A 65,188-nucleotide genomic window follows, 5' to 3' on the forward strand; every position below is an offset into this window, starting at 1 on the left:
ACACTAGTATATTTCATATCCTGACAATACCACTGTGTTTTCATTATTTATTGCTGCATAACAAACGAATCCAAAACTTTATGGCTTAAAGCAACGATAAGCCATCATTTCTCATGATTCTGTTTGTCAGCAGTGGGTCCTGTTGGTTTTGCCGGGGGTCGCTCATGTGGCTGCATTTCAGTGTCAGACAGCTGGGCCTCTCCCCTACTGTCTTTCGTCCTCAAGGAGGCGGGGCCGCAAGTGTGACCACCTGCAGCAACGACCTTCCACCTTTTCCATCTCATGGCACACACAAACTCATTACCAAAATTCTGTGGCACACCCGAAATTATATTTTTTTGCCGGTCTGATCAAAAGCAGGTATAATTTTCATTCATTCACACCAGATGGCTACTGTTGCGTTGGCCGTTGTCAGTTTTTTACTGGACAATCTAAGGGAAAAGAAGTCAGTGTCCCTGAATTCTTGCAGCACTTCGGTTGAAAATCACTGATCCATGGCACTGTGATTCATGAATTGTCCCTTATTCATTCAAAAGAATCCACAAGCGCTTTGGGTCATAGCGTTTCCTCAATCAGCAGAATGCCCACTAAAGGTCCGGATACTCTCGCAAGGCTCCACTAACTTGGTTGACATTTTAAAAGGATCCTCGTCATCAGAAGAGATGGGAAACTCTGAAATGGGAAGTGGGACCTTACGTGCTTTGGCGAGCTGGATGTTTCCATGGGTGATCATCTGTGAGTCAGTGCTTCCTGTGTGCATTCATTCAGCTACGTGGGGAGACCCAGAAGGAGGAGACCCCGTTCCTTTCCAAGGGCGCCCCCTCCAGGAATGTGACTGAACTGATGAGGGAGATTTTTGTGCTTATTTTGAACACTGTTCTGTCATTTTAATGGCTAATCTTCCATAGAGAGAGAAAAAGCACTTTTTCTTTCGAAGTGTTCTACAATCCAGATCGACTTAGGAAACTCTACTTTTGTAAAATAAAACACTTAAACATGATTTATGGTTATTCCTGAACCCCGAATCAGACATTCTGAATCCTGAGTGTCCTTCCTTTCTGTCGTGGTGGAGTTATTTGCGTAGGTTCTCACCAGGATAGAACTGGGCAGCTTAGTGGGCAACCAAGACTTTCGCCGGAGCGTCGCGCGTGAGAATGCTCCTCACTGAATTAGGAAGGACCAGCCATTTGAGGGGCAAAGGCTGACACTGCTTACGGAGCCGCGGCCTATAAAGCGCTACTGGGAACACGGGTGGGGTTCCTGGCTCTTAGGGTCCCACTGTTGCACGTGGTAAAGAAGGTCGCTTCTTGGAAAGCCAGGGACCTTGGCCAATTGTGGGGACCTCGAGAAGAGAGGGAGTCACTTGGGTTTGTCGGTACTGCAGGTGAAGTCCGGTGTATGGCTTTCTCGAGGGCTGTCCCTCCCCCTGAAATCCCTCTCTCTGCTTCCCCACCTGAATCACCCCACACCGTGCAGCATCCTGCCAGCCCAGCCCAATACCCCCTCCTTGGGGAGCCTTCCTGAACCTTCTCTAGACAGAACTCTCCCTCCAAGCTTCCCAAAGCACTTGCACGTGTTAATGACTGTGGCAGACGCGGGGCAGGGGCGGCATGGGGACCAAACAGGATGAATGAGTGAATGAAGAGATGACTGACAGCTCAGAGACAGTGTCTGGATTGAGATTCAAGAGAGATTAGGTTTTACAAGCAGGACAGGAAGTCAGGCGTAGGTACGTGATAACGCTCCCTATACGCCACGCTGGCCCCATGTTGGGAGGTCTGCTGCTAGGCCTTGCCTTCCCTCCTCCCTCCTTCTCTCCCTCCCTCCTTCCTCCCTTCCTTCCTCCCTCCCTCCCTCCTTCCTCCCTTCCTTCCTCCCTCCCTCCTTCCATCCTCTCCCCACCGTTTCAGGAAGGGGCTCCTGAAACCTGGTGTTAACATCTCTGCAGACAGAGCTGGTCTGGAATCCTCCATCCCTCAGTGGGTGAGCCGGCAGGTTCCTAACCCTCCAAGCCCTCGGCATCCTCATCTATGGCGTGAGGAAGGGTGGCTGGTGTCTGTAAGACATTTAGCGCAGTTCCTGGCAAGAAGTAAATGGCTATTGTTTTATTGTTCTCCTCACCACTTCCTCCCCCAGGACCAGGCCCCTGCAATTAGCAAGTCAAAAAGCTGCTGACCTAATTGTTGTCTCCTTACACGTTAGCCGGCCACAGTGGCTGGCCTGCTCGCTGGGCTTCTCTCCCTGCAGGTCAGGGCCCACCGTGTGAAATCTGTGCCCAGCTGGGTGAGTGTTTCTGAGACTGGGGCGCAGGTGCCCAGCTGAGGGCATCAGCCTGGGAGCTGGCACCCAGAGAAGTGTCCGCAGTGTGCCCTCCCCTGCGTGCTCCTCGTGTGGGGGTTCTGGCAGCTGCTCCTGAGGCCGGATAAGCTGGGCTGAGAGAGCGGCCCCTCTCGGGTGGTTGCTGTGCATTGGAGAAGCACTGGCCCACCCACCATGAGGAGGCAGGGAAGGCTGCCCAGCCCAGGCCCAGGCCCAGGCCCAGGCCCTATAGGCTCTGCTGCTCAGCCGACCAGCATCCACTTTGTGGGTGTCTCCCAATTCCTGCGGGAAGGCGGGGAGGGCGGCAGGTGGGCCTCCCCTCTATCAAGTACCTGCTTCATTTAGATTCTCCCAGTCCCTCTGTGCAGGGCCTTCCCACGGTCTGCGAAAGGCGCCATCGACTTGCGTGCCTGGAAGCTTCTGCTGTATTTTTAAGAAATGGATAGATGCCAAAGTGGGCTCATAAAAAGGACAATTTATAAATTTCACAGGAACGCTTTTCACAAAGAAGCACTCACTGAATGGCCACACTTGGAGACAACGTCGGGTCCGTTTCAGGCCTGGCCTGCCCCCTCGCTCTCCGCAATCCGGGGTGGTCCTCGGCAGGACAGCGATGGAAGTGGGGGGATGTGTGGTGTGTGTTGGAAGAAGGGGGGATGGACTGGGCCTCGTGGGGGACACAGCTTCCTCCCGACCTGGGTGTGAGGACCAGCGTCCCCAGCCCTTCCTCCAACAGCCCACCAGCCTGGAGCCAGTCCTGTCCCGTCTGCCGTCACTGCCAATGGTCAAGGGAACCTGGGATCTTTGTGTGGCCTGGCATCCCAACCAGTCCCCTAATTGTGGGAGCAGGGTCCCCAGCCTCCCTCCATTAATAACAAAAAGCCCCAATCGTCATCCGTACCCAGGGGTCCAGGAGACCAGGGCCCTGGGTGCCAGGCTGCGTCTTGAGACTCTGGACGGTGGTGTTTGATGATCCGACAGCCGGGTACAGACACACGGGAGGGGGTCAAGGAGCGCAGGGCTGGGCGTGCAGACAAACACCGTGGGAGTGGCCGGAGGGGCAGGCACAAGGGCCTAGCCGCCTGCAAGAACCGTGAGCAGGAGACGGGCAGGGAGAGGACTGAGTGCTTGGAGCCAGGACGTTGGAGGCGGCGGGGGCGGCGGCTCTCCTAGGAAAGGCAGAGGAGGTGTTGCTTCTGAAGAAGAGGGTGCGGGGCAGCCAGGACCCGTGTCTGACCCTGAAACCTCAAGTTTGCTGGGGGCACACGGACACCCTGACTGGGGGGCTGGTGGGAAGGGAGCCGAGCCCTGCTCCCCTCGGGGCCGCCCCTGGGTCCTAGGAGATTCCCACGGATACTTCCCAGAACTGCCGGGTGGAACGGTGTGTCCAGATAGTCAATCCTCCCTACTGCTCCCTTCCCATCACGGTAGCGTCATCCGGGCCAGCCTTCCTTGGGTGACCGATGGCGCCGATGCAGGTCGTTCAGACCCTGTCTTCCTTCACTGTGAGGAAGGGCAGGCAGACGTCCTCTTAGGGGATTTCTTTTAAAGAGCCCAGAGGAGTCTCCTCCGCGTCCTTTTCTGTCCTGGCTGGGGAATGGGCCAAGTGGGAGATGGCGTGTGTGTTGGCGCCACCTAGTGACATGGGAGCCACCTGTCACCTGTTGGAAGAAGGGTTTGGCGGCAGGAAAATCCTTGGGGTAATTAATTGTTTAAAGTGAGGATTTCTGGGCTCCAGACCCTGAGGTGTCCATTTGGTTCGCCGGGGGTGGGGGAATCCAAGCGTGTTTTCTTCTAACCAGCATCTCAGGTGTTTGTGAGGCGGGCGCCAGAGCAACTGAGAGCAAGCCTCGCAGAGGACCGTCTGCTCGCTTCCTGTGCTCTCGGGTAGCTGTGTGCCGACCGCTCCTAAATCTGTGTCTCCAGCCCAATCTCCCGAGCTTCTGCTGGTAACCTTTACCTGCACGTTTAACACGGTCACCTCTGCACCCTAACCTCTGCACCTCCTCCCCAGCCTCTGTAGTTTGGGGAAGCGTCGCCTTTTTTGTTCTATTCGGGTCTACCACTGATTGGATGAGGCCCACCCACAGTAGGGAGGGTGATCTGCCCAACTCAGTCCACTGATTTAACTGTTAAGTTCATCCAAAGACACCCTCACAGAAACACCTAGAATAACGTTGGGTGGACTATCTGGCACCACAAGGCTACTCTTTGTCAACTCGGCATCCGTCACATCACCTTAGACCACGCAATCTCCAAATGAAGACAGTAGGAAGGTTGTAACTCCACCTAACACCATACAACTGTCCTGTGTACAACTGGATCTGCACTCACCCCTCCCCCGGAAGACGAGGCAAAGTCCTTGAGTGATATCTACTCTTCTTCTTGATATCCTGCAACTCAAACAGCTGACGTAAAATTAATAATACTTAAGTCCGGCCAGTGTTGCTCAGTGGTTGAGCATCGGCCAATGAACCAGGAGGCCACGGTTTGATTCCCGGTTAGGGCACGTGCCCGGGTTGTGGGCTCTATCTCCAGTGTGAGGCATGCAGCTAATCAATGATTCTCTCATTATTGATATTTCTACCCCTCTCCCTTCCTCTCTGAAATCAATACATATATATTTTTTTTAAACTTAAATACTAGGTATAAAGTCAATACATCTTGTGTTTCATGACAAGAGGATAAAAGAGGGAAGGAAAAACATTATATATATCCATATATGTGTATATGTATATATGTATATGTTCTTCCATTACCCATTCCATTTTTCCTTTGCCCTCAGCAAGCACCTCAGCTGGCCATGGCTCTTTACCTGCGGAGGTGACCCTGAGGGTCATTCCTGAGCCCCTGGCCATTAGGAGGCCTGCCTGGATTGGGTTGTTGTAGGTTTCCATGAGCGCCTCACTAGGGGTGTGGGATCTGACTTCCTGCGCGGCGATGATACACTCTGGAATGCAGGGTAATGAGTTTCCGCGGTATGAATCTTGACCAATGGGAAGTGAGAAGAAAGGCAGCTGGGAAGACACCTCCTTCTCTCTCCTGCAGACACTAAGGTGGGGTCCCTCGTGCAGGCTTTCTGGGGAAATCCCATGCACGGAGTGCACACAGCTACCAAGCAGCCTTTGGAAGGAGTAAGGGCTGCTGTTAGGCACTGGATCACGTCTCTGTGCCTGCGCCCTGCCTCACTGCTTTCCACTCACCTTCCCTGCCCTGGGCTGTGCCTTCCAAACAGGTTAATATCCTAACTGTGCTTCAGGCTCTGCTTTGCACAGGGCCTGGGCTCAGACAACTTAAAAGTGAGTAATGATGAAAATGGCACAGATAAAAACGTTTGGAATGCAGCTAACACTATCTAAGAGGATACTTGTGCATTAACTATATATTGGAAAATGAAAAGATTGAAAATTGTGTTAACTATCTAGTTGAGAAGTTAGAGTAGCAATAATAGACTAAAGCCAAAGAAAATATAAGGAATGAAATAATGAAGGTAAGAGAAGGAGTTAACGGAATGAAAAAGAAAGTTATAGATAGATGCACCCAAGAGTTGTTTTATTGAAAATACAAATACTTTATTTTTTTTAGAATATATTTTATTGATTTTTTTTTTACAGAGAGGAAGAGAGAGGGATAGAGAGTTAGGAACATCGATGAGAGAGAAACATTGATCAGCTGCCTCTTGCACACCCCCTACTGGGGATGTGCCCGCAACCAAGGTATATGCCCTTGTCTGGAAGCGAACCTGGGACCCTTCAGTCCGCAGGCCGACGCTCTATCCACTGAGCCAAACCGGTTAGGGCGAAAATACAAATACTTTTAAAAAATACCTATGATAAAATGATCACAGGAAAAAAATATAGAAAGTCACAAATAACCAAATTAGTATTGGAGAGAAGGGGGGGGGGAAACTATAGCAAAGATTAAAAAAATAAGCAAATATTTTAATTAAATGACCTCCACCAGAGCGCAGCCGAGGGGAGCCCGCCATCGTGAGCGGGGGGGGGGGGGGGGGGAGGGAGGGAAGGGGGGAATACTGACAGTGAGTTTGAGACCAAGCGGATCAGAGAAAGTGTGAGCCTGAGGGACTTCAGGGCGAGAGGGGAACTTGTAACAAAGAGGCATCTCCCAGGGGGCTTGATAAGCAAAGGAAAGAAGGTGGAAACACCTGAATTTAAGTGGCTCCAGAAGCAGTATCACAAAATCAAAGTCAGAAACATATTCATACCCCCATGACACTACACACACACACACACACACACACACACACACACACACACACACACACCATTCATGAAAGACACGCAGCTTCCTTGTACCAGCAGAAGAGGGCGCTGTTGAATTAGGAAACGCAGTAAGTCGGCGGTTTTATGCAGGTTCCCACAAAGCAATTTGAGATCAGGGTTTGCAGGCAGATAATCTGAGAAGTGATCTCAAGGAACGGGAGTGGGGGGGCTAGGGAAAGGGTAGAAGGAAGGAGGGAAAATCAAGCCACGGCAGGGATGGAGCTGATTATTGCTGTCGGCAACCAGGGCTGAGTCTTGCCGGAGACCCTCTGTGGAGCCTGCAGCATTCAGAGTTGGCTGCCCTAGGGGGAGAACAGGGGAGTGTTGGTCCACTGGCTGGAATGTAGCTTAGTCCCCCTGGTTCATGTGGCAGCCTTGAGGGGTGCTGTCCTGATCTCTCTAGAAAGAATTTGCCTTTTGGCTGCAAGGCATGCACTTGGCCGAAAGCCTGCCCTCGGGATCTGCCCTGACCTGTCACCCCCAAATAAACAGCTGCATTCCCAACGCCACCTCGGCCTCTGCTTCCCGGAGGATGGAACGGGATCGCCCCGTGGAGCACTGACTTCCTGCGCATTTCCAGGTTCACACTCGCCTGAGAATGGCCGCGTGGGCTCGTGGGGCCACAGCACATGGCAGCGCCCGGAAAACCCGAGGGAAGAAGGTCTGAGCTGGGCAACGCAGCGGAGGCAGCTGTCAGTTCACCCCTGTGCCCGCAGGTGGCCTCAGCAATGGCCAGTGAGAGACAGGGGACCTGGGGAGACCAGGCGTAAGCGATGCCTGTTTCAGCCACGCACCTTTGCACGGCCAGACGCCTGCCTGACTGCGGAGCCCAGCTGCCACGGAGCCTTCAGTGTGAGGTCAGACGGTATGCAGGGCCCGCATCATAAGCCAGCATGGGTATGGCTGCGACAGGTGCCGAAGCCATCACTCCTCTCATCAGGTCCTCCTCCACCACACCATCCAGAGCTTCCCTTCCCTCAGCCAGCAGGTCAGGGGGCGAGCTGCCTGCCTGGCGCCGTGTTTCAGCCTCATCTCCTTTCTTCACTTGGGGCTCCACTGCCGGAAGGATCCCCAAGACCAGGTGGTAGTGATAGCCTCACTTTCAGTGGATCCTACTGTGTCCCCTGGTGGAAAGCCTATAACTTTCCCTCTTCCCCTCCAACCCCCCCCTCCCACTCCCCCCAGTAAAGAGCTGGCCAGGTGGGAAAATGCCAGTCAATCCTTTTTGCAAGTCAAGAACGTCCCCACTTCTAAGGGGCAGCATTCTTCAGGCTCCTCATATTTGGCTTGAGGGTAAGAGGACCCCCTCCCCAGTGTGGGGGAGAGGAGGAGAAACTAGCTTTCTCCCTCCACCATCCCTCTCAGGGTCTCCTTCCTTCCTCGCTGGCTTGCTGCTCCCTCCTCATAGGCCCGAGGTGGGTGGGTGAGAAGCCCCTGGGACAGTGTGGCCGCCCCAGCACGCCCCTCGGGGACAGCCCCGTGCTGCTCTTCGGCATCCGGTCGTGTTCATCAACCTCCTGTTTCCAGCTTCGAGGCTTCAGCAGAAATTGTGAGAGCACCGTAAATGTCCGATCCAAGATGAAAAGATGCTCAGCCTGGCGGTCGTCATAGAAACAGAAATCAAAGCCATAACAAAGCATCATTTTTTACTCATTAGTTTGGCAGAAAGTAATACGAGCAATAAAAAAGCAAGTCGGACAGGACCTGAGGCGACCAAGCAGAGGTGGATGAGGTGTGGGGGTTTTTTTCCTCTCTTCTTTTTTTCATATGGTGAAAGGAGGCTTTTGTACCTGGAAAACACTGATTATAGTTCATTGTGTGCTTTTCAAATGTAACATGCTATGTATTAAAGCTTTACTTTTTAAAGCCTAGTTTATTTTAAATTTGGCTTTGAGTTCAACTTACAAACCAGCTTGTTCTACTGGTTTAACAGCTCAAAATTTACAACCCAAAAGAACTTTAAAATGTGTTTCTCCCTGGCTCTGTGATCAATGTTAAACTAATTAATTTTTACAGGTTAAATCCTTAAACATTTACTCTCCTGATTTTTTGTAATTAACCCTATTTCCTGAGACATTTGAAAGCACAATTACCAATTTAATATATCGGATCCTTCCAAGCAACTCCTGTCGTGGCAGGCTTAACAGGCGACATTATTCTCCGCAATGATACTCCTTTCGTCAATTACTAAATCAATCTTGTAAATGCGGCGTTTCAGGTTCTCTTACCCTGTTCACACAGCGTCAGTGCAGGAAAGCAGCTACAAAGCAGCAGGGTGAGTCTGAGGCTGGTTACAGATCCTGCGCATACAACCCCACTGGAAGGAATTCCACAGCTCCTGTTTCATTATTTCAGTACTTACTTGTGCACCTGCCCTTACCAAGGGGGGAAGATTACCACCTCAGCTGAGCGATCCCATTAAAGACGCAGGTTGCAAAGTTGACTCGTTCTACTACCTGGTTTGGATACCTCTGCGCCCTCTCTCTCCTGGACCCCTTGCTTCCCTGCCTCATCGCCCACTTCTTCTAGAACGCTGTGTTGACACGGGGGGAGGGGGGTGATGGGCCTACTGGGGTGGACCCACAAGCATAGCATGTAGTTCAGCAGGTTGTCCCCTTCCCAGTCCCCCCCAACCTCCCCCCCTTTCACCGGTGAAGTCCTCACTCCATTTGGTGGCAGGGGAGTCCCGGCGCTGCTGGCCAATGGGTGAATAGGACCTCGCCGAGGGCTTCGTTTCCTGGGTGTAGGTGGGAAGCTCACCCCTCCTGGCCACAGAGGAAAATCCGGGGACAAGAGGATGAGGCTTTGTCTTGGGGTGAAGACTGCTGTTCCCACCTGACAATGAGGAAGAGCTGGATAAGCCACCGAGTTCTAACTTGTGTGGGGCCTGGGAGAGAGCTGAGCTCACCAGGCAGCCAAGTCACCAAACTCCAAGGAGTGACCGGCCCACGGAGGCAAGGCAGTCCTCCCTCCCGGGCAGAGCATGGGAGAGCGGGGTGGCGGCCAGCGGCCAAGCGAGGAGACGTACACAGAAATGTTAACTGCGTCTCCGAGGCCGAGGGGTCAGCCTGTCACTGGAGTAGCGGGTCCCTGGGCACAAGGAGGGTGTCGAGCTTCTTCGCCAGCCAACAGGGTGATGGGCATCTTCCCTGTGACTCGGGAAGGAGGGAGGGAGGTGATGGATGGCTGGGGGGTCAGGCACACAGCCCTTTTCTCCTGTGAAGCAACAGTGTTAAGCCATCGAGCGGGAGAGAGTGAACCCTCTAGATCCGTGGCCCTGGGAGAGGAGGGGAAGTGGCGCCCGTCTTCCTTGAGAGAAGGTGGGGAAGCCTCTCCCAGGACACAGGCGAAGAAGAGCCAGGGCTGCTGTAGAAAGGGGGAAGTACCACCCTCTGCCCCTAGGGGGCGCGAGAGAGCTCGTGGGTCCAGATTCCCACGCTGGTATCCTGAAGACTGCTGGGCTGGGAAGGGGCGCATCCATGAACACGGGGCAGACACTTTGGAAGACAGGCTGAGGTTTCTTACAAAACTAAACATACTGTTACTATGTGACCCGGCAACCCTGCTCCTTGGTGTTTACCCAAAGGAATTGAAACGCGGAAAATCAAAAGGCATGATTAATACAACCCTGAGCACCAGGTGGATGAATGGTGGTATCCTATGCCCAGTCCTGCCCCCTCCCCCCACCGCCCCACCTTCTGCAGAACCTAGGGAACCTGTGACTGGGGGAGGGGGTGGGGGGGTGTATCTTCCTTTTATGCCTGTGTCTGCTCCACATCACAGCCAGGAGGAGTCAGAGCCAGGCCTCCAGTGCCAGAGGCTGGTTCACCCTCAGGACGTAACGCCACCTGGTGTTAGTCCAGGGAATCAGCTTAACGCGGGATGTGGGGTGTTATTCAAGTGTTTCTCATAAATAGGTAATGCATTGCAGATGACGTCTCCATAGATTAAAAACAACATTAAAGAAACTTCCGGGCCCCAGAAGGTGTGATTAACTAGCCCAGCCCTGCCCGAGATCGGCGTGAGTGTGATCCTTGGCACCGCCCAGGCAAGTGGGGCCGCCTTGGGAACACCCAGAGGCCCAAGGCCATGTGCACGGCCTGGCGTCTCCATCAGGCTGTCTGCCCTGGCTCGGATCCTTCTCCCTGATAACCAGGCTGCACAAGTGCAGGGTTGACTGGGCCTGGGAGGATCCTGCTTCTGAGACCTGAGCTCCGCCTGCATCCCCTCCCAGCCCCCAGGGTAACGATAGCCTGGGCGTGGGCCGGCCTGCCCAGACCTGCCAGCGACAAGCTCACCGGGCCCAGCCCACCGTGGGGTCAGTGCACGGGGTTATGGCCACGGCTGCTCGCTAAGGGCCTCGGGGGCCTGCGGCTTTCCACAGAGCACATCTGCTCTGGTCCACAGCCTAGACTCCTGAGCCCATCAAAGTCATTTAATAGAAAATTACACCACTTCAGCTGCTTTTTCAAGTTTCCACTTGGACATCCCACCTCACCTCAAACTCAACGCATTGAAGATAATTCTTAGACACAGAAGAGACTTTAAATATATATATATATATATATATATATATATATATATATATATTATTGATTTCAGAGAAGGAGGGAGAGGGAGAGATAGAAACATCAATGATGAGAGAGAATCACTGATCAGCTGCCTCCTGCACACCCCACACTGGGGATCGAGCCTGCAACCCGGACATGTGTCCTGACTGGGACTTGAACCGTGACCTCCTGGTTCATGGGTCGAAGCTCAACCACTGAGCCATACTGGCCAGGTAGAAGAGACTTTAGAGAGCACTGTCGGGGTCTCACAAAGCCCCCCAGGAACTGTGAGACCATCCAAATCATTTGAAAAAAAAAAAAATAGGGCCCTAACTGGTTTGGCTCAGGGGATAGAGCGTCAGCCTGCGGACTGAAAGGTCCCAGGTTCGATTCCGGTCAAGGGCATGTACCTTGGTTGCGGGCACATCCCCAGTAGGAGGTGTGCAGGAGGCAGCTGATCAATGTTTCTCTCATCAATGTTTCTAACTCTCTATCCCTCTCCCTTCCTCTCTGTAAAAAATCAATAAAATATATATTTTAAAAAAAGAAAAAAAAATGGGGATGTGTGTATTTTTTCTGTGGTTTCCATCCCAGTGACAATCAGCTTGTCAAAGGGCCCCAGGAGGCCACCAGACACACCTCTTCCCTCCTACTTCGTGGAGAATACTAACATGCCCTTGACCTGTTTGCTCACCTGTCTCCACCTATGCAAGGTTAGTCCTTCCACCTGTCCCCTTAAATTCTGAGATTTAAAATTTCTTTTCCCTGGTCCATAAACAGGCTTAAGCCTACGTTGAAACAAAACAACAGTGGCCCTTGTTTCACCCCTGCACGTCCCTATCCTATCTCCTTGCTGCACAGTCTGCATTCTCTACCCACCTCTTGCTCTCCTCCCTGCGGTATCGTCAATGACCGGTCACCTCCCGAAACAATGTTCATTGTCTGTAGCCTATCTCCTCCGCAGTTTAAACCCACACTGCACAGAGCCGAAAGCCTGGCTGAAAGATTAGAGATGTGAATCTTTGCGTGGCCAGCCTGGTCAAAGCCTGGCCTCCCCACCCACTAGCAGCTGTGTGATCGCCTGTCTGTGCCCGAGTTTCCTTCTCTGTAAACTGTAGATGGTCTAATGCCCACAACAGGGATTGTAGTGAGGAAGGAATAAGACCTGGAAGAAACTTAGCACAGTGCCTGTTGTACAGTAAATGTGATCTATTATGTTTGCCCCTGCACGTCCCAAAGGTATGGACACTTGACAAGCTATAACTGAACTCACCTTTTCCCCTGGAACTTCCTCTTCCTCCTGTGGCTGCATCGGCTGCAGTAGCTCAAGCCCATTCGTCAGTTCAGGTTCCTCTGTCTCACTTGCCTTCTATTTGGTCTCCCTGCCTTCATTCACCCTTTGCTCATAAAGCCACTCCCCTGTCCCCATCAGCTCCTCTTATCTTCATAAAGGTTCTTCAGTGCCTCGCCATTGCCTACCAGAAAAAGCCAGACTTCTAAGCCCACCATAGAAGGCTCCCTGAGCTCTGGCGTCGGCCCCTCGCTTCCAGGTGGTGCCCACCCTCCCACCCATCCTCGCCCTGCTTCCTCCCTTACGCGGTCCCCATGCCAAACTGCCAGCAGGTGGCCTGAGAAATCCTACCTCTCCAACTGCCTGCCTTCCTGTCCTCCCGTGACATCAGTGGCATCTCGTGCCTCATGCCTCAGACCTGCAGCACCAGGCAGCCTCCTGTCACCCCACCCCCTCTCCGCAGCTCATCAGCACCGCACACCATCCTCTGTCACACGCCTGTGCCTCTGCCCAGGATGTTCCTCCCTTTTTATCTGCCAGATACTCATCCTTCACGTTCTGCTTACAGGTCAGGGCTGGGGGAAGCCAGGCTGCTTCTGCAGGCTGAGGGCCCGCCTCCCTTTGCCCCACCTTCCCAGCAGCCTCTGGTCTGTCACACTCCAGTATCCAATGTCAAGGCTTTGTTTAAACAGTAACAGTCTCACACCAGCCTGAGCTCCTCCAGCAGGGGGAGGGCACCCCCACCTCCTCCCCTGCCCCCAAACCCTGGTCTCCTGTCCTGCCCTGTTTTCTCTTAGCACGTTACCCCTATGCGTGTTGTCTATCTCTCCCCACTAGAATATAAACTCCATGAGGGCAGAAACATTGTCTGTTTTGATGGATCCCTAGAGCCTTGAATAGTGACTGGCATATAGTAAGTGCTCAGTAAATATTTGTTGAATCACTGATCACTGTTCCGTTGTCTAGCTTTGTATCCCTGGTAGCTAATACATCACCCAACCTGTAATAGTGACTACATATACGCTTCTGAGTGAATGGATAGATGAATGAATACTTTATCGTGTTACTAGCCTTTTTTTAAACAGCTCTAACATGAGTGTTGAATTCTAAGGTCTCTACTAATCAGCCACTAGATTTGGAATCCACTATGTCTCAGCATGAGCCCTTACCGGGGGTTCACTGCTCCGCCCACTGCCCTTGACTGGATCCCAGACACTGTGCTCTCCACACCCCTGCCCAGACTTCAAACAAATGCCATTTACCCATGTATTCAACTCCTCCTTATTAAGCACTTGAGATAAGCCACTCCCTGCTCCAGCCACGGTCCTTCCCTGCTGCCTTGTCCGCCTCTCTCGTTCCTCAAGGTGAGGACAAGTTGGCTCTGACTTGTGACTCTCTCCTTGGGCACTAACAGCCCATATTTTAATACCTCATCACTGGAAGTATCCACCTGTAAGAAGATATTAGGCATGTGTAGACTTGGCAGGAAATGGCCCTTTAAAGAACCAGCACTTTCTAATATTGCAAAGATTGGGGATGACAATTTTTCTAATATTTTTTCGCAACTTCCCCGTCTTCTTAAACAGAGTGCCTTATACAGACTCCCCGTCTGACCTTTACAACTCAGGGTGGCCACTAGGGACACTGTTACTCTGTGATGTCCCAGGGTGCCGAGAGGAGTCACTGGGAAAAGGAATTTGTCCTCATGATGCCCCCTTGGCAGGGCCTGGGTCTCCGGAACTCCCCCCTGCCCCCTGCTCTTTTTTAATGTGTTTCTAGTCTGGCCTGGGTTTGGGAATCAGATGATGCTTATTAGAAATGTTTGTAAACGAGGTGGAAACGGTATCTAAGTGAGGGCACCAGGTGTTCTTTTATGGGTACAGTCTATCCGCCTCAAAGCATGGATTCCAGAACTATCTGTGTTGTTGATCAGAGCCCTTTCTCCCTTAACTCTTGTGTTTTTTTTTTCAGGTGTATTTATTCTGGATTCTTGAGGCTGGGTAGATGGTTTCTTTACGGTGTGTCTTCAGAGCCCTTGCCATTTTACATATTCCCTTTTGTTGTTAACTATTTCTAATGTGCCTATGTCATGACTTTTTGGTTAGATTGTCCCCTGGTTAGATTATTAATTTCCCAAGAGCAAGTGGTATTTTAGTCATTCATTCATTTGCTAAGTACATTTTAAAGCAACTACGCTGTAGAAACAGTGCTACGGGCTTGGGAGAACAGGTGACGGCCTTGGGTGAGAGATGGCATTTGAGTTGGATCTGGATGGCCCCGGAGAATTTCAGTGGGTAGCATTCTGAGTTTGGGAAAGCCGTGAGAACAGGCGGGATGAGAGAAATACACCCATGAATTTGTGGAAAGTACAGCCATACTGCCATCTTGAGAACAGCCAATGGGGTGTACCCCACCTCCCTGATGGAGTTTGGGGAAAAAAAACAAAAACAGATGTGGGGCAAATAAATGTTACCTTTCTTCTTGGGTATGGTTAAGCTGGAAAACTTGACTTTGAGCAAGAGCTGAATGAGGCTGACCCACTTTGTCCCGGATAATGGGGTCCAGGCAGGACTCCCGGTTACATAGCCCACCGCTCAGTTCCTGGGAAGTTTTCCAACTCTTACTTTCTCAACTCGAATACCTGAGATTGTCAGATATAAACGAACAGTAGGTGGCATTGAAAGGGGGATTTATATCTTAAAATTGAGTTTACTTTACACTACCCCTCTTCCCCACGAAAGCACCCCATGGTGAGGCAGCGAGACTTACGGGAAGTGGGTTAGAATCGCTTCCGTGACAATCCAGCGAGGCCCTTAGATCATGCGGGGCTATTCAGAAGCATAACTGGAATTGGAAATCCCTGCCTCCTGTGACTTTGAAGGGTCTACATTTTAAAGATGAAAGAGACACTTTTTTAATTTTATTTTTATAGCAGAAGGGAGAAGGACAGAGAGAGACACAGCTATCAATGATGAGAGAAGCATTGATGGGCTGCCTCCTGCTCGCCCCACCTTGGGGATCAAGCCTGCAACCTGGGCATATGCCCTGACCAGGAATCAAACCGTGACCTCCTGGCTCATAGATTGATGCTCAGCCACTGAGCCATGCCAACTGGGCAAAAGAGACACATTTTTTAAAAATATATATTTTTATTGATTTCAAAGAAGAAGGGAGAGGGAGAGAGAAACATCAGTGATGAGGAAGAATCATTGATTGGCTGCCTCCTGCACGCTCTACACTGGGGATTGAGCCTGCAACTTGGGCATATGCCATGACCAGGAATCGAACCTGAACCTCCTAGGTTCATAGGTCAACGCTCAACCACTGAGCCAGGGTAGACACATGTTTTTAAAGCTCAGTAGTAAAGCCTGGTGGCAGGCTAGTGAGTGTGTGTGTTTGAGTGTGTGTGTTTGAGTGTGTGTGTTTGGGGGGTTAATCCCTGGGGGGGGGGGGTGACTATGTGTGTTTGAGATCCAGTGAGGGCAAATGGGCTTGGATTTTGTGCACGGTTATGAATATGTGCATGTGTGAACTTGAGGGTGCAAGCATGTTGGGGTGCATGTGTGTATGTATGTGTGTGAGTGTGTGTGTTTAAGGGTGCAAGCATGTTGGGGTGCTGGGAGGGGTCAGTGCCTGGCCATGTGTGAGTATGTGCGGTGGCGGGATCAGTCTCCGGGTCTGTGTGCGATGCGGGGAGTGTGTCGGATGCGGGGAGTGAGCGGAGGGAGGGGAGCCCCGCCCTCGGCGGCAGGTGGGCCGGGCGGGCGGCCGCGCTCGCTGCTCTTGGCTAGCGGCCGCGCCGGGCTCGCGGGGCTGGGCTCGGCTGCGGGGCGGCGCCGGGACAGGAAGCGGAAAGCGGCGGCGGCGGCTCTGCCTCCACAGGAGCCCAGCGCAGGCCGCAGAGCCGGGCCGCTGCGAGCCGAGACCGCGGCCGCGGAGCCCGCACGCCGGCGCCGAGGTGAGTGTGGCCGGAGGCCGGCGCGGCGGCGGGGCGGCGGGCGCGGGCGCGGGGCTGCGGCGGGGAGCGCCCCCCGCGCGATCCCACACCCCGGCCGCGGGACGCAGCCCGGCTCGCCGCTCTCCCCCGCCGCCCTCCTGCGGACCGCACCCCGAGTGTGCTTCCCGGGACCACACTCCTCCCGCCTCCCCGCGGGGTGCGCCCCTCCTGCCGCTGCCTCGCGCTCCCGCCGCACCCCACTTCCTCGGGTCCCGGCATTCCCTCCTCGCGCCTCGGACGCCCCTTCTCCCCTGGCTGCACTTTGGGGTGCCCCTCGGGGTGCGCGTTCCGGCGGCCAGCAGGGAATGGCCGGGCGATCCTGGTGGCACCGGGCGGCCGCATCCGCCGTGCGGGCCGGGGGCCGGGCGCGCACCCTGGTCCCCACCCCGCCGCGGGCTCGACCCGGTAACCGCCAGCGTCCGGGGGCCGCCCGGCCCGCGGCCAGAAGCCGGCACAGAGCTGGCTTGTGCTCGCACCCCGCTTCCAAATCTGAGCCGCCCCGGAGGCCGAGGGGGGAGGGGGGCGAGTCCGAGGCCGGGGGACGAGTCCGGTGGCGCATCGCCGAGCGCAACAGGCAGGTAGGAGTTTACTTTCAAAAACGCCGGGGTGGAGCTGAAGGCGCCGGCAAACCGCTGCCCGGGGACCCGCCTGGAGGAAACCTCCCCGCGCCCGGGCCGCTTCGCCGGGGCCGGACCTCCTTCCCGGCCGCAGCCTTTGAACGGCCCCCAGCAGCGCGCCCGGGGGAGTGTGAAGTTTATGAAAATTTAAACGCGTCGGCGGCGGAGGCAGGAGTGGGGCGGAGCCGCGGCCTGGCGGCCGGAGATGAGCTGGGAGGGAGACTCGGAGCCCAGAAATCTGTGGCTCCGTTTTCACATCTTCCAACCGGGTACCTGCGAGGTGTTGCGAGCTCTTTCATCTGCTCGTTAAGAGACGCCAGGGCGCTTCGTTATGGCGATGGTGTGGCTGGCACTTGGCGTTTTGTGAACCCTTCTTTCTCCCCCCCCTCCCCCCCCCCCAGGGGCTGCGGTGGGAAATGAGTGCATTTGTAGACACGTATTCCAAAAGCTAGCCGGCTGTAAAGAAGCTGGCGTGTTCAGCTGCATGTGTGTAAGTTTTACAGGGCTGCTGGAAATATTATAACTTGGGTCGCCCGTCAACAACGCTAATGAGCATTCGCCTTCCGTGGGTCGTTTGATTACACAGCTCCTAGGCCCTCATCGTGAGAGGGCAGCCACTGTCTGCGTGCAGGGAGGTGTCATTAGTCATGTTATGTAGCCGCTAATTAGAGTTCTTAGAGGCAAATTAAATCAATGTGATATCGTTGGGGCTTTGATTTGTGGTAGGAAACTGGTGGAGTCTGGAGTTCAAAGAAATAACACTCTTCCCCTTTCCGCGCGCAGGTAGCATTTCCCAAACGCTGGTGTCTGAGTATAATTAGTGTGGCATTTTCACTTCGCAGTGTCGGCTGTGTGGCTGGGTTGCACCTCACCTTGTGAATAACATGGGATGAGAACTTTGCCAACGGCCTGTTGGTAAGGACGGCTTGCCAGGCAGCCTCTTTTTACTGTGATGTGTTCCAGTGACCAGCCGGAACCGTAAAGGGGGGTTTGCTTACCTGGCCACAGTTCCTGGGGGTGCCCCCCCGCTCTGCTGAGGAGTAAGCAGGCCTGAGTGAGGAGGGCATTCTCCCTCACACAGCCACATACACCCACCCTGGTTAGCCCAGGCCTCAGCCGCGTTTGGGTTGCATGGCCCTTATCACATTGTATTTTCATACGAAGTTTCCACCTTTGGGCTGTGAGCTCCTTTCTTTTCTCCTGGACTGCCCCCCCCCCCCCCCAACACACAGCGCCTGGGATGCTGAACCTGTGAGTAGGAGTTGAAATGGCAGCATTCTTTATGGCTTACGTGTTGAGTGGGGACCGTTTACGATCGTTGCCCACCCTCCTCTGTGTAAGTAAATAGTTCTGGTAATTGCTGCACAGCTATACATTTTTCCATAGCTCAGAGCACAGGTTCTGGAATTCGACTCCACTTGGGTGACCTTGGTATCCTTAACTGTAATGTGAAATTAACATTTTACCTCCCTTAGAAGGTTTGGTCTGAGAATTAAGTGAGATATTACGTGCAAATGACTTGAAACAGTCCCTCACACATCCTCGATCTGTAAAGGGAACTAGCTGTGGTTATGGGACCAGCTGGGCATGGGCAAGTGATCTGGGCGTCGTGCCAAGCTATTTTCTAGAAGGGGGACAAGACAGGATTAGGTGGACTCGGGGCTGGTCCATGGTTCTCCGAGGGCCTTGGGTCTGGCTGAGGGCTGATGAAAGGGTGCATGTGTGTTCTGCTGTCGGTCTCCATCGCTGTCCTGCATCCCCCTTATTGGAGAGCAGGCATTGGACCCGGCGCCGTGGGTTTTCAGAGAGGTAGTCCTGTGAGATCTATTTTGCTGAATGTCTAACAGGGGACAGAGGGGTCACTTGAAAACAAATATACACCATCGAGTCCCAGACACGTGAACTATTCACAACTCCTCAGAAATCTGTCCTGAGCTGCTCGGGTGTTTTAGAGGTCATCAGTGACTCAAGCCAAGCAGTTATTCTGGGAAGGTGAGCTGAAGTCATTGGCAAGACAGGTAAATGGGGTTGACGTTTCTTTCCTTGTGAATGGTGGCCCAGAATCATCATATATCTATATCTATATATCTATATCTGTATCTGTATCTGTATCTGTATCTATATCTATATCTATCTATCTATCTATCTATCTATCTATCATCTATATCAAAGGCTAATATGCAAAGTGTCCCCTCGGGAGTTTGGGACACTGGGAGTTTGATCGCTTGCTATGATGTGCGCTGACCACCAGGGGCTGGTGCAGAACATGGCAGGCAACCAGCAGCGATGGGGAGTGGGGGGTGACGGGGCAGGGCACTGGCGAGCTGGCGGGGTGCTGAGGGAGCGAGGGAAGGAGGAGGCAGGGAGGCGGGGAACCTGATTGGCCCTGATTGCCGGCCAGGCGTAGGGACCCTACCTGTGCACGAATTTCGTGCCCTGGGCCTCTAGTTCACTTATAAGAAGTTCTGTTGTAACGAAAGGATCATGAGATTTGTCATAAGTGCCACGCGCCCTCTGACCCCTCCATCAGTGACCTGGATGTTTTACGGTCTACAGACCACATGTTCAGCAAAATGCTTTGCAGACCTTGCCATAGTTCTCCACACCCTCCCTTACAGCCCTGGGGTCCGCCAAGTAAACCCTGTAAAACACGTCCAGTCTTCTCTGATCTCTGCGATAATTCACTTCCAACTTGGGAGCCGTGAAAGGAGGCCCGCAAGGAACGGAATGGAAATCATTATGTTACTTAGCTACAGTTAATGGTATTCATTAAAGATAGACTATTATAGACCCCCAAAGGTACGTAAGTTCAACGACAGTGATACTCAAGTCCTATGCCAAACAAAGGGATTGTAACTGAGAGAATTTCACTTTCCTGAGGAAGAAGGAGAAGAATGCTCTAACAGTTGTGGCTGCTTTCTGCACGCCAGGCACCGTTTTAAATTATACGAATCATCTCACTTAATAGCCACCATGAGCCTATAAGGTCAGTAAAATAGAATCCCCTCGTTACAGGTAGGGAGACAGGCACAGAGAGGTTAGGCAACTTGATCTGAGGTCTCACAGCTGCTAAGTGCCGGGACCAGGATGTGAACAGTGACAGTCTAACCCCAGAGCCTGCGCTCACTGCTTCTCTGTAGAAGAAAAGTTGACTCTAAACAAAGTGATTTAAATTGTCATTTTCCCCTGGAGGCCCATATCAGTGAGAAGAATGTTAGCTTCTAAACACAGGAAAAGGGGAATGGGAGGAGAGGGCTGGGGGGAGGTGGGCAAAGGGGTGGGGTGGGGGACATCTGTAATAGTGTCAACAATACACATAAAGTAAAAGAGCATAGTAAGAATAACAATGAACCCTTTAGAATGATATATATGATGAAAATTAAGTATTTAAAGTCATGTCCACAGAAACTCTTTCCCTTAGAAATACTCCCACTGCAGGAGGGGAGTGCGGGCCGCGGCCCTTTAAATGCAGTGTGTGTCTCTGTACCCCTTGCAAGGGAACCATCTACCCTGCAAACCAGTGCCCTTAATTACCTAACAACTCCAGGCAGAGCTGTGGATGTTTCTATAATTTCCTTTCCATGAAGGTCAGCGTCTGTTTACTGCCGCCCTCACCGCAACACGCCATTTCCGTCCGATGGCTCTGCACTCTCCATTTAAGGAGTGGGTATAGTTTATGTTCATGAACATGACTTTTGGGGACGATTCCCTTCGAGGCCACCAGTCTTCACTTCGCTTTTCTCCGTGCCAGCCCTGCCCTGCCCCGGTGTCTGCCTCCTGCGGTGCCTGCAGCGGGCGGGGGCTATGGACAGGCGGGTCGGGGAGGCGGCTGGCCAGGGCGGGTCTGCGTTTGACAGGTGTGTGAGAAGCAGGCAGCGCGGCTCCAGGTGGTTGTCATCACCGCCGAATCGAACCCTGCACCTTTCCCTCCTCCAGAAAATGGGGATGTAAGGCAGGCGATCGATCTCTGCGGTGTCTTGCACAGTCCATGCGTGGCCTTCACCTCCTGAGGACGGCCACTCTTCACTCAGCGCGCACCGCATGCCGGTTAGGTCCTCGGGGCTGGAGAGGGGGTGACGAAGGTGGCCGCTGCCCCCCGGAGCTGACCGTCCCTTCGGAAGGTACCCGCTCAGATGGAGAAGTGGACGTTGTGATGTAAAGCAAAAGTACAGGCTGCTGCGAAAGGGCCCGGGCTAGACCGGGAGGGGCTTACAGGAAGTGACATCTGCTTGTGATGTGAAAGGTCACGCTGGGCCAGGAGTCGGACAGCTCCAGATTCCAGGATCCCTGTTAGCACCTTTTCGTGACACCATCCCCGCTGGCCAGGCAGCGGCCTGTGGGCTATCACCCTGGGAATCTGGTTCCTTCTCTTTCACTTCATTGCCTTCCTGATAAGGCAGCCCTCTGGCCTTATCTGAGCTCTGCTCATTTCTTGTACATACAAGGAAACGACTAGTATCTTGTAAATATTGTCATTGCATGATAAGCCTCAGGACACCGTTGTCCCTCCTGACCCACAGCTTCGCTTTCCAGGGTTCCCGTTACCCGCGGTTAACCGCTGTCTGAAAATATTACATGGAGCATTCCAGAAATAAACCATTCATAAGTTTTAGATTGCATGCCATTCCGAGTAGGGTGGTGAGATCTCACTCCATCCCGCCTGAGAGGTGAATTGTCCTATTGTCCAGGATCCAGGCCATAGATCAGTGATGGCGAACCTTTTGAGCTCAGCGTGTCAGCATTTTGAAAAACCCTAACTTAACTCTGGTGCCGTGTCACATACAGAAATTTTTTGATATTTGCAACCATAATAAAACAAAGATTTATATTTTTGATATTTATTTTATATATTTAAATGTCATTTAACAAAGAAAAATCAACCAAAAAAATGAGTTTGCGTGTCACCTCTGACACGCGTGTCATAAGGTTCGCCATCACTGCCATAGATCTACCCGCCGTTAGCCACTCAGTGGTCGAGTAGGTTATCAGATCCACCTCACGGTAGCTCAGTGCTTTCGTGGCCATTGTTTTACTTAATAACATCTCATCCACCCACTTCAGCTCATCACCTGGGCAGTGTCATCTCACGGCCTCACAAGAAGGAGGAGCACAGTGCTCTAAGATATCTTGGGAGAGAGACCACATTCGCATACTTTTATTATAGTATATTGTTACAGTTGTTCCACTTATGGTTGTTAGTCTCTTTATTGTGCCTAATTTATAAATTAAACTTTCTCGTAGGTATGTGTGTGTGCATAGCAAAAAACAAAGAATAGACAGGGTTCGGCACTATCTGCGGTTTCAGGCATCCGCTGGGGGTCTTGGAAGGTGTCCCCTGTGGATAAGAGGGGACTGCTGTCTACTGAAGCTCTGACATTGGCTGTTCAGATGCGTTCACTCTGGACTTTTGTCACTGGGCTGCCTGTTGCTGCTTCTTAATCCCCCCTTAGGTCTCGGACAGGAGTTCATAGTGATGATGGGAATAGTCTGATGCGGAAGAAAGGCCTGGGCTCTGTAAAGACTGGGTTCAGTGAGGCGACTGCAGGCTCTGTAATAGGTTAGCCCCGGAGGAAGTGGGCGGCTGAGAACGGGACGGGGGTGGAGGGAAAGGTCCTGGGGGACCAGGGCACTTGGTGAGGGAGGGTGTGAGGGGTGAGGCGGGGAGGATGGAAATGGCACGGGGTGGAGTTACAGGAGCCTCCGGGAGGTGGGGTGATTACATCGCCCTGATGGAGGAAAGGGGAAAGGGTCGGCCTGGACAGGGAGCGTGTTGTGAGGGTGACGGAGGAGACTCCGGGTGCGGCAGAGCACCTGCGTGGGAACAGAGCACGGGGGGCGGTCCTTGCTGGTACCTCTGTGTTCAGAGTGTCCTGGGGTAAACAGTAGCTCTCGTCTCAGGGATCTCCTGTGAGAGTAAATCCACGGCTGGGGAAGAGTGGGCAAGTTTGCGTCTTGAGGGAGGGGAGTGAGGGGAGGGCGCACGGAGGAGCAGTGTCAGTGCGTCGCACTGATGGCGACGCTGTGCTGTGTGCGTTGGCCTGGCTGTGCCCCGGCCTTGCCAGTGGGTCTCTCCAGCTGCTTAATGAATTGGCGGTGGGTGGGTGGATAGATGGGCTAAGATCTAGGGAAAGGAGGACAGGGACGTGACCTTTGGGTTAGGCTCATCGCAGTCGCTGGCCGGCTAAGAGCTCTTCAGAGGAGAGGATGGAGGATCGCGGTGACAGTCTGGGGAGTGGCAGCACCTGCAGACCCCCCTGTGATAGGTACAGGCAGGAATTGTGGGAGAGAAACTGGACAAGGGCGGCTGGTAGGTTGGGTACAGCCTTTTCCCAAAGAGAGCAGAAGGGAGAGGGAGAGAGAGAAACACAGGATTTCCTCGGCGGGACGTGCCCGGAGTTGCCCTAATGGACGGCCAGGATTTTTAATGAGGATGAAGAATGGCGTCCGCTGGCAGAGGGGGAAGAGGAATGACACGTGCGTTACCAGGTGCCAGAGGCGTCACGTGGGGAGTCTCCGTGGATGCTCACAACCGCCCGCCCGAGGAGGTGATCGAATGAAATGGCCTCGTGTTACAGGGGGAGAAACAAGCCCGGCCAGGTGAGCGCGTGCCCCTGGAGTCATGGCCAGGAAGCCTGGACGGGGCCAGCCAGGTCTGCGGGGCCTGGGCCGCCTGCCCCTGAGACCCCCCTGGCAGCAGGTGTTAGCTAGAAGTTGGGCTGGAAAGGGCCATCAGGAATTCCGGTTTGGAAGGCAGAGAAAGGGCAGGCGTTGTGGGTGTGAATTCTGGACGGAGAAGCGGCAGTCAGGTTCTGGGCGAAGCGCCGCTGGTGGAGCCCGCGGGTCAGCGGAGAGCAGGGCGAAGGGCCTTCGGGGAAGGAGGCTGGTTCAGGGCAGGCCTGGCAGCTTGGCCCACCTCCCGATGCCGGTGGCTGCCAGGTAACACGCAGCAGAGCCCCGAGCAGAAAGGAGTGAGAATCTGAGGTGCTGAAAGCCCTGGAAATTGCTCGTGAAAATGGTGGGAGGCAGAGGAGGGAGCATAAACACCGGCTGGCAAAGTCGTCTAGGAAAAGTGGGGGTAGGTCCGAGAGCAGAACTAAACTTTTTTCAAAATGCCTACAACATTTGTCATCTGTTTTCACATTCACAGTCATCCTGGAAAGTAGGCTGCTGGTTTCTCCGTAAGGGACGAGGAGGCCCGAGGCTCCCCAGGGAGCCTGCCCTGCTCAGGTGACAGCTCCTTAGCTACCGGTGGGCTGAGATGCCAGCCCAGGGCCACCTGCCTGCAGGCCAGCCTCCAGGTGGGAAGACCGCCTGGGCACTGCTCTGTCTGCTCCCTGCCCACAGCTTTCCTTCTCCTGAGAAAGACAGGAGGGCGTCAGGTTTTGGACCTGGGACGGGCATCCTGGGAGTCACGACTTTCATTTGTCCAGTATTTGGAGCCACGGCTGGGAGCGTTCACACGTGTAGCTCTTCCCTCCTCCCAGCAGCCCTGTTACATACCGTTTACGGATGCAGCTTCAGAGAGGGTTAGTACGACGATTGAGGTCACACAGCTAAGAAGCCAGTGAGACCTGGATTGGCACCCAATCCAGGATACTGCATCTGCTTAGGTCTTCAGATCAACCCTGGGAAGATGGTGGCTGGTTGGTTGGACAGCCGAGGAAACACGCTCGAGGCCAGTGGCCAGTCCCAGGCTGTACTAGGCAGGGGAGAGCTCTGCTAGACCAGGGCTCCCTCTTCTCACCTGGCCCCTTGAGGCGGAGGAGGATGGAAATGACCAGTCACGGCCCCTAGGGCCCGGGAGGCGAGGTTTGGGTCACAGACCGTGGAGGGAAGCGCGCCCTTTGGGGTGGTGGCAGGGGTGGTTGCTGGGGCCAGGAGCCTGGCCTGCCTCCCCCCCACACCCCCCCCCCGCCCCCAGGACAGGGGCATGGCATTTGCAGGTCCTTTGTGTTTCCTGGCACTTCTCTCACTGGCTGTTTGCAGTGTGAGCTTCCAGGGCCCTGGAAGGAGGAGCCTGTGGGGCGGAGCCCAGCTCTGGGCTGATGGGTGCAAGGGAGAGGCGCCACTCTCAGATCCCGGGTGTTCTAGAAGTTGGCGTGTGGGACTCAGGAATTTACTTGGAAATGTTTCTCATTTATTTTTATTGCCAAGCAGCATCTACTGCAAATGTGGGGAAAGAGCGAGGAGCCTGCAACTCATCAATCGCCTGCTCCCTTCCTCTGATGTCCCTCCTCATCCCCGTGTCTACCCGCCTGGTTTTATAGGGTTGTAACTGCTGTGTGGATTCGGTGGTCGCCACAACCCGGTAGCCTGCTTTTACAGTAGCCACACCATCATAAACATCTCCATTCTTCATCATCATCATGGTAGCCGGCTGCATGGCATTTCTTTGGGTGGATAAACCTATTCCTCGGTGTTGGGGCACTTAGACGGTTTCTAGCTTTTTACTACTACAGAGAATGCAGTAATTATAACTTTCCTTTAAAAAAGAAATTAGTCCCCTAAGATAAATTCTCAGGAATTCGGGTTCCTGGGTTAAAGAGACTGAGAACTTTTTTCCCCTTTTAGATTGGCCTTTGGAAACTATGAGCAAATCCCTTTAAAGTGACTTTCCTGGGTATTGTTTCTGTAACCAGCAAACTGGCAGTGGGGGCCGGGTATCGTGTCAGGGCTGTGGGAAGCCTCTACCCCCAGCCTGAACCTGTGGGGGCCGGGCTGTATCCGGGAAATGGCCGAGGGCCAGGTCTCACCTGCCTCTGGTTTTCCTGCTGCTGGGGGGTGGGGGTGGGGTGGGGTGGGGCGTGGCTTGACTGTCACCTACCTGTCTCCCTCCCAGATGCCCGGGAAGCTTGTTGCTGCCTGAGCATGGAGACCCCCGAGGAGGAGGAGGAGGAGGAGGAGGAGGAGGAGGAGGAGGAGGAGCTGCTCTCATTACCCTCCGGCCCTGCAGGTTGGCTTTGAAGGCTGATAGCTGTTTCTCCCCTTTTTCCCAGAATTTGTTCCTGTGGACGAGTGGCTCCTTGACTCCCAGGCCCTTTGAGGTGTCAGGAACCCCGCTGGTGAAACTCTCTACCTCGCCGGAGAAACAACACCTGCCCCTTCATCCAGAGCGAGCTGGCCATTGCTATGGATACCGAGTCCACGTATTCTGGATATTCTTACTATTCCGGTCATTCGAAGAAATCCCACAGGCAGGGGTACGTAAGCGGTGGACGGCTCCACTTTTCCTTGGTGGGGAGACTGGCAGGGTGCAGGGCTGCGGGTGCCCGTGGCTCAGTCCCTGGTGCGTGAGAAGCCGAGCTTACGGAGCATTTAACTGGTGTGGGGGAGCATTTAACTGGTGTGGGGGAGCATTTAACTGGTGTGGGGGAGCATTTAACTGGTGTGGGGCGTAGCCACGCCACCAAGTTGCATTTTATTGCTTCCATTACCGCTGATGACCTTAATTTCTCACAATTGATTTTAAACGAGAGCTTCTCTCTGCAGTGGAAATGTTTTCCCATTTCCAAGTCCTTCTCATAGACGACAGTTCTCCACAGCTTTGCCAAGAATGGAAATGAAAATTTGAAAAAAAACATGTTAATTTGTTGCTTTGCAGCCAGAGCTGCTGACTCAGGGTCCATTTTGCATTTGACACGAGGCTTGTGCAATGAAGTGGGATTGGCCGGTGTCCGTTTGGCTTTTGAAATCGCTGTCCTAGGTACTGGGGGCTAACCCCCACTCTGAGCAGATGCGCAGGCGTGCACGGGTGTTCACCGAGCCTGCTGTACTGCAGACCTACTGAGTGTTTGGCATGTCAGGAACGAGGGGATGAAGTTGGCAAAATTACAGTGCTGCCACTTCCTCAGGCTCACCTGTGAAATGGGCATCTCAGGACCCTCCTCACAGCGCTGTGGAGAGGGTTCCATGAGGCTAAGCATTGAACACAGCACACAGTAGGAGGTCGCTGACCAGTGGCTGCATTAATGTGATGAATGGCCTTGGCATTTAAGCCCCAGTCAAAGGCCACAACTGGCCAACCCCCAAAGGCCCCCCCTGTGGTCCAGCCCTGCGTCGCCTGGGAAGGTGACTGCAGCGGTGCCTCCCTGACTGAGCAGGTCCTCCTACAAGCAGCCAGATGTAGATACACCCGCAGAAAGGTCCGGAAGGACACTCTTCCGGCCGCCAGGAGTGTCCGCCACCGGGAAGAAGGGGCGGGACACAGACAGTGACTGACAGAAGACTCATGTCTCCGTTATCTTTCTGTATTCATTCGGTCTTTGCCCAGTGTGTCTTTTGCCATTAAAAATATGAATGGAACAAAAGAGTAAAAGGACGGTTAGCAAAGATTGTTTAACGACATGAAACATATTCGTGAGGCCATGTTGGAAAAAACAAGATTCACAACATTGTGTGTTTTCATAGCTCTATGTTCTTGTGATAAGATGAATGTTAACGTACTGACCGTGTCCATCTGTGGGGTTATTAGGGATCTGAATCCGTCTCTGGGATTCTTAGGATCGTGGGGATATTTTTTCTTAAACTTTCACAATTTTCTGAGTTTTCATGTATGGCTGTTATAAACCTAAACATTTGGGGGGAAAGTTGCATTGAAGTCCAGGTAAGGCTCCCCTGATAACAGTGTCATCACAGACTTCACCCGGTGGGTAAACATATCAAATTAGTTAAAAATATATACTAGAAACAGCTCTTTCAAAATAGTGCATCTTTGGACCTGTCTGGAAAAAGCAATTCCTCATCCGTGGGCCAAGCTTCCCTTCCCCACACCACAGTGATGGAGCTGGAACTTGGGGTCCCCGTGGTGTTCAGAACTGAATAAGGGGGACACCTTGTAGCCTTCTGAGGAGGGACCGTCCAGTGTCCTTTATCTACACGCGTGTCCTGACTGTCGTGCGTCAGGGCCCCTGCTCTGCTGTGTCCTCAGGCCTCTTGGGGCCCCAGAAATTGATCCAGGACTGCCGTGCCCGCGCGAAAAGTTAAAAGACCGTAACTTCGCATGGAAAGAGCACGTAGGACCCTCAGTACCTCCAGGACTCACGTGGAAAGTACTTCGCAAACTAAGATACAAGCTGACGCGTTTAATGAATTAATCAGGGGATGTTACCGAGCGCCTGCTCAGGGAAAGCTGCGGGGGAAGGGTTGGCCATTAAAGATTTATGGGTCACTCTGGCTCTTTATTTAGAAGGAGCATCGCCCACCTGTGGTGACTCTTTGCCTGAGGGCCCGTGGGGCGCGTCACGGTGGAGCAGGCGACAGCCGTAACAGCACCCTCCACGGCCGTGCCAGCCGGCCCCGGGGCCTCCCGAGAGACCGCCACCCAGCAGTGTCCCTGCGCAGGCCGCCCCGCTCAGGACTCCAGGGGAATGGGATGGAAGCGGAGGAGAGGGGCGGGCCTTGCTCTCGGGGTAATTTCACTAGACCTTCCACCGAAGAGGAATAGTCAGTGTGCCAAACTTGGGGTGCATGGGGACACCATGGTCATCTGGGGAGGGTTCCAAGCAGACGACAGGTGATTCTTTTCTAGCAAAGAGGTCAGTGCGCTGGTTTTGCGATGTCTGCCCTCTCCAGAGGGTGTCAGTTAACTTGCTGGGAAAATGGGGTGGGCCGACCTCGCCAAACCTTTGGGTTCGGAGCCCCAGTTCCCCAAGTTCAATACAGCAGCGGCCGGCCTTGTTCAGGACCACTTGCAGAGTGCCCGCCAGGACATCGGTCCTCACCCCGCATCCTCCCAGCCCTCCCAGCCCTCCCAGCCCTCCCAGCACCGTGGGCAGTGGCACCCCCATTCCCCAGGTGGTAAGGCTGAGGCCCAGAGGCACCACGATTTGCCTGAGGTTACAAGGCTAGTGGGTGCTGTAGGCAGGCTCAGGCCCCCTGGCTGGCCCTTTGGAAGCCCATGCTCGTCCCCGGGCTGTGCAGGAGTAACTGGCAGGGAAAAAAAGAAAAGGAAATGAAGGGTAACTCATGGGACTGATACGCTAAAACGCATTGTCCAGAGGAGGGCTGTGGAGGGTGGGGGACGGGTGGCTTTGTTCCCAGGCCGCAGAGTCAGTGGGAGAGGAAGCAGCCGGGCCCCAGCCGGCAGCAGACAGAAAGGGCAGCTAGTGGGTGGTGGTGGACAAGGAAAGGGAGGAGTACCCGGTGGGGCCGGCTTTCCCCAAATAGAAAGACAAACAGCAGACACCGCGCCAAATCATCTTCCCAGGAAATGCCGACTGAGTGGGACCCGGGGGGGACTCGCCAGGGATTCCGGCTGGGGGGCCAGGGGTTTGCAGCGGCCGCCAAGGGCTCAGCTCCAGGAGCGCCTCAGTAGGTGCGTTTACACACGCGCAGGCACAGGCACATGTCAGGCCGCTGCGTGCCCTTGCCTGCTCTGCCCGCCCCTCGCGCGCACACGTGCACAGATGCGCTTATCTTGACTCACACAGGCAGCTGTCGCATGGAAACAGACTTGGCGATAAAGACACCAGATTCCTGTGTGACACCCCTGCTCGGCAAAGGCAGGCACACAGGTGACCCGGCCCGCTCTGGCGGAGCTGCCAACACCCCAGGGGGCACGCGTTTCTCTCAGGGGTTTGGTTGCCTTACTCCCCGTCTCCTGTTTGCATCCCCTGATGGTCCTCACTGGGAGCCCTGCCCAGGGGGCACTGGGCACTTTCCTGGAGTTGGGGCATTGGGCGCTGTTGGGACGGGCGTCCGGGGCCTGGGCGTTGAGGCACCGGCACTGTGGCTTGCGGCTCTGTAAGGGAAGCGCTAGCTGGTGTTGGACTTTGCTCTTTAGCACCGGCTCAGAGACCCTCCCGGAGCAGGCTTTCAGGACCCTGCTTTCCCTAAAAGCCGTAGGGCAGTTCTTGCTCCCTTAATACAAGGACGGCACAACTCGGCCCGTGCTGAGCTGCTAGGACAATCTTCACACTCACTTGACTGTGCAGAGGAAGCTCTCGCCCTGTGTCCCTCTGCCCCATGCCCGCTATCCTGTGTCCCTCTGTCCCATGCCCGCTGCCCTGGGTCCCTCTGCCCCATGCCCACTGTCCTGGGTCCCTCTGCCCCATGCCCGCTGCCCTGTGTCTCTCTGTCCCATGCCCGCTGCCCTGGGTCCCTCTGCCCCATGCCCGCTGCCCTGGGTCCCTCTGTCCCATGCCCGCTGCCCTGTGTCCCTCTGTCCCATGCCCGCTGTCCTGTGTCCCTCTGTCCCATGCGCGCTGCCCTGCGTCCCTCTGTCCCACACATGCTGCCCTGAGCCCTCCTCCCAGCCGCCTCCACCCAGTGCTGGTTTAATAAAGCAGCCGCTGGACATTGGGACGTCGGACAGCTGAGTGTCACACCCATGAGTGAGCCCCTGCTGTATACAGGACACTTCCCGGACAGGCCGACTTCCAAGCAGCTAGTCCAACAGCCCCTTCCCCAGGGGCAGGTGGTGGGAGAGCCTTGGGGACCGGTTCCTGGGTCACCTGGGGCGCTGGTGGAAAATGCAGTTCCTGTTGCCTCCCTTCCAGAGGAATCCTCTGAGGGTGGCGCCAGCGAGTCTGCACCCACACCCGCACCCCACGGCTTCTCTGCACTGAGTTCTGAGAAGCGCTGGTCTGGGGTTTCTGCTCTGAGGATGAGAAACCCTCCTGGGTGATCAGATGGCTCTTCTCTGGCTTCCCCCGATGGGACCAGAGGAGCTGAGGCCGCTGCGTCTCTCTGGGTGCTGTCGGGCCTTCACAAGTCAGGCTGGGTGGGTGCGGTTGGAGTGATGGTGGGCCCCTGGGAGGCTGTTGCCAGCCTGCTGGTTCCCCACCTGCTGTCTGCCTAGGGCAGCCGCACTCGGTGGAAGAATGTTGCTTCCGCTGGAATCTGTGCTGTCGCAGGATTTGACCCATGGGACCGGCGACGAGGTGGATGGGTGAGGCCGGCATGTGACGTGGCTGATGGCAGAGAGAGCGACAGAGATGAGAGCGGGTGGGGAAAGGGAACAAGAGGGAAATCGGACAGGAGGCTCCTGGTCTGGCCTGGAGGCGGGGGACCCTGGGAGCAGTGGTTCTAGACTTCGCTCGAGCAGTTAACTCTGGCAGGTGGGGATCCCCCCGGTTGTTTGTGGGTCTCACAGTGAGTCCTTTGCAAGTGATTGTTTTGGGCAGAGTGTTGGCCACCCACTCCGCGTTGTGCTGTCCTAGGCCACAGCCCAGTCGTGACTCCCAGCAGTAGCTTCAGAGGCATATTCACAGCTGTGCTAGTTCCTCGGGGATAGGGTGAGGGGATGGGCAGTAGGTATGTTCATGCTGCAAAATCTCCTAAAGGCTTCTCAGATCGGTGCAGCACAGTGGGTATCAGTGGAGGCAGGGAGCAGGCCTGGGTTCCGATCCCCCTCTGCCACGGACTGTGACTTGGGGAAGTCACTTCAACTCTTTGAGCCTCAGTTTCCTCGTCTGTAAAATGGGGATAGTAATACTGGCCTCAAGGTTATTGTTGGGGTAGAATGACATTAATACCATCGCACACTCAGTAAAGTGCTCTAAGAAGTGGGGTGGGCGTGGATCGGAGTGACTGGCAGTGACTCTCCGATCTCTGGGCTGTTTTCCTGGTTGCCTGGCTGACGTGAGCCGAGTTGACCAGACACATCTATTGCTGGACTCTGATTTACAATAGATTTAAGTTACTTAGAGATTAAAGTTGCTATCACGAAAGAGTCAGAAGCCTCCCAGCTCTTTGAAGGGCAGCCTTAGCCCATGCTGATCCTCGGGCCGTCCTGGTACGGTAGGAGTTTGAACAGGGCGCCTGCATGTGGTGTTGTTAGCTAAGTAGTAGGTTAATGGAAGGTGTACTGGGAGGGTGGGGGGGAGGGGGGCGGGAAGGGGTGTGAGGGTGTGTTGATGGCTCATGTACATCTCTTTCTGCCAAGGTACACACTTTGCCCTCGGCTAAGAGTACTAGCCATAATGATAGTAGCTACACCTACACCACACCCCTGTCCTCAGCTCTGCCTGCACGACCTCTGTGGTGGGGTCATTATCCCCATCTCACAGAGGAGATTGAATAACTTGTGCAAGACCCCACCTATAGTAGGGGCTGCACCGAAGGGTCCCCAGGGTCAGCGGTGCCCTGCTTCTGTCCCGCCTGGAGACTTGGGAGTGAGGACAGTGGTTGGAGGGAGGAGGGCTGATGTCACAGCAGCCTGTGGACAGGAGGTTGAGGGAACTCACTCTTGGCTCCTTGGGTTGCGTTGACTGTTCCCAGTCGGGGTGGTTGATGTCCAGGCTGTGACCTCTGAGGTTTGCACAGTGATTGATTCTTTTTGCAGTTTCAAGGCTGACCCACAGCAGGTGCTCACAGTCACCCGGGGAGACCACCCAGGATGAATATCACCCAGCAGCCTGTTGTCCTTTGGACACCTGAACACACACACACACACACACACACACACATGCGCACGCACACCTTGGCATCATTTGTCCCAGCTTTTGTTTGTTCCAGTGGCTGTCTTTCAGTTCAGTTGGACCCTGTGGGAATGACTTTTAGTTTGAAGTCGTAGGAATGAGGAGTAAATGATTCTCTGTGCTGGTTTAGAATTTCCTTTCTTCTTGTCCAAAAGGTGTAGGGTGACAGTGTGTCCCAGATTTTTTTGGACAGACCAAAGCTTGACGATTTTGCAGTGTTGTCCCAATCAAAATCAAAATCAGGGCAGAGGCGGGGCCTAGAAAACAAGTTCAGTCAAATTGTAACCAAAGCCAGGCCGTCATTTTACCATAACAATGTGCCTTAGCTCCACAGATTCTGAAATTCACAGTTAGGCTTTGAAAAAATATGATCACTGTTGATGGAGGTGTAACAGTCTTTGGGGTCCTGGAATAGCAGGAAGAAAATGCTAAAATCAACCTACCCCTTGTGGGGGAGGAGGAGTGGCGGTAGGTGGGTATTGCCAGTGTGTGTGTGTGTAATTTTCCTAAATTCAAAGTGAAATTTACAATATATTTGGAAGAGATGAGAGTTAATTAACATGGGATAAATGTGCTAGCTGATGATGTTCTTTTTTTTTTTTTTTTTCAGGGAGCGAAATAGAGAGAGGCACAAATCACCCCGGAGCAAAGATGGCAGAGGATCCGAAAAGGCTGTCACCATCCAGGCGCCCCCCGGGGAGCCCCTGCTGGGGAACGACTCCACGCGGACGGAGGAAGCTCAGGTGAGGGTCCAGGGTGGTCTGTAAGCACACGGCCCCTCCATCAAGGCTCTTTCCGGCAAATGTTTTCCTAAGTCTTGTAGCGGTAGGTTCTCTTGGGTTTTTGCCTTTATTTTTCTAGCACGTTAACTAGTTTATCTGTGTCCTGTGGTTTCTTGTTGGTCTTACGGGCAGCCTGTGCTGCCATTGGCCAGCTTGCGGGTACTTCTGAAGTGTGGCCGGTGGGCCTGCTATGAGTTGTGTTGGAAAGAAGCCAGCTCGGCTGACACCAGGCAGAGGAGGGAGAAGTGTGGGCTCAGTGTCCGGAGACTCACTGCAAGTGGAACAGGATACAAGAAGAAAGGACCCTCCTTCCAGAAACCCCGAGTCATGTGGGAAGAAGAGCGGGCGGTTAGGGCAGCCCTGAGTGAGCATCACTCCTGGACATGAAATCGATCGGGGGCCGCGTGCTTAGATGCGGGAAAGCACAGGTGGACGAAACCGGCCCTGGGACACACAAAAGGCCAAAGTGTGTCAGGCAGGTTGGGGATGGGCAGCAGTCTGTGGCTCGGGAGCGCCAGGGCCGTGCAGCGGGGAGGGGTCTGGGACGCACGAGGATGCATTTGCTCCGTCGGGAGCAGCAGCTCCTATACCCAGACGCTTCTCACGGCTCAGGAGCGTAGGGGTTCTGCCTGTGGGCCTGGGTCCTGCCATATTTAGGAAAGGCTGGAGATCAGGATTTTATGTGAACTCACTCAGTGTTTTAAGTACAGTGGCTTTTGAACTGTCGCGGGTCCACTTACACGCGGATCTTTTTCATTAAGTCCTGGGAATGTGTTTTCTCATCCTTATGATTTTTTGATTAATATTTTCTCTAATTTCCTTTATTATTAGAAAACAGTATATGATACATATAACATACAAAATGTGTCTTAATTCTTTGGGTTATTGGTAAGGCATCTGGTCAACAGTAGGCATTAGTAGTTTAGTTTGGGGGGAGTCAAAGTTATGTGCAGATTTTGACGGAGCCAGGGGGGGTCACTGTCCCTGACCCCCACATTGTTCAAGGGTCAACTGTTTTGGTAATTTATGAATTTTTATAAAACATTGTGTGGGGTCTTCTCTCTGGGCCTCCACTCTCCGGCAGCCCATCTGACTTAAATAAACATCTGAGCTACACTCAAAAACATGTTTGCATACCCTCCCCAGCTCGGGAAATAGATGCATGTCCAGCCTGGGCCCCAAATAACCTGGTGTGTGCACATACAGCTGTGTGGAGAAGTCTCTGTGTGCACGTGGAGTTACACAGATGTGCATTTCTGAGCAGATACATGGGCTCCTCAGAGCAGACAGGGTGCCCTGGGGACCCAGAGCTGCAGCTGCGGGACGAGGGTGGTGTGTGTCCAGGATGAGTAATGTCTGTAGTCCTCACTCTCTCACTGCCCGCCGTGGCTCTGGGAGGGGCCGGGGGCTGGAGGGTCGGAGGGGTGGTTGGATGGATGGGGCCACTCCTGAGTGGACCCCCCTCGGTGCCACAGGGGGTCCTTTCCCTTCTGGATGTGGATCCAGAGGTGCTGTTGGCCCGTGCGAAGGCACTTCTTCTTTGCAGCTTCTCTGCGCCTGTAGCTCCGTTGGGAAGCTGTTGGTGTTGACACCAGGATGACGCGATGGGAAATGCATTGGGAGGTGGTACTCAGCAGCTGTGTGACCTTGGTAGTCACCTCGGTGGGCCTCAGCTTCTTCACTGAAACTCTAGGAACATGGATTTGAGGGTCTTCGATCCTTTCTGTTCCAAGAACCTCAAGCTTGAACCAGACAGCCCTTTAGCCATCTGCATTTTTTAGACTCAGATGTGCACACATTCTTAACATGGACAGGGATTTAGTTAGCGATGCTTTGGCAGGAAAAAAAAAAGGTGAGCTAAGTCAGAGAGTGTGGTGGCCAACGAAAGGACTGCCAGACGCTGGTCGTGGTTTCAGCATTGAGTGTCAACCGAAGACTAGGCCCCGTACACCGCGTGGAGTGGAGTCCCGCGGCGCCCTCACTAAGAGCATAGCCAGGCCAGTTATTTTAGGGAGCCCGTGAACTCACCCGGTGCGAAAGCAAGGTGCCATCTTTGAATTTTCCCCCCTGCTTGTGATTTTGTTCTTTTTTAAAAACCGAAATGAATTTACACACAGAGACATGAACCGACTAAAGTGTACAGTTTGGTAAACTTTAAGAGCTGAATAAAACCCATATAACCCATACTCCTATCGATAAATATATTTCCATTGCTCTAGAACAGTGATGGCGAACCTTTTGAGCTCGGCGTGTCAGCATTTTGAAAAACCCTAACTTAACTCTGGTGCTGTGTCACATAGAGAAATTTTTTGATATCTGCAACCATAGTAAAACAAAGACTTATATTTTTGATATTTATTTTATATATTTAAATGCCATTTAACAAAGAAAAATCAACCAAAAAAATGCATAGGTTCGCCATCATTGATCTAGAACAGGGGTGGGCAAACTTTTTGACTCGAGAGCCACAATGGGTTCTTAAACTGGACCGGAGGGCGGGAACAAAGGCATGGATGGAGTGTTTGTGTGAACTAATATAAATTCAAAGTAAACATCATTACATAAAAGGGTACGGTCTTTTTTTTTTTTAGTTTTATTCATTTCAAACGGGCCGGATCCGGCCCGCGGGCCGTAGTTTGCCCACGGCTGATCTAGAAAGTTCTCTGATGTTCTTCCCTGTCTCCCCCTCCCCCTTCTCCAAGCCCGGCTTTGATTTCTGTCCCTGTCGATTCGTCTTGCCTGTTTTAGAATTTCATGTAATTGGAATCACATTCTTTTGATTCGGACTTTTTTTCATGCAGCATCATGATTGGAGATTTCTCCACGCTGCGGTGTGTTTCTGCGGTTCCCCCTTCGGGATTTTTGCTGAGTCGTGTCCCAGGGCACAAATGTCCCACAATTTGTTATGCGTTCTCCTGACCGACAGGCATTCGGGTTGCACCCTTTTTGGGCTCCGATGAATAAAACTGTGAAGGACATTCCCGTACAAGTCTTTTGTGGACATATGTTTTCCTTTTTTTTTGATAAAAACCTGGAAGTGGAGCTGCTGGGCCATACAGTGCAGCATATATTTAAATGTATGTGGAAGCGCCAGGCTGGTTTTCAAGAGCGATTGAGCGCCTTATGCTTCCTCCAGCGATGTCTGAGAGTCCTGGGTGCTTCCTCGTCTTAAAAGGTCCCTTCCCTCATGGTGTGGGCTCCAGTCTCTTTCCAAACTGAGGAACTGTCTCTTCACAGGCCGGGCCCTTCGCCCCGACCCCGCTCCTTGCCGTGGCCTGTGCATTTTGTGAATCCAGTTTCTTATCCTTACTAGGTTACAGGTTATTGTTCAGTCCTGAGAGCTCTATCTTGCTGATTCAGCTGTGAAACTAGATTTTTTTTTAAAAGTTGGTGTCTTACACATTAATTTCCCTCCGTCTGACTTTTTCCCCAGTTAAATCCCACACACGAATCCCTGAGGCCCACCCTCTGGACTCCATGTGTCTTTTCATTGCCTCCTCCTCTGTTGTTGCTTTTTGGGGTGGAGTCAGAGTTGCCAGCAAAATAGCAAAATTGTTTAAAATCCTGACAACTGGGTCTTGTTCAATGAAGACTCTTGGCTGTAACTAGAAACCACCTCTGAGTTAAAAAGAGAGAAAGCAAAAGGCAGACACGCCATGAAGATCCTGGTACCCCCGGGCCCTGAGGGTCAGCTTGCCAGGGGAACGTGTGTCATGGGAGGAGATCTAGCTGCCCTGGCCAGAGTCGCTTGGATTTGCTTAGCTTGTTCCTTGAGAAGCGTTGCCAGGGGATGCTCGATGCTGGTATTTATTAAATGGGCCTTGGAAACGTCATGGAGCTCCAAAAACTGTGTGTCCTCGCTGCAGGTAAGCCTTGATCCGAGCAAGGAAAGTTCCCTTCGATGCCTTCTGCTGGGTGAGCTACCGGAGGGCTCTTCCAGAAGGTGGGCTTGTAGCCTTCGTGACCCAGGCATGAAGGGAGGAGAGGAGGAGGGTGTTCTCCTTGTGCCACAGGTGGGCCCGCCTGTGTTAGTCTAACAAGCAACGGGATTGGTCAGTGCAGAACAGGTAGCCCCAGGCCCCCCCAAGCCTCTCAGGGGACTCCACCAGGGAGGGGGTGATAATCATGTCATAATGAGTCACCCCAACAAGCCAACAAAAAGGTCACATTACACTCTCTCTGTTTGTAAATAGATACAGTGCCTTTTGAGAAAGGTCAGTGGTGATTGTTATAGTTTAAAAAGTCCTGTATTGAACGCGTGAAGCTTCAATGTTCTAGGAAGCCCAGGCGGGCGGGTCGGTTCTGCGGGTGGGACCTCCCGCCCACCCACCGTGTCCGCAGGTGGGCTTTGCGAATGACTCGCTGCGAGCGGCTCTGCATCCTGGCTGTTTTCTCCCGTCAGGATGACAACTGGGGGGAGACCACCACGGCCATCACCGGCACCTCGGAGCACAGCATCTCGCAGGAGGACATCGCCAGGATCAGCAAGGACTTGGAGGACAGCGTGGGGCTGGACTGCAAGCGCTACCTGGGCCTCACCGTGGCCGCGGCGCTCGGACTCCTAGTCTTCCTCACCCCCATCGCCTTCATCCTGCTGCCCCCCATCCTGTGGCGGGACCAGCTGGAGCCCTGCGGCACCATCTGCGAGGGACTCTTCATCTCCGTGGCCTTCAAACTCCTCATCCTGCTCATCGGGACCTGGGCCCTCTTCTTCCGCAAGCAGAGAGCCGACCTGCCCCGGGTGTTCGTGTTCCGGGCCCTCCTGTTGGTCCTCATCTTCCTCTTTGTGGTTTCCTATTGGCTCTTCTACGGGGTCCGCATTTTGGACTCCCGGGACCGGAATTACCAGGGCATCGTGCAGTACGCGGTCTCGCTGGTGGATGCGCTGCTCTTCATCCATTACCTGGCCATCGTCCTGCTGGAGCTCAGGCAGCTGCAGCCCGTGTTCTCGCTGCAGGTGGTCCGCTCCACCGACGGCGAGTCCCGCTTCTACAGCGCGGGGCACCTCAGGTAAGGGGGGCGTCCGGGAGTCTTCAGCTACTGAGGGGCGATGACAGGTGCCAGGTGCCAGGGCCCGGGCTGACTCTAACTCAGGTTTTGAGAAGAGCTGTGTGTGTGTGTGTGTGTGTGTGTGCACGTGCGCTTGGTGTTGGTGGACATGGACTGTCCTAATTTAGGGATTTGGGGGTGCAGTTGCTGGCTGTTACCCAGGTCAGAGTTTAGTTGGGCCTGGTCTCGATGTTGGTGGCACCTCCCAAAACTTTTGGCAAAAGGGAAAAAGGATGCCCAGTGAGGGCTGCTGACTTTGCCCCTGAACTTGGTCTGTGCATGATGGACCTTATAAGTGATCAGCAGTTCCATTTGCTCAGAGCGGTACACCTGGTTTACCCTGTCATCCCAGTGGGTTTACCAATCGTTCCTGTTCTGCCCACTCTCAGAGGTGCCCTGGTTTGGGCAATAAATTACAAGGTCACCCCGGCGACCCTCCAGTCACAAATCAGTGCAGCGAAGGGACCTCAGGGTTGGGTGTTTCGAAGGTGCATTCCTGAGAACAAGTTAGAAATACAGGGAGATGTCATGCTCTAAATCTGTGCATTCTACCTAATTATCGTGCGGTTAACGAAAAGAGCAATAACCATCATTCATTTACTTAATTTTATTTTTATTCATCCCAAGGTAAGCGTTTTATGTAAATTGCCCTGGTTAGTCTTCAATTTAAGTATTATTAATCTCTGTTACCGATGAGGAGAGGAGCATTTAGGGAATTTCAGTAATTTGTACAAAATAACATGGCTGTGGTTGTGGATTCGCCCACACGTCCTGACGCAGGGCCCGGTTAATGTCCGCGGGATGGTGTCTCCCGCTCTGTGTTTACTGGACTATTTTCCCGTCTGTTTCCTTCCTCAAACCATGACTCCCCGGGCTGGGGGCCGTGTCTCACTGCATCCTCGGCGCCTGGCCTGGAGCACGGCCCGCTGCTGGCCGTCACATGGTTACACGCTGGAGGAATCCCCCGGGCTGTCTGGCTTTGCCGATGCGTGTAACCTGCTTGGCACCTGGTCGTCACGTTAATTGTAGCCGTCAGTGCTGCGGTGCCGTAGCTGCCAAAAAGCACCTCAGTGGGTGTCAGACCAAGGGGCTTGGCCATGTTTCTGGCCGGGGCCCAAGTACATCACCCTGGAGTCGGGTCACCCTGCCCACCCCCTCAGTGCCGGCACGCACCCGCTCGCACTCCTCGGGCCCAGCCTGCACATCCTGGACCGGGTGGCTTAGGGTTCAAGGTCACGGCCACCCTGACCCGTCGCAGGGAATCAGTTCCCATCCACGTGTCTGTGCAGTAAACCTGCATTTCGAGTCCTCTCGGGTGCCTGGGGGCTCTGAAGGGAAGTAAGACCTGCAGCATGTTCATCGCAGACACCTCACTGTCCCCGTGTTTCCCGTTGGGCGCGAGCAGACTTGTTTACACCCCTGTGCTGGGCAGAGCCCAGGCCTGGGCCCCGAGACCCAGGACGCTGCCCTCAGAGCGCTGTTCTGGAACTGCTGGGCTCCCGTCCCCCTGGAGCGGTGGACAGTTGCTGGCTCAGGCTTGGGCCGGGTGATGGGAGCACAGGGCGGGCGAGGGCATTCCAGGCGGGGGCAGCAGCCAAGCCACAGGGAGCAGTCTGCCTCAGGACGGGACAGGCTTGGAGGCAGCTGAGGGGCGAGAGGGTCCCTGGCTGGTCCCAGTAGAGGTGAGTGATTGGGGATTTTGTAAATACAAGCGGCCGAGACGCTGGTAGGGAGGCCCGCTGGGGTTTTGTGTTTTGGCCCCAGCCCTGCCTCGTTGGTGTGAATCCCACCTGCGGAGGGAGAAAGGGAAGGGAGGCTTCTCACCTTAGGAAGTCGGGTGGTGGGGTACCTCCCCTCGAGGGCTCCCCATCACTCCTCCTAAGGCTGCATGGTGTCAGGGAGGGGACCAGCAGAACAGCCCAGGACAGTGTGCCTGTGAGTGTTCGGAAGTCGGCAGTAGTCCTGGTACCGCGCCCAGAGCCCTGCGGCTGGGGTAGACCTGGGTCGGAGGGGCTGGACTGATTGCGCCGTGGGGCCCGCAGGCTGGCCGCCAACCTCTCCCGGTGTCCTCGCCGTGACCAGCAACCTCCTGTCTGTACTGCCGACCCTGAAGCATTAACCCCAGGCAGACGCGGGAGCTCCGGTTCCCAGCAGCCCCGGGAGGCCAGGGCCAGGTGGTCCCAGGATCTCCTCGCGGCTCCTCCCCAGGGCCCTTCGTTTTCCTCTCCCTCCCGTGGAGACCCTGGTTATGGGGCAGGAAGAAGGCTGGAGGAGGGGAGACCCTTTATCACAAGTAGAGCCCTCTGGCGGAGCCCGCAGCCCTGGGGCCAGTCAGGAGCTGGGGCAGCCTGGCATCTCCCTGCAGGCACTGCATGGGCTCCTTCGCCTGCTGATCCTCAGGCTAAATCTGGCCCAACCCAGCGGTGGCTGGAAGAGTCGCTGTACCAGAAATACAACTTCTAAGCCCTTTGTAAAGCGTAGAAACGGGGGAGGGGGTCAGAACAGACAAGAGGGAGTCCTGGGGTCCCAGCGGCCGGTCCTCCGCCCCCACGGGCATCACGGGCCTGCACACGCCTTTGTGCCCGTCTGTCTTCCACAGCAGCAACCCGTGGGCCGGGGTGCAGGCAGCGGTCGGGTCTTTTTTTGTTTTGTTTCCAAAGAGGATTCTATTGAATGGACTGAGCTATTTTCGAGAGTTGTCTGAGGAGCGCCGATTCTTCAGTTTCTTAGAGAAAATCTGCTTCTTGTTAGCGCTCATGAGAGGTCCTTGCAGGGGCCCTGCTGGCCGGCAGGAACGGAGTCCTGGCTGATTTGAAATGTTCGGAAATGGAAAAGGTCATTGCACAAAGTGAGATACTGTAAGGAGAGAGAGACTTCCTGACCTCTGCCCAGCGCCTTAGGGATGTTCCATCTCATTTACTCCTCCTGCCCCCAGGGGTGGAGCTGGTGGTGGGTGCGGCCAGCCGGGGGTGGGGGTGGGGGGTTGGGGGGGGGGGGCGGGTAATGGGAACCCTGTTCAGGGGAGGGTCCTCAAGCCAAAGGCTAAGGGCCTGGATGACACGCCCTGCCCCTTGCTCTCCTCAGCACCCCGGGGTCTCAGCCTCAGCGTGTTTGCTTTGTAACTGTGCACACACGTCAGTTGTCACTTTTCTTGATTCCCTTCTCACAATGAGTTGCTAACTCTTCTAAGACTTCACCAAAGACTATTGAGTTTGGATCTGACTCTTTTGGGGAGAAATCTAGAAGAAAAGAGAAAAGAGACTAAAAATGGCATTTAATTATCCTGATTGATAATTTCTCCGTTTTGAAATCTTTAAAGGTTAATGCTGTGACCACTGGAGCGTAGAAGCTAAGAGTAACAGACTGAACCCGAGATGTAGGACAACCTAACCTTTACCTAGTCCTTACCACCTGCCGGGCACCTTCTAGCCCAGGGGTGGGCAAACTTTTTGACTCAAGGGCCACAATGGGTTCTTAAACTGGACCGGAGGGCCGGAACAAAAGCATGGATGGAGTGTTTGTGTGAACTAATATAAATTCAAAGTAAACATCATTACATAAAAGGGTACGGTCTTTTTTTCAATAGTTTTATTCATTTCAAATGGGCCGGATCCGGCCTGTGGGCCGTAGTTTGCCCACGGCTGTTCTAGCCTCTTAACGTTAACTCAGTTAATCCTAAGAGCCCACGCTGTTAGCCTCATTCTGAGGCGCTGAAGAGTTGAGTAGGTTGTCGGTGACCATACAATTTGTGGTTGTCGGAGTCAGGATTGGAACCCAGACTGCTTGGTTCCAGAACAATCTTAACTGTTTCACCACAGTGCCCCCGAATGGGTATGTCCGTGCTCCCGTCACTGCTTTAAGAGTGCACGCAGGGCCCTGGCCGGGGAGCTCAGTTGGTTAGTGTCGTCCCGATAGGCCAAGGTTGGGGGTTTGAGCCCGGTCAGGCACATACAAGAGTCAACCAGTGAATGCACCCTAAGTGGAACACCAGATCCATGTTTCTCTCCCCTCTCTCCCCCGCCCCCCTTTTCTCTCTCCCTCTCAAATCAATTTTTAAACCGTGCACGGAGGAACTCATAAGCATTTTTGAGTGGTTCCCAAGCGCCAGGCTGGATGCTACTTTTTACACATTATTCTGCTTCGTTTAACTCGTCGCTTTGGGGCTGGGGCGGAGAGAACGGGATTGCCAGAGACGCGGCCTTACGCTCCGCATCGGTACTAGCCCACTGGTTCTTTTATCCAGTCGGTGCGTGAACAGGCCCAGGCCTGACAACCACGGCAGTAAGGCTGAGCCTTTGTCTGGCCCAAGCTCTTCAGCTTTCTATATGTCCCTTGTCCCAAAGAAGACCTCTTTTTACCTATTGCTGTAGAAAACCACCCAGAACCTAGTTGTGGAGAGCAGCCTTTCATGGTTTTATTATGATTTCTCCCCGTTCCGTGGGCTGGGCTCGGGGCGAGGGCCTTCAGTTGGCCTGGCTGGTGGTCCCTGTGAGCTTGCGGGCCTGGGGCGGCGGCCGGGCTGGGCTTCTCTCCCTTCCCAGAGGCCCCCCCTTTGGGGAGTAGTTCCTGTGAGGGCAGCTGCACTGCTCCGGGCTCCCAAGAGCACAAAGCAGGCGCTCCCGGCCTTTTAGGGCTCAGCCCTGGACCTGGCCCAGCACGACTTGCCCTGAATTCTCTTGTCAAGCAAGTCCGAGCCCCAGCCCAGATGTAAGGAGAGGACTGTGCGAGGTGGGGAGTCCTGGGAGGGCTGGTTCCTTGGGGTCCACAGCCGCCTCGGGCCCTCATTCTCAGAGTTTGTGTGTTTCTTTTTTAAAAATACGTTTTTATTTATTTCAGTGAGAGGAAGGGACAGGGAGAGAGAGATAGAAACATCGTTGATGGGAGAGAATCATTGATCAGCTGCCTCCTGCATGCCCCAAGCTGGGGATCGAGCCTGCAGCCCGGGCATGTGCGCCGACCGAGAATTGAACCGTGACCTCCTGGTTCATGGGTCGGCGCTCAACCTCTGAGCCACACTGGCCGGCGGGTCTGTGTGTTCTCACTCTGCGTGTGGTGCTAACAGATTTACTTACTGACTTCTCTACCTCAAAAAGTCTAGAAGCAGCATCTTTCAAGTGGGAGGAAGGGCTCTGTAAGGAGGTACATGAACGTCATTGAAAAGGCTGACCATCCTCAGCAACGAGAGCCTGAAACCACAGAGCAGGGGGAGCCCTGGTCCCCGCCCTCTGGGCAGCCTGTGCATCCACAGGGACCCGTTCCGTCGGGTATTCACGTCGCTAAAGCTCATGGCGTTGGATGCCTGCCAGCGCGTTTTCACTGGCTTTCTGAGCACGCTCCATTCCTTGAGACAAGAGTGTCTTACAAGTTGGCATTGACCCTGGACCTTTTCCTCAAGGGCCTGGTTACTGATCACAGACCCACCCGCGCTGTAGACGAAGTGATTCTTGGCTTGCTTTTCAAGCCGCAGGCGTTCACGATCGTGCGTGACTGTAGCTCGGCTGTGCTGGAAAGAAACTGGATGGACTGAACGTGTCTCCCCCAGCCCCCCAAAGTCCACAGGTGGAGATCCAGAGGAGGGGGCCGTTACTGGGTCATGAACCGGCCGTCCTTGTGGGGAAGTGGCAGAGAACTTGGCTGCTCTGTGCTGCCCGGCGTTCTGTGGCAGGTAGAGCTGAGGGACAGAATTGGGGACTTAGCTGAGGAGGTTTGCAAGCAGAAGATGGGCGATGCAGCTCGGCCTCTTCTTATTCCTTCCAGTAAAACGCAAGGAGATTTGAAAAATCGCAGTTTACCCAGCAGAGACAAGTGTAAAGCATGGTGTATAGCACGGCGCTGGGACCATCATGTAGCACTTTACGAAGTGTGCCCCCTGATATTTCCATATCCGCCTGGCACCGTCCATACTTATTCTAATATTAGTGACACTCTGCCCTGCTCTGTATTTTAGATCCCCGTGATTATTTTACATTCCCGTGACTGTTCTGTGACTACCAGTCTGTACCTCTCGATCCCGTCACCTTTTTCACCCAGTCCCCTCCCCCCCTGCCCTCTGACAGTCAGTCTGTTGTCTGTATCTGTGAGTGTGGACCTGTTTTGTTGGTTCGTTTATATTTTTCTTTAGATTCCACATATAAGTGAAACTCTACGGTATTTGTCCCAGCCTACCCAGATTGAAAATAATAATGATGATGATGATGATGATGATGATGATGAAAGGTGTCCTAAAGGGAGCACCCAGGGTGTGGCTGGCCAACCGTTGATAAGGAGATTACATGGGTGCGAACCAGGGATGGAATCACCCCTTCAGCAGAAGCAAGGAACAAAGATGAGCTTATCCCGGTAGCAGCAGGGTCAGCTGGGACCAAGGACACAGGAAGCAGGTGGGATGAAGGGAGGCTGCTAACAGGCATTATCAGGGGAAAATGGACCTCCCTCCCTGTGGGCTGAGGGCAGAGCATTGAACCAAAGAGGGGTATTCTCAAGACTTAATATCGATATAACATCTATGTAGGAGTTAATATCTAATAGCTGCTGGGCTGTGAACTTGCGTGGGACCCACCACCCCTTTCTCCTTTCCACTTCTTCCCTGTGGGAACAGGAATGTCCGGCCTGTGCCTGGTCCACCTGCGTATTCTGGAAACATACAACTTGCCTGGTTTCCCAGGCTCGCAGTTGGAGAGGAATTTCGGCTCCTATGCACTGCGCCTCGAGTCTGTGATTCTGGGTCAAATGACGTCCAGGACGGGGATCACTGGGCTGTGGGACCTCCGCCCCCCCCCCCCCCCATCACCACCCATGTTCAGAACCAGTCAGTATCCATGGTCTAGGAGGAGCCAGCACCGTGGGAGGTGAAGTTGGGGAGCGTTTTTAAAAGGCCATGTTATTTACAGTCATGGATTCATAGACAGTTTCCTCTTTAGAAACGTGCGTTCTGTTTCATTGCTTTTTAGTGGAGATGCTTGCCGGTCCACACCCCCAGTCCCTAAAAACGCAGAGGACAAACATGACTCGGACGCACGGAGTCGCGCCTGCAGGCCTCTGCTCAGATGGCTTTGCCGTGGGAGGATTTCGAAGGCGGGCAGAGCTGCCGCGTGTGCGCTGGCCCCGTGGTGCCTGTTCACGGTGGCTAATGAAGGCGCTGGGCACTGCAGCCTGTTTGCACAGCTGCCTGCTGGCAGCGGCTGCAGCCAGGGCGGCTTCCCTCGCACCGCGTCTGCCCCCAAGCTTCACCCTGCGGCCCAGGGGAGTCACCCTGCAGAGCGAGGCCACGGAGGGGGAGGGGCCCCTGGCGTGGGGGGGCCTTCTTACAGGGCCACGGGCGGGACAGGGCGATGGATCCCACGCCCCAAGTGGCGTGCTGTTCATTTTCTGGAGGACTCATGCTGCGGGCAGGGCCTGGCGCTCTGCACACTCGTCCCTGGCTTGATGGGCGTGACATCGTGCGTGTGAGAGGCTGACACTCCAGAGGGCACAGGGACAGGGCCTGCTCTCCCTCCCTCCAGACTTCTCGCTGTGCGCCCCTCTCGATCTTCCCGGGCCGGAGGTTCGGGTGTGAGCCGGCCCCTGGAGCATCCTGGGAGGGGCTGGGGGGGCTTAGCTCCCATCTTCGTCTCCTCCTCAGAGAGCCCCGAGCAGGTGGTTGCCTTTGATGTTTATCTGGTTGGTTCCACACAGGAATGCAAAGTGTTGCGAAGGCTGGATTTCCATCCCAGGGCAGTGCAGGCCAGGGCAGGCTGTTAGGGAGGTGGCAGTGTGGTGCGGTCTGCGCCCCGGCCTGGAAGTGGGGCTGCCATCGCCAGACCTGCTCCGTGTGTCCCCCGGGTGTGAGAGGTCTGCCCGAATCTCTCTGCTGTGGGAAAGGCAGCCCGGCGGCCGGCCAACCCTGACGGGATCGATGCCGAAGGAGGCTGTGTCATCAGTGTTGTCACCGCACTCAGAACCGCCCACGGCCAAGGACATGGATGACAGCTCTGTGTGGCTCAGGTCCCGAGACCAGCAGGGCCAGGTGGCTGCACATGGCCGTGGGACGCAGAGGTCTCCTCTGGGCATGCCCAGTGTGGGGTTGCTTGTATTCTTAGAGAGGGCATTTTCCAGGGTTACACTTGGTCACCAGACACCTAGACAGGGGGCAGTACTGGGCACGGAGAGTGCCCGCGTGCTTCCCAGACTGCACTGTGGGGGCCACTCTGATGACCAGGCCCTATTGCTTCCGCCTCCTTCTTGCTGTCCATGTAGATGCTTCTGGCTTCAGCGGGGACACCTGCAGGGCTTGTCCACAGAGCCCACATTCAAGGCCCAGGCCTGGGACACGGTCCAGCTTGTGAGTGTTGATGCAAAGAACTCGGTCCCTGTAGTGTCCACGGGGCTGAGGAGCCAGCAGGAGGCACCGAGGGCCCGGACAGCAGGACAGGACCACCGATCTGGGACCCGCAGGACGATCTGCCTCACGCCTCAAGGTCTCAAGCAGATGTGTGTGCGCCTCCTGCTTTCTCGAGACAAAGTCCCAGAGAGAAACCCAGCCCTTCCTCCAGCTCGTCCTGCCGTCTAATCAGATCTGTCGATAAACACGGGCGGATTCCAGTTTTTCTCCTCCCCGCTCTCACGTTCCAAGGTGGCCATTACCTGTTATCTGTGTGGGTTTGTGTTCCCACCTCCCCGCCTGCAGCTGTAGGCGAACATTTTAATTAAAGGGCAGGAGGGCCAGGAGATAGCGGCTCCCGTGCCCGGGTCTCAGCGGGGGTGGCCGCGTTCAGGGGCGAATGATGTCGCGTCCCGGGGTTCACAGGAGCATCGCTGCAAACCGTCCTGGCGCTTCGTCAGGCGAGCGCTTATCTCCACGTCCAGGCGGAGGCGGGCCTCACACCCAGCTGGAGTCTTGGTGACTCTCTGGCGGGAAGCCAATCAGACAAAGCCCAGGGCACCGTCCCGCCCCCTCGGGTGGGAGTTTTCTCAGAAAGCTGAGTCAGCTTTCCCCTGGGGTCCTGCAGGGTAGAGTTTTCTCAGAGACCCTGGGTTCAGGCCTAAAATGCAGCCACATGCTTTGGCTGGTGCTCAGTGGTTAGAGCATTGGCCCACAGATCGAAGGGTCTCGGGTTCAGTTCCCAGTCAAGGGCACATGCCTCAGTTGCAGGTTTGATCCCCAGCCCCAGGTTCAATCCCGGTCAGGGTGCATGTGGGAGGCAACCAATCGATGTGTCTTTCTCACACAGATATTTCTCTCTTTCCCTACCCCCTTCCTCCTCTTCCACTCTGTCTCAGAATCAATGGGAAAAATATCCTTGGGTGAGGATTAAAATAATAACAACAATAATAATGATGATAAAATGCAGCCACGGAGCAGATACACCTCTCAGAATGGGAGACGGGGCGGCCCCGAGACCTGAGTGGCCTTATTTATTGTTGGGGTCCTTTGGGTGTTCACAGCGGGCTCCCTCTCTCCTGCCCACACGCTCCCTCTCGTCCCACCCCGTCCTCCTCACCCCTCACCTTAGCCCGGCCTTGCCCCTTACCTGCCTTTCGCCTCTGAGATCTTGTTCACATCCGTGTGCCAGTCATTGGCCCTCGGTGGGCGCTCATAATCTGCACTTGCCCGTGAATGGAGGCGGGAGGCTGGTTACCGGGTTTCCACGATGTCGGCGTCCGTAGGAGGCTTGCGGGATGGTGAGCACTAGCCCGCTGGGAGGCCTCTGCAGAGTTGGCTCTGTGACGAGGACACCCTTCAGTGCTTTCCTGGCAGCCCGACCTCGGCATCAGAACAGGGGTGGCTGCCATTGACGTGGCGTAGCATTTAAATGGCTAAAACCTGAATGAGCCCCCCCACCTCCCACACACACCTGCAGGGACGGCCTTTCTCCCCGCTCTGGAAGAAGTTAATGACATTTACGGGCCTGGATGAGCTCTGAAGCTTCATATTTCTGATTTTAATAGCATGTATTCATTTAATCGCAGAAGCCACAATCAAATCCAGGGAAGAGTGGGTGAACAGGAAATCGATAAGGGTGTATGTGTGTGTGTGTGTGTGTGTGTGTGTGTGTGCGCTGCGAGCACACATGCTTTTCCAGGCCTCAGGGCCTCATCTGCAAAATTAGATTTACACGGGAGGACACCTGTTTCCTTCAGGGATCGGATGGGCTGTCGCGGGAAGGAAGCGGTGGGTGGGCCTCAGACAAAGGTCACTTCAGGGAGAGAGCCTTTTCCCTTCAGGCAGAGCGGAGAGAGCTGGACGAGGTGGCCTGTGATTTCTTCGATTCTGTGACTGTGCTCGGGTCAACACGGAGATTCCCGTCACTGCGTGTGGAATACAGTTTTGTGATTCCGTGGGAGCGGAGAGTGGGTCCTGCTTTTCTGCCCTGAGGCGGCATGAACATTCTAGCCGCCAGCCAGCCCCACCCCTTGGTGCAAAGCCCTCATCCGCGGGCACGTGACGTTCAGATGTGCAGTCCTTTCTGGATGATTCACGGGCATCAGCCCATGTGCTCTTCTCAGCAGCCGCGCGGATTGGTTGGTGGTGTCTCCGCATCACAGGCCAGGGGAGGGGAAACGGCTGAAGCCGGGTCCGGCCTGGACGGCAGCCCTCAGAGCTGTTTCTACTGTGCACCACGGATGCCTCCTCTTATCGAGGCTTGGCTTTCAGGAGGCTGAGCGTTGGCAGGAAACACTGCATGAAAAACAGAGAGTAGCATAGCTTTCTGGTCTAAGTCCCTAAGGAAAGCTATGCCACGGCCCGTCCTGGCCCACTTCCTGTGATGGTACCTTCGTGGTGGGTCCTTGGGGAGGGCGGGGCAGCCACACACAAGGGACGCATGGCTTGGCCTCCCCAACATACGTGGACATGGAAGCTCGCGGTGCTGCCAGTACTGGTGTGGGCGCCCTCCCGCTCCACCTCGTAGTTACCTGTTGGCAGTTCCTCTTCTCTGCTCCTGCCCTGTCCTCCCAGGGCCAAGCAGGTGATTGGTTGTTATAGGTCGCGGGACACCGGGGCGATCTAGCTGGCCTGGGGTAGACGGGTGGGTGGAAGGAAGAGGAGAAATCAGCGCTAACTCACGTCTGCAGCAGCTTCTCCACGTGCGCTCTGCCCTGCCCCGTGCGGGTGTCGCCCTGACCTGCGGAGTAGGAGAGCCCAGCGTCCCTCACACGGGGCCAGTGGTTCTCAACCTTCCTAATGCCGCGACCCTTTAATGCAGTTCCTCATGTTGTGGTGACCCCCAACCATAACATTATTTTCGTTGCTACTTCATAACTGTAATTTTGCTACTGTTATGAATCATCATGGAAATATCTGACATGCAGGATGTATTTGCATTGTTACAAACTGAACATAATTAAAGCACAGTGATTAATCACAAAAACAGTATGTAATTATATATGTGTTTTCCGATGGTCTTAGGCGACCCCTGTGAAAGGGTCGTTCGACCCCCAAAGGGGTTGTGACCCACAGGTTGAGAACCGCTGCACAGGGCCATGAGGCCCGGGGACACTGCCCTCGGACCCGGGGAACCTGAAGCCATACCGTGCTCTTCCCCCCCTTAGCTCTGCGGCCATCGGTAAATGTCTAGACCATTTTGAGGCCCCCAGTTTCCTCTTCCGTAAACTGGGGAAAATAGGAAAGTTCTGTGTGACCGAAACAAATCCCGGTTATAACTTACTCCTTTCTCAGCTACGGGCTGGATGGGTTATGGCCAATGTCACAGCCCGCGCGGGGCACGGCCACAGGACTTGGTTTCCTCTCGAATCCTGGAGACAAAGGTGTGGTTTTCCCTGGGCGCTGTGCTTTACCTGCTTCAGAAGAGGACCTGCTCATTCAACAAAGACGCTTTGCATTAATCTTGCCCCCCCCCCCTTTTTTCAGTATCCAGCGAGCAGCACTGGTGGTTCTGGAAAACTACTATAAGGATTTCACCATCTATAACCCCAACCTCCTAACAGCCTCCAAATTCCGAGCAGCCAAGCACATGGCGGGGCTGAAAGTCTACAACGTGGATGGTACGTGCCTGGAACGGTGGCTCTGGGAGTGTCGGGGGGCAGTTGGGGCAACTTCCTGGCCCATCTGGTTCACTGGTTCAACCTCCTCTCTGTTTGCCTTTGTGGTCCATTCTCATTTCAGAACAACTCTCTCTCTCTCTCTCTCTCTCTCTCTCTCCCCCCCCCCCCCACTCCCCCAAACATTTTCTGAGGAATGTTGCTTTATGGTCTACATCTGTGGGAAGTTCATTCATTTTGGGATTTTTATGATTGAAAACAATGGTGATGTGTGTGTTTCCTGTCTCCTGCTGGGAACACCTTCCATTAAATAAAGCTATTAGGAAAGGACTGCTTTTCAAAATGTGGATAAAGCACCCAAAGCAAAGACTCAGCCACCCCAACCCGTGAAGACTCTGTAACTGTCAGTAGTTCAGGCCTCTGGCGAGACACTTCGGGCATTCCTCAGCCCTGGCCAGCAGCCGGAGTGAGCGGGTGGCGGGAGGCCAGAGGCCAGGCTGGGGCGCCAGAGCCAGCTCCTCCGGGCTATCAGATGCTTCGGCGCAAGAAACAGGACACGGTGTCATGTCTTGCTGGGCCGCTCGGGTCAGGGCGAGAGCTTTGCAAACCCTCCAAGAGGATCATGTTGTTAGCAAGTCAAGTGATTTATAGGTGGTGTCAGTTTCGGTGGTGATGTAACATCCTCCGCCTTTTTAAATGGTGCTTTATTATTATTTTTGGCTAATGAGATGTGCACGCTCTCACGAATCCTGAAGGATTGGTCCCTTTCGCCTGTGACCTGAAAACAGCGAAAATTCCCACTAGCAAAACTGGTCATCGACCACGTAGGTGAAACACGAGAAAGCGTGAGGTGCCTTGTCTTCCTGACAAGTCGAGGAGGTCAGTGGTCAGAGGAGTGAGAACACGGGGGCCGTTTCACAAGTCCTCAAGCATCATGGGCTTTTCTGTGAAAGCTGTGCTGCCGTGAGATCCGAGCAGTGAGGTCCCAGCAGTGAGACCCCAGCAGTGAGGTCCCAGCAGTGAGGTCCCAGCAGTGAGACCCCAGCAGTGAGACCCCAGCAGTGAGGTCCCAGCAGTGAGGTCCCAGCAGTGAGACCCCAGCAGTGAGGCCCCAGCAGTGAGGTCCCAGCAGTGAGGTCCCAGCAGTGAGGTCCCAGCAGTGAGACCCCAGCAGTGAGGTCCCAGCAGTGAGACCCCAGCAGTGAGGTCCCAGCAGTGAGGTCCCAGCAGTGAGACCCCAGCAGTGAGGTCCCAGCAGTGAGGTCCCAGCAGTGAGGTCCCAGCAGTGAGGTCCCAGCAGTGAGGACCCCAGCAGTGAGGTCCCAGCAGTGAGGTCCCAGCAGTGAGGCCCCAGCAGTGAGGTCCCAGCAGTGAGGCCCCAGCAGTGAGGTCCCAGCAGTGAGACCCCAGCAGTGAGGTCCCAGCAGTGAGGTCCCAGCAGTGAGGTCCCAGCAGTGAGGTCCCAGCAGTGAGACCCCAGCAGTGAGGTCCCAGCAGTGAGGTCCCAGCAGTGAGGTCCCAGCAGTGAGGTCCCAGCAGGGCCGTGTTCCTGTGTGTGGTCGGTGCCACTTGTCCTGGACTTCACTCTCTCTCTGTCCTGTCCTCCCCTCCCGCTCTCTCTCCCTCCTTGTCCTGTTGCTGAACTGTGACGTCACGGCCGCCCTCGCAGCCAAGCGGGCCGTCCTGTAACAGATGGTACGTAACATCTTCGCGCTCTGTGTTACTGTTGGCCACCGTCTTAATGGCCGCGCATTCTTCATCTCCTTCCGAGTTCCTTTTCCCTTTGCACCGAGCAGATCGGGCCTCGGGGAGGTTCCTTGCCCTCGTGAGCAGAGCGAAGAGAAGCGGGGGGACCGTTCCCCCTCGTGGGGAGTCGCTTTGGGGATCTGTGTCTGTGCTTCACAGGGGATGGTGGGCGGTCCCGACAGACTGTGGTACCAGCGTTCTGCTCCGTTTTGCAGTCCCGTGGCATTAAAACTGCGTTTCCTGCACCATCTTTCCCCCAAAGGCCCCAGTAACAACGCCACTGGCCAGTCCCGGGCCATGATCGCTGCGGCCGCTCGGCGCAGGGACTCGAGCCACAACGAGCTGTATTACGAGGAGGCGGAGCACGAGCGGCGGGTGAAGAAGCGGAGAGCGAGGTACCGCGTCCCCCGGAGCAAAACCTCACTCTGAACATGGCCTGCGTGAGCCTCGGGAGTGATCGGGCCGGGGCGTTTCTCAAACTTCTCGTGCACAAGCATCACCCTGGGGCTCATAGCACAGGCCTCGGGGCCCCACCCACGTAGGTCACTTACTATCCAGCAGCTCTGGGCCCAAGAACCGGCATTTCTTACCAGTTCCCGGCCGATGCTGGCCCACGGCCTGCACTTCGAGTGGCCCCATCCCGCACCCCAGGCCCCCGCTGTTTCTCTAGACCTGATCCTATGAACTGAGAGGGACAGAGGTGGTCCCACTGTGTGTGTGGGGCCTCTTCCTTCCTTCCCCGGGGCTGCTGCGTGGCGGCGGGATCCATGGGGATCAGCCCGGCTCTTTGTAAGCGGCTTCGGCTCCACCAGCCCCGCTCAGAGGCGGAGGGGCCTCAGCATGTGTTTCCCTCCGCTGTCCAGATGGAGCGAGCCTCCCGAGCAAGGCAGTGGCGCGATTGAGAACAGAGGTCCCCTCCAGGTCCCAGGCTCCTTCCTCCTCGCCCACCACAGCCCCAGTTTCTCCCTCCCACCTCCTATCCCTCTCTTCCTCCCTCCCCTACCTACTGTCTAGACAGCCAAGGGCCTGGGGGAGCTGGGGGGAGCTGGGCAGGGCAGGAGGGCAGGAGTCCTCCAGGTCCGAGGAGGCTCTCCAGCCCCGCCCTGATGCCGGTCCCGTTGTCCCCAGGCTGGTGGTGGCGGTGGAGGAGGCCTTCATCCACATCCAGCGGCTCCAGGCGGAGGAGCAGCAGAAGGCCCCGGGGGAGGTGATGGACCCCAGGGAGGCCGCCCAGGCCATCTTCCCGTCCATGGCCCGGGCCCTGCAGAAGTACCTGCGCACCACGCGGCAGCAGCACTACCACAGCATGGAGAGCATCCTGCAGCACCTGGCCTTTTGCATCGCCCACAGCATGACCCCGAAGGTGCGCCTCGCCCAGCCCCGGCCCGCACTCGGGTGTGACCGGGAGGGACCAAATCAGAGGCTTCTTCGAAGCACCACTGATGGGGATGAGTGAGGCCCACCCGTTTCCTGGTCTTTGGGTGCAGCTGGTTTCTAGGTGTGCCTCTGGAGGCCTCTAGAGTTGAGCAGAGAAAGGATTCCATGTAGAGACAGTGCAGGTAGTGGTGAGGGGTCCTCGGTGGGTTCCGGAGCCAGGAACCCATTCTCACCTGCTCCTCCACCAACGGCTGCAACACCTTGAGCCAGCCGCTGAACGGCTCTGTGCCTCAGTTTCCTGTTCTGCAAATTAGGGATAATCCTGATATCCCCTTCATTGGGTGGTTGTGAGAAATAAAGGAGTTCATTCGTGTGGCGCACTCAGAACAGTGCCTGTTGTGTGATTAAGAACGCAGTAAATGGCTATTATTATCAGAGGCAGAAATGAGGCCAGCCCTTTGTTAGGCGTTTCGGATGTTGTGGAGTTCGTGTTACTGAATGGTCTTTGAGATCATGATGTGAGCACACTTTTAGGAAACAGTCGTGTAGCTCATGGAGGGAGGTGGCCAGGGAGACAAGATGGAGTCAGGGTTTGGCAAACAACCTCTCTCCAGACAGATGTGGGTCAAGTCCCGGTCCCACCGCTCATTGGTTTATGACTTCACGTAAGTTACTCTACACTCGTTTCCTCTTTTATGAACTGGGGGTGGTAACAGTACCCACCTGATAGGATTGTTGTGTGAGGATTATATTAAATGTGGCAGCGTGACACGGGGTAAGGGGTCCTGGCCTAGACACACATGGGACCCTCGGGAGCTGTTGGTATCGGCCTGAGGACCTGTGTTCCCACACCGTCCTGTACACACACGAACTGCTGGTTACATTCTCACTAACCAGTGACAACCTCAGGGAAGCAGATGTTCCGGGAAAGGACCATAGGTTTGCAGATTCTTTGACTCACCTAGAAAACGTAGTCAGCACAATCACATGTATCCATGAATATACTAGTACATGCAGGTGATTTGCAAAGCAATCTGTCCTAACTCCAAACAAAATGACTTAAAAGTAGAACAGCACTTATAGATTGTGGCATCTCCAGCACCTGGTGGACGTGGGCGACTCTTTGTTAGAATATTAGGCTCCAGAAGGGGGAATGCAGAGCAGTGTGGGGGGCGTGTCTCCGCATGCACAGTGAGGCTGGGCCCCCACGGAAGCATGCCTTTCCCTTCCTGCAGGATTTTGTAGTTTCCCACTTGTTTTCTTTTTCATTTCAAAAGTGTCTACTTTTATGAATTAGTAATAATAATATTTGTATAAAAGTCTAAACATTAAAGATTAGAATAATGTACAAAGTGAAGTTTTATTCTCCTAGGGCCGTCGTCGGCAAACCGCGGCTCGCGAGCCACATGCGGCTCTTTGGCCCCTTCAGTGTGGCTCTTCCACAAAATACCACGTGCGGGCGCGCACGTACAGTGTGATTGAAACTTTGTGGCCCATGCGCAGAAAGTCGGTATTTTGTGGAAGAGACACACTGAAGGGGCCAAAGAGCCGCATGTGGCTCACGAGCCGTGGTTTGCCAAGCCGCAGTTTGCCGACCACTGCCCTAGGGCAAACAGTTCTTCCTGATAGCATGGGGGGTGTGCACGTGTGTGTGTGTGTGTGTGTGTGTGTGTGTGTGTGTGTGAGAGACTGTGTTTAAAGCAGAAATTAGGGGTGGGGGACAAATGGTATCCTATATACATATAGTCTGGAAACTTGCTTTCTTCCTTAAAGCTCTCGGGCTGTCTTTCGATGTCAGGACTTCCCGATCTCTGTCCTACACACGGAACTCACTCCCTCTAACAGCTGCACTGCCTTCCATTGAATCCTGTGATTCGCTTAACTGATTGCCTGTTGGTGCACTCTCGAATGGAGCTCTTTTGTGAGTCTGAACCGGGGCTGGGCCCTTTCTGTTCCTCGGTATGATCGGAACTCAGCCACGCCCCCTTATTACATATCTTCCGTGGCTGCTTTCTCTCCACGAGGCTGAGCTGAGTGGTGGTGACAGAGTGGGGCTTGCAAAGCCGAGAACATGTACATTCAGAGAACAGTGTGCCAGCCCCTGGCCTGCACAGTACTGACGTGACTGTCCCCTTTGCACGGGTTTCCGTGCTTGCGTGCTGATGTTCCTGAAGGATGTGTTTCTCGCGGAGGAGCCGCTGGGTCACAGGCCGTCCTTCCCAGGCATGAGGCAGTGTTACACTCGCCTCTGGGATCCTCGGATGGGGGGGGGGGGGCACTGCTTCTTCCCCCCACACTCGGCAGCGTCGGGGTCACCGTTCTTTTTACTCCCTGCCCACCTAAGAGAAGGAAAAATATTTCTTACTATTTGAATTCATATTTGTAAAAATTCTTCATGTGACAGGACGTCTTTCATAGGTTAATGTTCTGTTTATTCTCCTATAAGTTGTCTTACTGACTTCATTTCTCTGATTGTTGAATTGTTTCTTTTTCGTGTGGTTCCTAAGAGCTCTTGTCATATCAGACATGTGTTTGTACCAGAGGCTCAGCTCTGCTTAGAACAGGTGCTTGCAGCGCTGAGATCAGGACCTGAGGCAGCAGCGAGGCGGGTGCTGGGGACCCCTTACCGCCTGTGTCCCGACCAGAGTGACACATCCCAGCGTTTTCTATGTCTCGCCAGCTCATCTGTTCTCACAGCTGAGTCAGGGTATTGATGGATGTGATACACGTGCTGTGAGCTCGGGTGTGTGCTGGGTACAATGGGAAACCAGTGCCTGTCCCCCAGGAGAGGAGAGTCCCATGTGGGGCCGAGACCCCAAGTCAGCAATTAATTGTCCCAAAAGGGAAAGCTGCCCGGGCATCCAGCAGTGATCCCAGGCGTTCAGGGCGTGCTCATCTGTCCTGGAGGTCCAGGAGGTGGTTGGAGAAGACTTAAAGGGCCAGGGGGGCATTTAAAGATGACATTCAGCAGATGGAGTGATACTGTGAAGGGGGGGGGGGCGCAGAGAATCCAAGGAGCTGGCACCAGGAGGTGTGAGGGGAGGTGGGGCCTGGCCAGCCCTCAGACTTGCTGTGCACCCCCCCCCCATCGCTGGCGTTGATTGGCAACATTGATTGTAGTCACCTCCTGCCATGAGATGGTTAGTTGCTCACTTCGTCCTCACAGCAGGCCTGTGAGTTAGGTGCTGTCATCCCCACTTTCAGAGCTTAGGCCCACAGCCCCAGTCCACAGCCAGCCAGCAGGAGAGCAGGTGTCTGTGTGCGCAGGTCAATCCCTGCAGGTGTGCAGCTCATGTTCTGGAGTGTTCTCTGTGCCCGGCCCTGCTGAGCTCCCCGTGTGGGAGGAGGCAGACCTGCAGGCAGGGCCTGTGCGGTGGGGCTGTGCCCGGACGGCGGTGCCCCGGCCAGGGCTGCCCTCGGACCAGGTGGCTCTCCCTAACGGCCTCCTCCTCTGTTCCAGGCCTTCCTAGAGCGTTACCTCCGCGCCGGCCCCACGCTGCAGTACGACAGGGAGCGCTGGCTGTCCACGCAGTGGAGACTGGTCAGTGACGAGGCCGTGACGAACGGGCTGCGGGACGGACTCGTCTTCGTCCTGAAGTGCCTGGACTTCGGCCTGGTGGTCACTGTGAAGAAGATCCCCTTCATCGCGCTCTCGGAGGAGTTCGTAGACCCCAAGTCCCACAAGTTTGTCCTCCGCCTGCAGTCGGAGACGTCGGTGTAAACGTCCTGCGTGTGCAGCTTGATTCCAAGAAAAGAGCCGGGAGGGAGATCCGCGTGCACGGAGGGCCACCTGGTGTGTGTGACGTTCATTGCCGAGCCTGGCCGGCGCTGGACCAGCGGCCTGACCTGCACTTTATTTGGAAGGAAGACGAGGTGTCGCCCTGGAAATCCGTGCGGGGGACACCGGACTGGCGGATGGGACTTCTCAAGAGGCCGTCCCCCGGCGTTCCTGTGGCAGCTGTAACCAAAGCGGAGCGGGCGGCTCTGGGAGCCTCGCCTTACAGCTTCGTCCCCACCGTCTCCGGTGCCACACCCTCCACAGCTCCCAGGGGACGCGTCTTTATCCTGGTTCTGGAAGCCAGACGTGTGTGTGTGTGTGTGTGTGTGTATGTGTGTGTATGTGTGTGTAAAGGTCCAGTTCCACTCCCCCCGCAGCCAGGGGCTGTTCCTTGTTGCCTTAGGTTCTACCGAGAGAGATCACAACAGAAAATGTGCACTAATGATTCGATTGGATCTTTCTTTTCCCAAAGAGAAAACCAGGCCGCTCTGTTTCTGATCCTGTTTCCCTCCGGGCCAGAGCAGGTAGCCTTTGCTCATTCTGTGATGGGCACCTGTCTTCACCCATCCGCCCTCGTGCACACGCGCACGCACACACACACACACACACACACACCACACACCACCCACCCCGGCTGGCAGGTCCAGCCCGGGAAGCCCAACCTTCAGAGCTGCCAGGGACCTGGCCCTGCCCGTGTGCCTCAGGCGCTCCCACGGATTGTTTGCGTAGGGAAGCGTGGATTGCCCCCTCCCGCCCCCCCCCCCAGGTAGATCGCCAGGAGGGCAAGCCAGCTGGAATGTCCCTTCGAACCCCTCCCCGGCTCCCCACCCACCGGGGAGGACTGACACTGATGGACTGGCAGCTTCAGCGTGGAGCCCCTAACGTCCAGGGAGTGCCTGCCAGGGGAGACCAGGCTATGCCACCGCGGTGACAGCTGACAGCTGCTGCCCAGCCCCTGATTTCTGACCACCGTCACTGTGCATCCCACTCCAGCCCTCTGCTGCTCACTCCCGGGAAGGGCTGGTCGGCCCCTGGTGTTGACCTGGCTTATAGAGTTTGGTCGAGAGAGAAGGAAAGGTGCCCTGGCTAGTGTGGCTCAGTTGGTTGAGCATCGTCCCATGCACCAAGGGGTCTCTGGTTTCATTCCTGATCGAGAGAGGCGGGGGGGGGGGGGGAGAGGGGGAGGATGGGCCGCAGAGTGTAGGGAAAGGGGAGTGGGGGCCAGTCTTAGGGTCCGTGATCAGCTTCTTAAATGCAGCTGGTTCCAGGGGCTTTCCCGGCAGAGGCCTGTGCAGGGGCTCGGGGGGAGCCACACGGGTTCTCCGTGCCTCCCTCTGCCTCCTGTATCCACAGCACACCTTTACCAAGTGCTCTCCCGGGCACGTAGGGCCCCGTCCGCTCCCTTCAGTGTGTTCCCACCCCCCCGCCCCGGTGTATGCGTCCACAGGTGGCACAGGATTCGTGTGTCGTTCTTTAAATCAGAGTCGGCTTTGGATATTTGTACCTGAAAAAGGAAACGGTGTTCTTGAACGAACAGCCTTCAGGTCGAAAGGAAGACTTGCCGGGAAAGAAGGAAGGGAAGCCAGTCGGCCTGGCGGGGGGCCGAGGTGTGCTGTGTCACCGCACGGTTCCGCTGCTGGAACACACCCCCGAAACCATGGTGCTTCCGTCCTCTTAGTGTTTGCCCGTAGGTCCCTTCAAGCCGGACATTCCTTCGGGTGATGTCTTTCTCAGGAATATGTTTCGGGAGATGGTGAATGTCTATGACTTTGGCTGCGTGAAGGTTACAACGTCCGAGGCTGCTCGCCGGCGTCCCCAGGGCCCAGGCTTCCAGCCCGGTCTGCAGTTGCCAGCCCCGGAGGGGTCACGTCGGATTGGCTGCTTCGGCGCCTGCCCCCCCGCAGGTGAAGAAAGGTTAATATATTTCCTCTCTACCCGTTTCTCTCTCCCTCAGCCTTGTCAGACCTTCTGAAATTACTGTTTCTGTTTTAAGTTGAATACTGATTTTTTTTTTACACTGACTTTGTACGAACCCGTTTTTGAAAGAATACCAAATAAAATGCAGGGTCTCTGGACACAGACTTTGCACATTCAAACCCTTAATAGCGGGGACAGTGTCCATGGCATTAACACACTGAAGAGCTGCACCCTGCCCTGGACCACAGTGCGTCTTTATTTCAGTTCCTAGAACCAATCGGCTGTTCTTCTTAAAAGGGGGTGTTCTGTGCCCTGGGGCTGGTCGCCTATAGATACATCCACGTGAGAGGAGACAGATTTCCTTTGCCTTAACTGTTTATAGATTTTTCTATAACTTTCAACCGAAGGTATTGCAATGTGGACGTTAATTGCTAAAGCGCAGGAGGTAATGAGCGCCTGCCTGAGACTGCTGTCTCCCTGGCAGTGTTTCAACCAGTAGATAACTTTTGTCCTGAAGTGTGTCCTTTCGAAGGTAATGGCCATGTTTAATCGCCCGTGACCTGAATGTTGAAGTCTGCGTGCTCGGAGGTGGAAGGGATGGTAAGGTGTGGCCGTTCATCCGTCCTTTGCATTAGCAGTTAAGTCGAAGCACAGAATGCTTTCACTCAGGTTCATCAAGCAAGCCCTCGAGAAAGTGCTTGGCCAGCGAGCTGCCCGGCCCTTACCATCTCCCTCCCTCCCTCTCTCCTCTTCAAATCTACAGACAGGACAGGTCCCACACAGCGGGTGGTAAGAGGTAGATGGCCCCTGTGGGTGTGTGCACATGTGTGTTTTGTGTGTACGTGCCTGTGTGTGTTGTGTATGTGTGTGCCTGTGTATGTTGTGTGTGTGTGCACGTGCCTCTGTGTGTGTGTGTGTCGTGTGTAGCTTGTTACCCGAGCTTGGACCTCCTTTTCCATCAGGAGAATGTGGCTGTGCTGCCGAGTGTAGGAAAGGGATGAGGTGCCCATGGAGTCCTCTGTCTTGCATCTCAGCTTCCCCTCTGAGTGCACGTGTTTAGATGTGGATATGGCTCAGTGGGGAGCCATGTGCTTTTTGGGTTGGCAGAACGCGATCACCCTGCCCCTCCCCATGCCTGCCCCTGGGAGAGAGTGTCCCAGCCACTCAGTGAGACCAGCAAATCAGGCCTGCGGTTGGCTCTTCCCCCCCGGGCCCTGCTGTGTCAGGCCCTCTCAGCAGCGACACACGTCCTGTGTGGCTGGGTGTTTCCATGCACATGAGCCTTTCTCAGCATGTGTGTTAGCACGTAGATGGCATGTTTGCATGTTAGGCACCTGCACATCTGTGTTGTCTGTGGCAGATGGTATGGCTCTACGTAGGTAACTTGTTTGTGTGTTTCTATGGATGAGTGTGTGAGGTGCATGTGCTTCTACACAGGCCGTGTGTTTGAGAGCTTTCCTAATTGCACCCATGGTTGGGAGGGTGCTGCATAGTCAGGGACCCCTCCCTCTCTCCTGTGCCCCTTTCCCTCCATCACACCAGCTCCTCCCAGGAGTGAATGGGCGTTGGCACTGAGCTGTCTCCTGCAGGGCCCACCCACCTGCAGGCCAGTCCATGGGACCTTGTTCAGGCCCATCTGACCTGACAGCAGAGAGAAAGGTCAAGTTCTGTGGCAATTACTCTTCCACCTCCATGACCCTGGAAGCCTTACTGTGTGTTTCCCAATACAGCTGAAAAACTGAGCGTCATCCAAAAAAGGAGCTGGAACCCTGAGGGTAGCACAGAACGTTGGCACAATATTTAAACAGTCCTGCCGCAGCGACCCTGCGATTGTAATGTGACGCTGTATTTCTGGGTAGCGTTTATGCCTCCTGCATCTTATCACAAAAAATAAATCACTACTGTGAACGTACTACCCTGTAACCTTGCGGTCATGTTCCATCCCACGTAAATGCGAGTTGTTCTTGAGCCCAGAGCACAGCCCATGCCCGGGATTCAGTGCTAGTGAGTGGAGCTGTCAGACCCACAGCGAGAACTGTACTCACTGAGCTTTAACCCAGAGGATGCTCAGAGCCTTTAGACTTCAGACCACGTCTTGGACAAGACACTACGGTCAAAGAAGGAAGAGAAGGTGCTGACGTATTCACCAGGCACGCATGTCACGGCCTTGTTACCTCACAGCCTCTGAAGGTGGGTTCCCTCAGTGGTGCAGGTGAGGAAAAGGGTGTCGGAGAGGGGGACACGGGCCAGGGTCTCGGGTAGTGAGAGGAAGTTCGCATCCAGTGTGCGGTTCCATCCCTCCGTCACTGTACCTTGAGGTCTGATCTCACTGAGCTGGCGTTTCGGATGCAGAGCAGGGACCTGAGGACATTTCACCTTGAACCAGAACCTGGGTTTGTTGGAGGTGGAACTGCTTTTGCTCCTTCGCTTTGGGTTTTCCCAGAGATGTGGCCCCGCCGGAAGCAGATGCCATTGGATTTTCAATGAAAAGAACTTGAGAATCCTCCCGCCCCCAGAAAAACCAGTGCTGCCCGTGTCTCCCCTGGGGCAAGACCCGGTGCTGGTCCCTGTGCTGTGTCACCATCCTGTCACTGGCTGGGGGAGAGGGACCACCCGCAGGCCTCGCCAGGAGCTGTGCAGCCCTGTTTTCCCTGTTCCCGTGGCTTTAAGTCTGGGCTCCGTTGTGCCTAAACTACCCTCTTCTCTCCTGCTGTTTGCATTCAGTAAAGGACAGGGAAGCGGGGACAGTGCTCCCACCCTTGTGCTCATCAGGAATGGGGACAGGTGTCAAGGGGCAGATAAGAAATCTAAAACTACTGAGTACAATGCGATGTCAGGACTGTGAGTCCCTTTACCAGGCCTTGTCCCGCCTCTCCTTAGATAACCCCGCTTGTTTTGTTTCACCTGTAAAATAAGTCTCTATCAGGAGTGTCCCCAGCACAACAACAGATTCCTAACTCCTGAAGGGTCACTCCCCATTGGCGCTGAGTCTGCAATGTATGCGTCTCGGCTCAAAATCACAGCTCGAACACATCGGTGTTTTCTTGTCTCAGTGGGATAAAAACACGCTTACCTGAAGCCTCAGGACAAGTGTGACCACCCCCTGGGCTTTTAACCTGAATGTCTTTGGTATTTCTTGTGGCACAGAAGTACTATTTGGATAAAATAAATAAACAAGAAAATCCAAACTTTATTAATTCCTTGTCTTTATAATGTAGGCTTTCATTAACTAGCAATCCCTTCTGGACCCCTAAATTATGACCCAGTTGGATTTCCCAGCCATCGCTTATGAGTACACATGTGTGGCGTGTCCAGCCGTTGGGTGCGGCTCACTGCGGGCTGCACGTAGACAGCCTGGCGGATGGCCCTGTCTCAACACGGATGCCAGGCCAGAGGGGCCGGGGCCAGGTCTCATTCAGAGAAGTTTCTTTGACGATCACTTTTGTGTTGAAAGAACTGTACGTTTCTAGATTCAGAATCCAGCATCAACCCCAAACGTTGGGTGACAGACTGTCTCGCTCTATCTTAACCGTTTGTGCAAGGATGTGGCCGGGGTCTTTCGTGTTCTCCCGGATTAGCTGACGCTGCACTTTGTAGCCAGGAGGGCCAGGTTTGCTGACCAGCCTGAACTCCCGAGCACCGCGTGTGTATGGCGAGTCTGGTGTGACTCCCTGCACCCTCAGGGCGGCGGGCGCTCGGAGACGTTCCGAACACGTGACTGAATGAGTGGACGGCCAGCAGCCGTCTGCGGGAGCACGCGTGCCTGCATTCACAGGTTATGCTGTGCGACCTCCTCTCCTTGTGGCATCAGTAACGGTGCCAGTGTCTCTGAGGGGCAGCGTGTGCCTGGCATCCCGGTCATTTTGAATCCCCCGTCCCAGTGAACTCATGACATGTTACATTTTTTATTCTGTAAAACTTGGAAAATAAGCAGAAATCCTAGGTGGGATTTTGTTTCTCTTTCTCATCTAAAGAGTTTTAGGGGCCATTTTCACTCCTGCATGATTTAGGTGCCTTATGAGAGCTAACCTGTCAAGTTTCTGTGAAAAGTAAGTCAGTTAGGGTAGATTGAATGGGAAAGAAGAATCGCCATTGCATGTAACACACACACACACACACACACACACGCACACACACACACACGCACACACACACACGCGCACACACACACACACGCACACACACACACGCACACACACGCGCACACACACACGCACACACACACACGCGCACACACACACACGCACACACACACGCACACGCACACACACACACGCGCACACACACACACGCACACACACACGCACACACACACACACATGCGCACACACACACACACACACACACACCTGGTTGCAATCGTTTTATGGCCAAGAGAAGATTCTAAATGAATAGACTACTGGAAATTAAAATCTTAGGCTCTAAAACCTGGAGATGAAACAGGCCTTTCTGCGTAAATCCATAAATGGAAAAAAGATCTTTGAGTCAAGAGTGAGAAAAGTGTCATACGCTGGATTTGGGGGAGCGGTGGTGGTGGTGGTGGTGAATATTGGATTGTTTTTGCGAGTGGCTTGGTGTTTCAGTTTAAATCGGTGATTTATTTTAGCTAGCTCTGTTTAAAGGGAGCTTGATTATTTGACAAATGGATTTTCACTCCGGTATCTCCTTACCTGTGCGGAGCGCCGACAGCTCGCACATTCTTATCTGTTGCATGGACAGGAGTGAGAGAAAGCAATTGGTGTGAACATGTTCATGGTATAGATCATTGATAAGCTGTTTCTCTGGGCCGTCAGCCAAGATGTGCACCATTTATAGCCTCGTGAACAAACGCTACTGGAGAAACGATGAAAGCTGAGTGCGGACATAAACCAGAGATTCCGTTCTTTTCCATCCACTCCCCATGGTGCAGCCGTAGAATGTTGCAGAGTTTTGAGGGTCTCAGTGAGAAACTACCAGGTGATGGACGTGGAGTGACGGGCATCAGGATGGCATCAGGCAGAGCCAGTGCCAGAGGCAGGGGCGTGGGAACAGCAGTGTCTCTGCTTGAGGGGAAACTCAGTAATTCCCTGCTGGTGTCAAAGTGTCACGCAGGCATCTTCTCATTACACGGGCTGATGTTGACATCAGACAAGCAAAACTATGTTGGACTTTTGGGTGTGTTGTCTGTATGTATATCTGATCTTATTACTGTGGTTCTGAGAATTCATATTCCAGTCAAAATGATGATGCATTTGTGGAAATGACACGAGGTGCTTTGAACATTTTTCCTGTTCCAGCTTCTTGCTCATGAAAATGATTGTGCGTTCTTGATAGCACAAGTGAGTTATTTTTTCCTAATAGGATGACCTTGCCGTTCTAATGATCTGACATCCCCCATACTATTTAAATGGATCATCGCCTCCAAAATGAACGGAGAAGGGGTCTCTTGGCATAATCAGTGAAAAGGATTGTGGGACATGCACTTGAGTCCATCTTCGGACACTTTCTGAGAAAAAGAAATGGGATCCTTTGATTCCTTAATTTTAGGAATTTCGTTTAAATCCTTGATTCAAGTGTAGACATGGGATTATAGTGACACTCTTTTAAAGTGTTTGTGTGACCCCAGGAAAATGACACGAGCCCCCCGTGTCCCTCTCAGATTCCTCGTCTGTAAACTGGGGAGAATAACCAGACCCATCTCCTGAGAGTCTTGTGAAGATGAAGTGAGATAATGCGCATTAAAGCAATGGCATCGCGCTCCAGGCCAAACATTCCGTAACTATCAGCTCTAAACGTTTCAGACCAGTGACCCAGCAGCTGCTTCCAGACAGTGACCCCCAGAGCCTCTGACACAGGAGCTCAGGGCGGGATTTAAACGGCCTGCGCATTGCTCACCGTCTCCCGGGGTGAACAAGGGGATCTCCCCGGGCTGGGGAACAGACCACTTTTATGACGGACCACATTCCTTGGCCATTTGAAAGATTAGCTTCAAAGATGGCTGTGAAAACGTACCTCCCCGAGAGGTTACTGGAGGTAAGCCTGGGCCTGGCTGGTTGGCAGCGTAGCCCAGCCTGGGATGCGCCTGCCTCGGGTTTTGGGGGGTTG

At 54.4% G+C, this 65,188-nt stretch overlaps 1 protein-coding gene across 4 annotated transcripts; it reads left to right on the forward strand.

Moving 5' to 3' along the window:
* Positions 1-26,186: 26,186 nt before the first annotated feature.
* VANGL1 (VANGL planar cell polarity protein 1) lies at positions 26,187-59,288 on the forward strand (the record flags this gene model as incomplete). Of its 4 annotated transcripts, none has more annotated exons than XM_081112906.1 (7): positions 26,187-26,257; positions 33,087-33,219; positions 37,661-38,268; positions 50,156-50,305; positions 52,248-52,427; positions 53,161-53,395; positions 56,870-59,288. In XM_081112906.1, the coding sequence occupies 7 exons, from the start codon at positions 26,187-26,189 to the stop codon at positions 57,128-57,130; spliced, it is 1,638 nt and encodes a 545-aa protein (XP_080969032.1). In that variant the 3' UTR covers positions 57,131-59,288. The 4 variants fall into 4 exon arrangements, with proteins under 4 accessions (XP_080969032.1, XP_080969033.1, XP_080969034.1 ...); XM_081112907.1 differs by having other exon boundaries at positions 50,156-50,293; XM_081112908.1 differs by having other exon boundaries at positions 50,156-50,289; positions 52,295-52,427.
* Positions 59,289-65,188: the final 5,900 nt, after the last annotated feature.

The sequence above is a fragment of the Myotis nattereri genome (genome assembly GCF_964212035.1).
Source record: "Myotis nattereri genome assembly, chromosome: 18".
Classification (NCBI taxonomy): Eukaryota; Metazoa; Chordata; class Mammalia; order Chiroptera; family Vespertilionidae; genus Myotis; species Myotis nattereri.